We start from the raw sequence: 55,554 nt of genomic DNA, 5'->3' as shown, positions 1-55,554 counted from the left end.
CCTCAGTGATTACTCCTGAATGGGGGAGTAATCTTTTTGCTAGCATTCTAACTTTCAGCCAGCTACAGTAGTCCAACTATCCCTGCAGTCACCACATCACCAAACCTCCATCACTGCCTGCTCCACCGCAGTGACCTTGGCTTTCTGGTGTGTGGGTTTGTGTGTGTAAACTACACACCCAGTTGTCATCTTTGGTAATCCAACTGTGGAGGAATGTCTGTCTTACAGTTTCAGCCTCCAGCCATATGCTTGTGCACACATGAATGCTAACTGAGAACCAGGATCAAAACTCGCTCTCCTCCAGAATCTCCTCCATTGTCTCCCCGAGTGTCATTTCGCCATCACTACTGGACAGACTCTTCCTGGTGAGGAAGTCAAGCCCTGCAGCATCGTAGCCATTCAGTCTCTGACCTTTGAGCCCTCCTAGTCCAATAACTCCACTCCCTCCATGCACGGCCACTTGAAGGAGGTGTGGGTTTGCCACAGATGTGCCCCCCTCGTCGTAGTAGTCACTCTGTGGAGAGCACCTCGGGCGGTGACCTCGGGTGCACTTCCACAGGTGCTTGAGAGGAGCGCTGCGAAAACAGCCCCTGACCTGGTAGTGGTTGGTGAACAGGAAAAGCTGCCAGCGCTTCTTCAGCTCAGCCTGGACCTAAAAACAAATAAGATAGTATATCAGCCAGTACACTAACTGTTCCTCTCCTCTCATGCTCAGTAATTTAACAGATACTGTATTTCTTAGGGAGCAGGTTTGCAAATAAGGAAGGCAAATTTGCCTCCCTACTGTTGGTATTGAATGTAATGCAAGATGTATGATGATTTTTGACTTTATCAAACCAATCCATTAGTCTATTTATGCATCAAGGTTTGATACCCAGCTGCACAATAGATCATTTTAAATCATTTTGAAGGAGGAACATATTATAGCCTAGAATGTTGATGACACAAAGAAAAAATGATTTCAAGCAGAATGTGTCGGCCCTGGAAGTCACCCTGAAGGCAGCATTAACCACTTGAACTTGAATCAGCCAACCATGTATAGTGTAGGCCAATGGGTAGCAGAAAGCGTTACATGGGCTCCTTGGAGTGGCGCAGGTTTCAGCAAACAGCTGCTACACATGCGCTCTCAATGTTTTCCTACTTCTGACTTTTGTTTTTTTCGTTTTCTTTTCGAGGAGTCTGCTAGCAACTAATGCTGGGTGGCATGTTTAGCAGAAAGTGAGCAACACCTAACATGACAAAGTGTGCGCCACTCAAAGAGCTTCTGCAGAGCTGCTGCTGAATGTTAGCTATGCTTTCATAAGCAAGTTTGTAAACTTAGATCTTAGCCTGGACTGCAGCTTCTCAAATGAGCAGATTTTTCCAGTCTGAGATCATTTGCTTGACACAAGTCAGTAACAAACTACTTGTGTTTATTCATTTGCTGCTCAACACTAATGACAACCGGCATCCACAGTGTCGTCTGAGCTGGATGTTGTCTGATGCTGCATTGTATAGACAATCGAACAGGTGATAAAGTCAGTTTGACACCTAGTTGAATGTTGCAGCTGTAGGAGAAGTTGTTGCACAACCGTCAACAAAGCCTAATCGGTGTATGTGTAAACATCAATAAGCACATAAAAGAGGACACATACCTCTCCGTTAGCAAAACAGTACAGTACAGCAACCAAGAACCCCTGGAAAAAAGTTACACATTAACAATTAGGGTTGACTTGGATCTACACCAACAGCAAATTCTTGTCAGGATGTTGCCAGCAAATTACCTGGAAAGAGCTGAGGGTCAGGTTGATGAAGTCCCTGGCGTATCGACTGCTGCCCTCCACACACTCATCTATTAGCACTGTAAAAACCACCTCATGGATTCCCAGCAGAGGCACCAGGACGAGTGTCGCCCTGGCTAAGCTGAGGGGCATTAAGCAAAACACACACTGTTTTAATTACCATGTGCGTGCTGTTTTATAATGAGTGAAAAATTTATATTGGCACATTATTCACAAAACAAATGAGAAACAGAGGTGAAATGAGGGTCCTGTAAATGTATGCAAGAGCTTCCCTGTGGTGACATTCACAGTTTGAGTAAAAAGCCCGGAGCGCACGGGGCTGACATTTTAAATGGATCTGTACATGGGGGTGATTAACATTTAAATGTGAAACCAGGAAGCTACTATAATGTTTAAATCGACCACTTGTCAAATCAGTCTTGAGGTTGGACCTGTTACCTGACATTTGGATTTGGACACTAAGTGAGCTAAGATGGGGGAGAATACCTGTATCTGTAGTCTGTAAATTTCACCAGGTCTGCTTTCAGCTTGGACAGCAGCAGCATCAGGATTTTGATGAATATGAAGAAAATCACCTGCAGCACGTAACCAAAAAAGTGGTGCATTAAAAGGCTGATAAGACTAAATTTTCATGAAAATATGCATCTAAGACTGATCAGAGTGTTTGTTCCCTGAGAAATCTGCACTGGTCATACTTGTGACTTCATGTCACATGTCCTCACAAGATAGGAGCTTTGAAATGCAGCGTGAAATCAGAGTTTAACTGACTTGATGTCTGAGGAACTGATATCCGATACTACTGATATCTGGAACTAACATGAGCACCAGGTTGAATCAGTGAACTGAATCTTTACTTACCAGCACTGATAAAGTGATTGGACCCCTTATGATCCACCAGAACCATCTGTTCACGATGGACCAGCATCTAAGGGAGAAGATACACTGTCACAGTCAATTGTTGGACAATTGATTCATGTGTTCATTTTACGAACAGCATATAAAAGTTAATACGGCATTAAAAACTCACTCTGTGTTCTCATATATGATCTTGACTGCAGTCCATGGAGTAACAAAGAGGACAGGAGTTCCTGAAAAATTTATTAATTGTAAGTTAATAATGCCTTTGCATTGTTAGTGTTTATTTGCAAAATGACCACCACCTTGCCCAGAACACACAAAGTATCCAAAGATACTGAAAAGCTTGATGTCAGAGCTGTGAGAGATACCTTGTCAAATTAACACTGACACCTCTGACGGCTGTTACAGTGAAAATGTACGTGATCCAATGTTGTTTTCAGCCAACTGGACTGATATGCTGACTAATGGCAGCATGTTCATTACCTCTTTTCATGTAAACAAGATGGCTTAAGCTTTTCATAAATTACTATTATGACCATCATTTAAAAAAATAAAAAAATAAAATAAATATATATATATTTTAGATACATAAATATCAAATATGTAAATGAATAAGAAAATTATCTTTGACATATATATATATATATATATATATATATATATACATATTATTGCTTATTATTTTTACCAAGGCTTACTCTGAATTTGGAGAAAATGCCTGGTGAGACATCCAGAGGTAATAGATAAAAGCTTTTTTTCTTTATTTCTGCTCATATGTGCACATGGAATATCTGGTTCTTGTATATTTCTTCAGTTGGGATTGCAATGACTCCATGTGTGAATTTAATATGATTTCTCCAGGTTGTACAGCTGTGGTTATCTCATGCACAGCAATTTTTTTGGTGATGTGGAGCACATGCGGAAAGGTCCCTCCACAGCTTACCCCATCCTAACAACATGTATTTCTTCAGCAGTCGTCTCTTCGTCAGCACAGCAGTGAAGAGCAGCGTGTGGAGGAAAATGGCTTCCACCAAAAGCCAGAAGTAGTTACAGGCCACAAAGTACTCCATACACACTTTGGAGAATTTGCAAGTTATTGCAATCTGTTGAGAAACCCATCCATCCATCCACATATAAGGGATACATTAATTCAACAAATCAATTTTAATTGCTCTTGGAAATATAAATAATGAGGCTGAGTTGTTTGTACCGCAGAGGTGGAGTAGGAGTTCCATCCAGGGTCGTCCTTGGGCAAGTTGGAATACATGATGTACAGTATGACTTCCTTAGAAATGACAGCGATGGCTCTCATGATGAACGACACAAACAGATTCATATGGATGTAGTTCCTGGTGCAGTGGAGTTTCCTGGTAAGCAGATACTGGAACAGTTAGAGGAAGGCATTGATCTGCTGGTCCTGTGCTACTGTAAAAGCATTATTAAGGCCATGAGTCAGAGCATAATGGGGAAACAAATGATTAATGTACCATGTAATCATGCATCATTAGTTTTATAATGTTATTTACAATTGATTAACCCTCAACTGTCCCTTTCTCTCTTTCAGTTTCCTCTGAAATTCATGAGAATGAAAAGACACAAACATCGGCCCTTTCTTCATCAGGCACCCCTCAATCCCTGCAACAACTGACCTCAACATGCCCATGAGGAGAGTGGCCATTGTGAGGGAGGTCAGCGACAGAGAGTAGCCAATGACAGAGATGAGCCTCAGGGCCGTCTGACGAAGCATTTCATCCTCCTGGACAAACACACAAGGAAAAGGATGGAGAAATCACAACGCCTCTTCAGATCTGTGAAAGAAAGAGGCATGCTTCAGGGCAGAGTGACCGAAAAACTGTCCTGTCCGCACCTTGTCTTTAAAGTACTGGTGCTCCTGACACTCTGAGTCATCTCTCCAGGGCTCAGAGGAGTTCTCCTTCCATCGCCATCTTCCATTCTTTAAACACTCTCTGTGCGCCCGTCTGGAGCCATCTGCAGGTAATTGAGAGAAACATTAGCTGTGTCCCAGTTTGGGGTCCTCATCATTCAAAGTGCTGCCATTTGATTATCACATTCAGGGCTCCTTCAAATCCGTCCTTCTTTTCATGGGAACCAACAAGTGGAGCCATCATGGCCCGGATTATCCCGAGATTCATTGTGGCTCAGGTATGGAAAGCAAATAACACTTTTTAACACAAGTTTTTTAGATGACATGAACCGTTTCCAGACATTTCCAGAAATTCTCTATATCGTTTTGATCCAACGTTACTGGGTTACAAAAGCTACATTCAGAAATTGTAATGTTTATGATGGTTATGTTTACCATATCCTACTAGCTTAGCATCTTAGCAGGCTGACAAGTAGCCTGGAACTCAAAGCACAGCTGAGGCTATTACCATAGGTTAAAATTTTATGACTGCCCAATTTTAAAACCAGACGGTTTCATTTAATGGTTAACTACAACATGTTAAGCTCTCTGCGATGGACTGGCGACCTATCCAGGGTGTACCCAGTGTGAGCTGGAATTGGCTCCAGCATCCCATGCAACCCGGAAATGGATAAGAAGTAGGAGATTAATGAATAAATGGCATTATTTAACAAATCAGTGTTAAATTCTTGATCCTGTGACAATCTGTCCTGGGATGCAATCAGTTACTGATTCACTCGAAACGAATGCAGAGACCTTGAAAAGCTGTGAGTTTTTTTGTTTTTCTTTCTTTTCTTGACAGAATAAAACATATTACCTTCGCTGATCCATGGCAGGTAAGATGGACAGGGGACCGACACGTTCCCAGGAGATGAATGGGGCCAACACACAAATGTGTCAAATGTTCCTTTACAGTAGTTTCCTGCAATAAACCATCATGTCTGTGGATTTCATGAAGGCAAAGGCGGACACAGATCAAGGTTGACTGAAATTAACATCTAGCAGGAGGCTCACCAGTTTTAGAGAGTGCATCCTCCGTCAGAGTCCTGTTGCAGGTCTCCCAGTACTCAGTCCGTTTAGCTATCAGACTCTCCAGCACAGAGCTGGCCCCCTTCAGGAAAGGAGAGATGTTATTTGACTGCACTAGAAAGACAAATCTTTTTCTGACACAGCAGAGCGCTATCACCACCAACACAGTCAAACAAAGCAATCAATTAAAGCAATAATGACATTTTAGCAAACATATATTGAATTCACATAAAAAAAACAAAAAAACAAAAAACAAAAAAGGAAATATTGAAGAATTAAGTCCTGGTGAGTTAAAACAGTGATTCTGAGAGTTGCACAGGAGCAAAACAACTAGAGACATATTAACAGTGTCTAGAGTGCTTTTTTGGGCCAACTGATAAATCCAAATAACCCGAAACCTTTCACCTCTTAAAGGAAATGTATTGTTCTCCAGCTGTTCAATATTTCACTAAAATCACCATCTAGCCGCTAACCAATGGGTGCTGCTGTCTGTCAAGCAGCACAGTCTACATGAATTACTTGACAGAGACTGTTTCTCTCTTCTCTGAAATATTTCTGTCATGTTTGTTGTTTTTCTGTTTCTCCCATTGGTATTTTTCAGCGATGACTAACTTTTATTCAATGCTATAGGTATGATGGGTAGTTTGGGCGACAATTCATAGTTTGGTTTCACATTTTTGTTCACCAACAGTATGGAAAATAATAACTAGATAATGAGCTGATTGTATATAATTCAATGACCACTTAAAGTACAGATCTGTTGATAAGGAATATGTTTCGTGAAAAGTTAAAACATCCGAAAATCAATGATTGGTTCATTGATTATTTATGGAAGAAATACTGATTAGTGTAATTTAAAAGTTTAAGAAGCTCAAATATAAAAGCAAACTGCCAGTTAGTAATGTGTAACACCATATTACCAATTTTAAATGAGTGTCTTTGTGTTTTTTTCCCTTTGCACCAATGATGAGCTTCGTGCTCACTTGGCTCACAGCGATAATAAAGAAATCCTTTTTTTTCTAATGTGAAACCCAATAGTGAACCGTTATTTTATCAATATTGTCGGGAGCTTGTAATCATATTAGGCTTGACTTCTCCACTTCCTGCTTGATCATTACATTGTACAGTCCACAGGCAATCATGACTTAAGGCTTTCAGGATAATAACAACCATCTCCAGTCTTTGGTCTTCATAGGTCTTCAACAGGGGGTCCGCGGAGGCAGTGGGGCTGCGAAAATTTTGGTTGATTATATTTATGGGAGATTTCTTGATAGTGATCATAAATGTTCATCAATGGCAGTGGCATGGCCACCCTACTCTACCTTGCATGTTCAAAATAAAAACATGAATATGAACCTGTGTATTATACACAGGTACATTATACATGGCAGTATAGGACCGGTTTAATAGAAAACACAATTTTATACACAATATATATAAGGATGGGGTCCCCGCTCCATCCTTCCATCACTTTGGGGGTCCTTGGCCTGGAAAACATTGAAGACCCCTGCTATACGTGAAATTGAATCGATAAAAGAAGGAATTGATTTAATTAAACAGCTCATACAATTTTACACGTTTTCTTGCCAGCCAAGTCGTGCTGTGTTTCAGTACTTGGCTTGATCCACTTGGTGGGGGTATTTAACCAGGACCACCTTGTGTTTCTGGAGAACGCGCTCATCTGAATGTAACCTGAAACTGATGCATGTGATTTATCAGCCAGACTCTCGCGGATCAGTGTCAGTGCAGCAGCTCTGTTTATTCTAAGGTTATGGCTCTGAATGTGTAAGACCTTATTAATTAGTGCTCAGTTATAAATTATGGCTCTTCCCCTAATGTGCTGTCATTAGTGAGACAAATGAACGTGTCCTTTGTTGTGGAGGAGCAACCTGCACACCACAACTGCCACCTCTGCTCTTTATATTCAGATGAGAGCTTTTGCAGTTTTCACACTCTGCTGAGAAAACAGCAGAAACCTCCACCCTCTTTGTGTCTGCTTGGCCGCTCGCTGGCTCAACGGCTGCCTGGGCCAGTGAGATCTCACATGGCTGACAGAAAAGGTCTCAACTCACTGGGGCTCATCTTGTTAAGACCCTGTCCAGGGCAGTGTCATCGGGAAGTCTCCCACAGGACTAAACCCGCTTCAGATCCAGCGGCTGGATCCCAACCTCCTGAATAATTTCATGCATTATAATATTGACAACCAAGAGAATTTTGCACTGAGCTTTAGAGCCCCTCTGATCTTATTTGTTTTTATATGTTTAAATGTTTCTCTGTTTTTTTCTCTCATTCCATGAGAAAAATATCTGTGTCATTTGATTTTCAACACTATTACCAAATTTGTTTTCAAGCGTGGCACAAAACTGAGAAAAGAGAACGTGCAGATAAGACGTATGAGCAGTGAGATCAACTCTAGGCCGAACTCCATATGAAAAAAGATCTACTGAAGATGAAAAAAATCATGTCTCATTGTCATGCACTGACAGAGGGATATTTGCTATGAGCCTCACGCAGTAAATCAGATTCTCCTCTGAGGAATCACAGAAACGTGACGAACAAGTATCTAAGAACAGAAGCACCTGATTTGATGGAGTTCTGGCTCCGCAAAGACTGAACGTTAGTGTGCGGAAAGTTCTTGCATGTGTGCATGCTCAGCTTTTATTTACCTGGTGGCTGAAGATAGCAAGGAGGAACAGGAGTGTGGTCCAGGTCCTGTTGTGCCAGCTTGGCAGCAGGGTTGGCATGATGCTAAGTGTTTACATTGAATTTCCCAGGAAGTTTTCCTGCTCATGCCTCACTGAATTCCCCAGGCCTCAAACTCATCCCCTCTTTGGCTCCTTACTTCCACTGGGCGCAGCTGTCCTCGCTTCACCACGCCAGGTGACCTCCTCCAAAAAAAGTTTATTCAGATGGTACTGGATTTGTCGAGTTCCTCTCCAGTGAGTTCTGCTTGCCGGGGTTTGAATCCTGAGGTTTCTCCAGTTTACCTTGTAAGTCCTTGAAATCTCTCTAATCATTCGCTCAAATCTTCAGCTACTTTACGGCTCCTTCAGTCAGCTGCTCTCAAACTTGTGAAAAAAAAAGGTGATGCTTTCATTTAAGGGGTTGTCCTGAAAGATCATCTGCAGCAGGGGCCCTCCTGTCCTTTTCGGACCTTCAGACCGTGACGGAGGTGGATCAGTCTGTCTCCCTATGGACACAGTGCAACTGAGAGTGTCTGTGGATCATCAGGAAGAGATCGCCTCTCCCACCCCGTCCTGCCCCAACCAATCAAGATAAGGCCTGGGGAGAGCCGACTGCATAACTGGACTAACTTTGTTGTGAAGGAAACTGATCACACTGGAGTTCAGTGGCTGCTGCACCAGCAGTTATCCCGAGCACAAATATATATATATATATATATATAAAAAAGAAAATAAACTCATACACAAAGCAGAAGATACCACCTGCTCTGTGGATAGAGAGGGAGACACTGACTCCTCCTCTCTGTTAATGCCTCGCACACAGTAACTGGGCATCACCCTGTATCTCTGACACTAATGGGGATCTAGTGTAAACCGACAGAACCGAAGCCAAACACAGGCAAGAGAATGGGAGAGTGGAGAGCCAAGGCTGTGCGCACCGGCCTCGTGCCCTGCCTCTATACATCTTTCAAGAGCAAAGAACAGACAATGTTTTGCGTGAAAAGGCTGATAAAAGCTGACTTTCCTGCAGCATAACAAGCTCAAAGGAACCCCACCTCCGGTGGCACATAACCATCAGTGTCAATAGCTAACATGCTGGCAAACACGTTCACAGACCTTGTTTGCCATAGAGCCAAAAAACAACACAGAGGAGGCTAAAAATAAAATCTCTGCTGGATTAAGTCACTTTCTTCATCACTAGAGGTGATATGCTTGGTGGCCTTGAGAGCTCAACACATACACAATTGGAAGTGTTTTCAGGGGACACTAAAAGTGACGGACCTTCTGGGACGCACTTGCGTTGAGTTACCATATATATTAATTATTCAGTGATACATAAATCAAAAGACATTGTACAAGTGTGTTCCAGTAGGTTCATCACGTCCTCTGTTTTGTAGCTGTCTTCTGAATTTGTTTGTGTTTTTGTCGATTCGCAACTGTTTTCTGATGTCGCAGTGCGTTGAGCTCTGAGAGTCACCGTACATATTGGCTTTACACACTATCACTCTTTATGAGAACACTTTTATTGATGCAGCTTTAAATTGGATTAAAGTTTATTGAGAAAACCGGCAAAAAGCAAACAGGGGCTAATATTCACTAAACCAAATATCTTCTTTAATATTGTTTAATCTATTTTAAAGTCTCAGTGATGTATCATGCCAAATTTTAAATGTGTTTTCTCGTGTTGGTTTCAAACAGCCCTGTAGTCTGGATGTGACAGAATCCACTGCAGAGAAAATACATGACTTATTGTTATGTTTCAGGATCTCCTGCTGCACTAGCCTTGTCATTATTTGTGACTGTGATGTATGAAGACAAAGTGAAATTCAATTGTTCCAGCTCCATAAGCACGACAATATACAGCTGTGACAGGGCCATGCATCCACGCGACTAACAGACAGCTTGGATAAGGTTTAGAGTGGAGGGCAAAGATGCAGCTCAAAAAAAGAAGGAAAAAAAAAAATCATTGTGATTTAAGAAGATTTAAATAGCACTAAAGCCGTTTGAAGCAGACATGGCCTCGGGGTGCTGGTATGGAGTGATTCTCATTAACAGTTGAGAATGGGAAGAGACTGAAGAGGCTGTGGAGGAGGTGATGTTACAGTTCAAGTGTTCCCATTTGAAACCTACAGAATGGTTTTTAATGGTCATGTCTGTTAGCATAGATGATATCCCTCAGAGCTGGAGTAAAGCCCCGGAGCTTAGTTGTTACAGCATTTCATCTTCAGAGCTGCATGAATCATGGCTTAATATTAACAAATGACTGAAGGACAGAATGACTCCTGACAAACACTCAGAGAATTATCACCTTCACTTTTTCTCAGCCCTGCAGGCTCTTAAAACGCCCATCAGCTCACTGTTTTGGTTTTGACTTAAGCCCGTCTCATTTACCTTATTTCCATCCAATGAAGCATTGCGGAGCTTTTGGCTGTGGTAGATTTTGGTAGATAGTGGTTATGTGGAACATTTCCTGAAGGAGAGAAACACAACAAATACAATCCTGTTGTTCGGTACCTGTTGGATGGGGGAAAAGGTAACTGCTCACCCACGCGTTAACCTTTAAAGGTATAAGGCATCTCTAAAGCAAGTATTTCTAATTGTTGCTATTGCAACATAGCTAACATTAGAATTAAAAGTTTACTGCCAACAACATTGTTAGTTCAGCATCAAACTTCGCGCTCACAAACATCTGCGTCCAGAGGTGGAAACAAACACCAATCTGAACTCGATGGCAACTTTCACTTCCTCTTCTTTGTCTTTTCCCAGCCACTACTGAAGACGGAGAAAACAAACAAACGGTGGTTGGAAATGAATCAGCCGACGCCATCACGCCACCTTGAGCACGTTGGGCTAAAGTGTGACCGACACGGTGAGTCAGACAATGACACAGCTCATTATTTCTCCTCATTACATATCCTATAAAACCCTCTCAAAAAATATCACCAGAGGCTGTTCTAGTCGGATGCCTGATGCCAAGTTTTGACCTTGAAAGAAGAGGTGCGCACACACACACACACACAATCGACAGAGGTAGCACTGGAGTACTGAGTCTAGAGTGTTTCATTCAAATGCTCTCTCACAATTTCTGCGTTCAGATGTACATACTGTGCACAACTGACTGTACACACAGAACAACAGAACAAAATGATAGCGTCACCCTGTTTCCTGAAGAGAAAGCACACTCATTTGTTCTCATATTGATCTTTCTCATGGAGACACTCTATACCATGCTGTTTGTTACTTGATCGCTTACTAACCCACAAAATAAACATATTAAGACTTAAGTCGGTCACTTTGGCATGCATTTAAAGAAACAACTGGCTATTTACACATTTATTTGAAAAAGAACATCTATTTAAAAATGTCCAAAATCACAGTCACTGGGCTGTAATTTGATAAGCGCTTAATGCACCAACAGTGTCTGTGATATCTAATGTAAAATACTTGTAGCACTACATTTTAGTATGCTATGTTCTGTTCTGTTCTGTTCTGTTCTGTTCTGTTCTGTTCTGTTCTGGATCGTCTCTACTTTTTCAATTGATTGTTTTATTCTATTCCTTTCTGTTTCTTATTTTTTGTTTCAGCCATCTCCTTTCTTTCATCCTTTTCTTGTCTTTATTATTAATAGGTTTTCAACATAATTACTTTGGAAGTTGGTTTTGTTTTGCAATCAATCATATGAGTTTGAGGCATTCCTGAGCTTTCGCTCAGATGATGTGTTGCCTTATCCAGCTTGATTAACAGTGGTTTCCCAGAAAGCGTTTAGATCACTCCCACAGGATGGTTCGAAATGTGTTAGTTCAGGTATATCAGGGCACAAGGGCCCATAAATAAATATCTAGTTTCTCCTCTTATGGATGCGCTACATTTTGGTCTAGTTGGGGTCAGCGATTGGCATTGGGGGCCTCTTCTGCCTCACTATGAGCTCAAAAGAGAGGAGGGTTAGGTTGAAGGACATTCTTTCAAATATTTTAAGATAGGATTTAGTTGGAAATGGTGGATTATATTGACCTTTAAATGAGTCAAAAGTCAAAAAACAGAGAAACAGTTACGTAATAGCCACCAATTCACCTGACGATCTCTTATGAACATGTTACATAAATTTCACGTCAGCCCACACAAATAGTTGTAAATGCAGGGAGTGAATTTCGAGGTAGTTGAAGGTGGTCGGAAACATTAACGCACCTCCTTCATGTACCTCCTTGCTGCGGCTCCACCTCAGCAGAGCTCTATTCTCGGCTCACGTAGGGGTGAGCCGAGGGGGGGGGGGTGTTCTTAGGTAAACACAGCGCTCCAGATGTTTATGATCTCCTGCAAATGGGTTAGAAAGTGTTTAGTGGAGGGGACAGGTACTATGTGGAAGGTTAAACAGGTTGTGGTGATGGTGCATAAACTGTTTGGCTCTGTGATGCCTGCAGCATTGCCTTTTGACCATTTTTCAGGTGAAGAGCACAAACATTTCTTTGTAAAGAGGCGACCTGGTGTGAAGATGCTGTGAAGGAGGCAGCCTCGCTTTGATGATGAATGGCTGCGGGTACAGAGAAACTTAACTCTCATGCTTAAAACATTTGCTTTCTTTGCAAACCTGCGCGGTGGGAATCTGTGTACAAATGCATATACAGCGCATACATGCACATTTATCCATTTGTTTACATTCTTGCTGAGGCACAGTGATGGCCAGAGAGGGAATGGTAGCTCTCAGCCGGAAAAACAAACAGGTTGTGGGCCAAGGAGAAAGAGCCTGGAGCCCAGGGACACTCAGGAACATCGTGTCCACCGGTCTGCCTGGGTCAACAGCAGGCGCAGCTCCAGGCACCACATCACTTTGTTGCCAAATAACAGCATCAGAACCACGAAGAGTTGGTGGGTGATGCCAGGGGCTGGGGCCACGCAAGAAGGAAATGGCGCTTTTCTTCCTGGTTCTAAGGAGACACAGCGATGTGCTGTCATCTGTAAATTGTTAATTAGGTTTCAGCGTATTATTATCGCTGAAGAATGTAGTGAGGCCATCTTACCGCTCACACTTTTAACGCATGGACTACTTCAGTTTTCGTGATTGCAGCCTGAGCTATTAAAGGTCCTTTGGTTTTGTCATGCAATCCTGGAATTGAGTAGAATCAAATTCACAGAATAAAAGAACAGGTATAATTTAATAAATGAGATAAAGGTTGCAGGATCTGTGCTTGTGTGACATGTGAGGCAGACTCCACATCAACAGAAGCTGCAGTCGCGTGTCACCAAGGATACATTTAATTCTTCATCCCGTCCATTTTGGTCTAAACACATGTGCATGGCCTGATCACTGCCAGTGCTTATGACGGCACCTTCTTGCTTCTTGCCACTATAAACTGGCTGGATGAACCTCCTCCATTTCTACTTCCTCTGGTTGTTGACATTTTAAATCCCCTTCGCTTGCCGCTTGATTCAGATCCTTTGCAGCCACACGATAAATTGATGGCTGTTTTTGGAACATTTTCTTTCGAGGGGAAGCAGCTGTTTGTAGTACAGGACAATACAAATGTTCACAAAAAGAGGCGGAACACCAGTTTGCAGACCAGCGTTGCTGTTTCCTGGTTTAAAGAATTGCAAACATACTTGAATTTCTTTCCTACGTTGTAGATTGACAATGGTCCGGGAATGTAAAACTTAAAGCCTTTTACATTTTGTTTCATTTTCTTAACATACACAGAAATAAAATGCAAGTTACAAAAGTGAGAAAATTTCATTGGTGTGTTTTTGTCACATTGTCACATTTTCGGAGCCACCCTATGTCAGAAATGATTTACATGTTAACATTAATTAGCATCTGTGTCCGAGCTCACCATATCTGAGCAGTTAGTGTAGCTTGTTAATGAGCTAATTAAGGACCAATAAGGACTCCTATGAGCAGAAACTTTGAGCTGGCAGTTCGGGGCGGAGTCATGTGCGGCCAAGATGGCGATAGTGGAAAAGCTTGTGCAGTTAGTGCTACTGCTACGCTGTTCTCATGTGTAATGGGTTCATACATCTCAGAGGTTTCGTGATCAGTGTAGAAGAACTGAATGCTCTAACTGTTGACATGAAACCTATAATGCGCTAAAATGTCACACAATGGGAACACACACAACAAGTGATAAATCCAGGTAGCACACTCTGCGCAGCATATAAATGAATAATAATAAACTTGCTAACATATTAGTTATCATTAGCCACGGCTCATGTTGAATAAGAGTCAAAGAGCAAAGGCAATTTCAATCAATTGTTTTGAATTTGAAAGCTGTCTTATATTCTGTGTAGAGCTGGACAGGTCGCCAGTCCATCACAGGGCCAACACACAGAGACAGACAGAGACCAACAACCACTCACACTCAGACCTACAGACAGTTTAGAGTCACCAATTAACCCAAACATGCTGTGTTTGGATGGTGGGAGTTAACCGGAGTACCCAGAGGAAACCCACACAGGCACAGGAAGAGCAGACAGACTCCACACAGAAAGGCCCCACACCGGGAACGCTGTGCTGCACAATCAATACTCTTTCATTATTAATTGTGTTTCTTTTTTTCTTTTTTTTTTTTTGGGCAAAAAAAACTCGTGAAAGAAATACATACACATGTGTTTACATGTGTTTATTTAAACTAAAGAGCAGATTTGGTGTCCAGTTTGCAGTGAATAAATAAAAAAATAAAAATAAACAAACAAAAACCAGACCACCAACCATTTCTCCTTTTCTTTCTGTCTGTCCAAGACTCCCTGCCAGTCTTGGACAAACTTCACTAGCGTACTGCCTGATATGCATTGCCAGAAACGTTTTAATTGCGTTAAAAAAATTTAATCAAATTAATCCTACAAATGAATTAATCTGGATTAACGCTTTAATTTTGACGGCCCTAATTCTGTGTTGCTTTGCTGTGAATCAGCCAAGTGGAGGGATGTGGCGGCAGGAACGTGACGGGAGCATATGAACTCACTTTCTATGGCCCTCACACACTTACGCTGTGGGCTGAATATAGACATGCACACAGACCCAGCCTGTGAGTTTCATTGGAATGAGCTGATGGAGACGAAACGCTGAGCAAACAGAGAAATCCCTGCCTTTGGTAGTCATGACACCACATTTCCTGGTCTGACTCATTAGCGATACAGGGTAAGTAAATATTAAGCATGCTGAGAATATTGAAGGAGGAACGAGGAAGATCTAAATATACACCACACGTTGCTCTGTACTTTTCCTGTGCCATTTCAGCATCGTACAGTAGGCGTTTGGTTGTAATAACAGCTGGACATGTCACTGGTTTGAACTATTTCTTGAGAACAAATCAGGCCTTTTTTCTAAGTTACGGACAAACCAACTAGCTGAGGGCGTTTTCCAATTACAGGGCTTCTGCAGTGAGACATAACACAGCCTTCGGCGGGGGTTAACAGGCCTGTGACACAGGACTCAACCCTCTAATTCCCTTTCAGCACCTCTATGTGTCGTCAAGCAGCGATGGAGCAAAATGAAAGATGTTTCCAATCTTGCACTCATTTTCTCCGCTCTCTCCTTCTATGCCAGATACTGAGGTGTTTTTCAGAAAAGAAGAGTGACATATCAATAAGATGCAAATTCATATTATGAGCTCACATTTTTTGTGCGAGGCCCAGGGGGAGAGAAGATTAGTCCCAGTTTAGAAAACAGAACGGAGGGGTTAGGGGTTTGTGAGCACAGGTCTCCCAAGATTTATCATCCATTTACAGTCTCCCAAACACATACTCTGCACCACAGTCTAAACACAGGCCAAAGACTCCTAAATAACCTCACATGGTCACATTCACAACAGACCTTTCCACCATCATTTATTAATCCGCATATTGTCACAAAGGTCTAATTTTCAGAATAAGAGGCAGAGACCAGAGAGCAATTGCAAAAAACCATTAATGATAATTTATTAACACTGGCAGGGATTGTAATCAAACATGTTTATCCACCAGGGTAGTTTATATTCCGGAGAGGGGTCATGAAAAGTTGCTGGCATGTTTATGTAGACAAAAGATAACTGGGACATGTTGAAGCAGGTGAAAGGGTTAGTTTGGATGAGAAGAAGAATCTTCCAATAAGGATTGAAGGAATTCAAATATTCCACATACTTCCACACACTGGGATTTAATAATTAAGCAACCTGTAAAATCAGGAGTGATTTGTTATGTGACCTGTAGCTTTATGTATGTGCAGTTTGGCAGCAGTATTCCTTCAGCTTTTTGTGCTTGTTGCCTGAGACTGTTTTGCTTTAGTGATAATGATCAAATAATTCATATTTCAAACGTTTATCTGCTTCTCGTGGCAGCTTTGTATACACACACTCAACGGCGCTGGACATGTTTTGGCTGCTATTTCATCACAGAGAGTTGCTCTGTTTTGTTTGTTCTATAAGAAATAACAACACTCACAGGAGAGCGTCAGTGCACAGCGAAGAGGCCGTCAAACACAAACCGGGCAAACAAGACATTAAGTCATAATTAATTGTGCCGGTGCAAGGTCACCATGGTCCAGCGTTTTCCAGAAGAATAATTATGTTCTATATTTAATGTTCTATGAACACAGGTATTAATCTGCTCAGGGACTGATTTACATACTGGGAGGATCAGTAGGAGAAATATGAAGAGGGCCCCATTGCACTGTTTAGGTAGTAAGCACAAATGTATTTGCAGAATGTTAGTAATAAACAACCAGGGATTAACAGTAACAAATAAAGTTACTGTTAGTTCGCCACTTGAGTGTTTCTCTGTTTTTAAGGTATCTGTACTTGCTTGAAGAGAATTTTTTTTGGTTCTCTAAATGTTTGCCTGGAATCTGCTATTTTTTTGGCGTGCAGTCCCCAGTGAAGCTCCCATGATCTCATACTAGATCGAGACATCAGCCCCTGCTGTCTTCTGTTTATCAAAAACTCTCGTAAAAAAAATGAAGCACTTTCACCTTTACAAGAGTAAAATGAACTAATGGAGCTTTCAAACTGTGACCTTTGCCCACCTTAGTATATTAAAATGGCAAAGGCCATTCATTTTTATTCATATGCTAATAAACAAATACTGAAAGTGACTCACGGTGATAACCCCACAGAGGATTATCACCAACTTGACGGCTGAGTAAAGCTTTGCAATCGACTCTCAGCTGCTGTTGCCTCACTCACACAGAAAAAAACTCTCAGATGCTCCGCAGCACTAAAAGGAAGGACGCACTGGAGCGTGGAGTCAGCTGGACCCAATTAAATCTGTAGTTCTTATCATTTCAGTTTGTAGTAAACTATAGTGGTGTCCTGATTGTGTTGTTGTGTTAACAAGCACATTTACATCTAATTAAATCCAATTTCCAATTAGAATCCAAAAGGTGCTCGGCGTCGGAGGTCCTATTCTGCCCTGGGTGACTCATGGAGCGTCGGAGGATACAACCTGGACATTTCTTCCTCTGGATATGGTTCTGTGTTTTGTATTGACAGTAAATACACACAGAGAGTCACCAATGAAGTCTATTTCAGTTGTTTTAAGTTCGGAACATTGTCTACAGATGACGCCATGTTGGAACGTTGTGCTTTGGAAACTGCTGCTTTACTGTCACATAAGTAATCACGCTAGTGTCATTGTCCTGCAAACACAGCAGCCCTAAAGTAGCACATACACACACGCACACACACACACACACACACACACACATAGGGGGCCTGCTTCAATGCTCATGATTAAAACCATTCCAGGCTCTACCCTCCAGCCCCATGGCCAATGAACTCCATTCCTCAATGGAGGAGCAATGGGGAAGAGATGGGGGAACAATGATGGAGCGATGGAGGCGCGATGAGGGGGGGGATGGGGGGAGTGATGGTGAAGCGCGTGCCTGAGATTGTTGAGAGAGAGCAGAGGTTCTGGCAACGACAGGGATCAGAGAGAAGTAACCACAATGTCAGCAGTGATGCATCCAAGGTGGTGGCTGTGTTTTACTTCAGTTTTGTTTTATTACCTAGGAAGTTCACAAAGGCCGAGACATTTAAGCAGCACTTGGTAATGTTTCATACTGACTGTGCCAAATGGCAGCAAAAGCAACTTTCACTGCTCAGTGATGAATAAACCAAAGGTGAGTCTGAAAGAACCGCAGAGCTTGCTTCTTCATCCAGTTTTGAATGGAGAGATGGTTTTTTATTGCTTGTGGGAATAAAAAGCTCGTCACTTCCCTCAATTAAACTGTGAGAGATATATTACAGTTTACCCGTCGGACGTTTTATCAGCTTCTCATGCCGTGAGCTGTCTAACCTGTTAGCAAAATGATCATTAATTTGGACTTTGTGACTGACGCCTCCTGATACTCTGTATCGATTCTCTCCTTTCAGCTGTGAATATTGATTATGAATCAAAACAATGAGCTGAAAGATTCTAAAATTCTCCACACAAGCAAAATATGTAATAACTTTGTGAACAACTTATTTCGCACACTCCCACTTGATCCCCAATCAATGAAAAATAAGTGATTTGTGGATATTTGAATAAAAGAACTGGATCCATACTTGGCAAAACAAGTTTCCGTAGGCAAATTTTCAATATGTAAAATAACTAACTAACTAACTAAATAAATAATAATAATGGTGGATCAACTATTTACTTTAGACGCTTCACTCTGAAATGTGTTGTAAAGATGTTTTACGACAAAGACAGTTGGATCAAGTGGTTTATGAAAAAGACAGGAATCACATAAACATGTGAAGAGTAATATTCAATCTGATGAAATAATAATAATAAAGCAGTAATGAAGAAACAAAGAATGCGGGTTAAAAGTAAATGAAGCACAAAAGCTTTTCTTTCTTTTTCAGTTGAGCTTACACTGGGTGACCTCTAATGTGTTTCCACCTGCGGCTTGTACATCTGTTAGCTGTTGTTGCCTGTAGCCTTGACAACTGTCAACTGTTTTATACAGATGTCGCTGTAGGTATGTACATCACTCAGCTGTCAGCACTTTCAACGGCGCCTTTTTTTTTATTTTTTATTTTTTATTTTTTTTGTATTTCCAGTTCTGTGCATGAACCCTGCGTGTATAGGTTTTTGTATATGCACCGAAATCAGAAGTTCAATTTGTAAATTAAAATTTTCGTTTTGTCTCCTTTGGTTAGTGCTGGAGCGCCGTCTCTGTCTCCACAGATGGATACAACGCAGTAGGAAAAGCTTGATAGAAATCAACACACATCCTGTGTCCCCTCAAAATTCCCCTGCAATGAATTCCCCAACATAAACACTATCAATATTCTCTGCTGTTGGGCCCGGGTCCAAAGCCTGCAGTCTCCTTCTGTTTGTGCCATTTCTCCCATCCTGCTTAGAAACAAGTAGGAGACACTTGTGAGACCTCTCCATCCCTCTTGCTAACCTCTGTTTGACCCAGAACATGACCCCAGCTGCAGACATGACTAAGGACATGTCTCCTCATTGGAATCTCTCCATTTAGAAGGTAGGGCCGGGCTCCAGCTGAGTTCACATTCCGCGTTCAAGAAGGATTACAGAAACAAGTGAAGAGCCTTTTTCCCATTACATAATGGATGAAGATAAGATCCCACGCTAACAGAGACGATGTGCAGTCCTGCAATGGTGTCAGATGTCAGCAGTCCAAACAGTTCTTTACTACTGCACTGCATCAGCCGGCATCCCCACCCTGTCAATTTAGCTCGGAGCAGTGCGGTGGGTCTCCCTGCTGGGCTCTTCTTTTTCATATCATTGCTCAAGTGGAAAATCACTGATTTCAGACAGAAAACTTCAGAGGAAGCTGAGAATGCTTTCCCATGGCACTAGTTAAAGGTCAGTCTGTCATCTCGTATTGACTCTGTGCTAAACTCGGTCTCAGCGGTAGTCGGAGACACAGCGCCACCTACTGTTCCCCTCCTGCCCAGTTCCTGAAGAGATATTGCAGGCAAATAAAGCTGATCAAAAACATTTGATGATACGCAGAATAAAAAATGAATAAGAACATGTGTTTTTGTTGTTTCATTTATTATTATTATTAATATTATTTTGTTTACCTCCCTTCACGGTGTGTAAATGCCACATTTTCTAATGGTCAAATTTACATAAATAAATATAATTTGTAACACATAGAGGCATGACTCCAATATCCTTTCTGAATTTGAGCGTTTTCATTTTCAGATTCAGCCCTTATATTACATCAGTGTTTAAAATATTTAAAGAAGCTACAAACAGATCATCTTTTTGCATGGCCTTTGAGTCTTTTCCTGATCCTAATATTTTTTTTTTTTTTTTTTGGATCGTTGCATAAGATAATATAATATGGACAAAATATGATTTGCAAAAGAATGACATCAAATGGGCTTGTGTGTAAATGGACAGATGGATGATACCTCACTGTTTGTTTTATGCAGTGGCAGAAAAGAGAACAACGGATGCGGAGTTGGGCCCTGGAGGGGGCAGTGTTGGAGCTGATGTCTTCAGACTGGTGTTGGAATAAAGACAGAGAAACTGCAGCAACTTGCAGTAAACAGAACTTTGTTTTCGACTTAATTAGGTCTTATAAAGTTCATCTGTTCACTGCAGAGGTTGATGAAGTTTTAATCCATCTGGACTTTTTTTTAATGTTTGGGTGTGGTTGTCTGCGCCGTCACTTCACCCAACCTCTAAATAAAATCAGCATTTCTTCTGTCCTTTCTTTCTTACGTTGATTTGATTATGTCTTAATTAACTGTTTTACTGAGTTGCATATCCCCCCTCTACTCAGACTCACGCACACACACACTCACATTACACACATGGTGAGTAGTTAAGTGCAATCCAAGGATGCAATTTCAAGATGAGCAGATTAAACAGTGTAACTGTATGTGTGTGTGTTTTTGCGTGTGTATATGTGGAATTAGTGTCACAAGGTTTTATTCAGTCATCAGATGAAATGATGTAAACTCTGGTACTTTCGTCATCAATGTAGGGTTAGAGTTATTTCAACGGGAGAAATTGAAATTCTCTCAAAGCACTGACAGACTCTGTGAGTGATTCAGACAGAGTGAGAGGATCCAAGAGAAACAGAAAAATAAACCCAGATAAATGATCAATAATCAAGGTGACTGTACTTCATCATCAGTCAAAATGTAATTTGTCAGCTGGTTATCAGCCAATCAGCAGTTCACACATCACAGTGTTCACAAAAAGAATCGTGTGAGGAGCAGCCATGTGTTGAGAGAAGTCAAAGGTCATGGGAGATTGGGTGGCCATGTTGCTTTAAGGAAAATAGACCATAAAGTAGGTTATAAATAGGGATGTGGCTATTGTGTGATTGACAGACAGAGTCCAGAGCAGGTCAGATCTACATCTCAGATCTACCGCCTTCTTCTCCAAACATCGCTTCCTTTTAAAACATTTTAAAACAGCTAATGCAATTTTTTAATACTTGCAAAATTTTCTTTTGTGCAGGCAAGATAAAAGAAAAAAAAAAAAGGATAGAAAATTCAAATGCACTGAAAAACAAGATAAATGATTTGCTGTTGGTGGCCAGCATGGTATCAGCACACAGCAGTGGTTGTGTCCAGGATCCTCCAGAAATACGAAACACAGATGAGAGGAATAAATCCTGTCACAAATTCATTTCCTGTCCCTGAAATCATTCTTGATTACAGGTGTCTCCTCCTCCATTATCCTTTCAATCACCATGCACAATGAGAGAGATTGAAAATGAATTCAGACTCCATCGTGCTGGAGGGAGAGAGGCAATCTGCGAACTCTGATTCACTGGAGTTGGGCTGGAAAGTGGGTCATTCATTTGTCATTCAGCTTTTTCATACACAAAACTATCTTTGCAATTGTTTTTCATCCCTCTCCCCAAACTGTTTGACTGGCATCTGACGGTGTATGAATAAGGCATGATGAGTCTCAACTGTGTTGACTCTTAATGTTGAATGCAAAAAAAAAAAAACAAGTTTAGATATACTTCACAGAAGGAAATTATTCATCATCTGTCCTCTTTGAACAGGAGATTATAAAATTTAATGTAGACGAGAAGTGGCATTCCCTGAGATATTACTACTTCTGAAACTCCTCTTAATATTGCATCACCCACAGATGTGTTCGCTGCCTACGATTTGACAGAGAATCCATATTCCTGCCTCTGGATTTTAATATTATTCATTTTGTGTCATGGTGGAGTTAAAGGTTCGGTGATGCTGGATGTAGGCGTACCACCAAGATGCCACTAATGAAGCAGCTCTACTACCACGAAAGCAGCTTTTCAAAACAACCAGGAAGAAAACTTTAGATTGTTTCATCAAATATTAATTGTCTTTATGTGGGGGCACTTCATATTCCTCTTCCACATTTACACTAATTACGCTTATAGAGATGCTGCTGAGTTCAGCTCGGCTTAGCTCAGCTCAGGCAACTCTGAGCAATTAGCCTGGGAACACCAGCTCTCACTGTGAGATCAGAATATTTGAAGGTGCACTTAGCTGGAGTAAACTATTCATCTCTGCATCATTTATAATAATAATAACAACAACAGCACCACCACCACCAATAATAATAATAATTTATCTTTAATGTTTGCAAAAATAACAGCAGTCTGTGGTTTGGAGCTCCTACTGTCCTTTCTAGTAACTTTTTCATCCTGAAATGTAAATGGTGAAAATTTAATCTGATGCTCCGTTGGAGGATGACCTCTCTGACCGCAAAATGATAATGACATTGCGATGGCATGTTATTTTCAGACCAACCTTGATGTCCGCATCACCTTGGTTCCCTCCAAAAACAGCCAATGGGAGCTCCACCGTGGCTCACCCACCTACTGTATGTGTAACCTTCACCCCAGTGGTCCAGGTTTAAGTCTGACTTGTGGCCCCATCATACCCTGTCTCTTGGCAATAATGGGATTACTCTGTTGCTTACTTTCTCTAATAATCCAGAAGACAACAGTTTGCAATCCTGTCATGTTTTGTTTAGCAGGACAATCATGCTGATGACCAGCTTTATGATCTTTGAAGCATGGAAATAATTAGCAGCAGCAGTAAATCGTGAGCTCGGTGTCTGGGCTCAACCCACAGACATGACTGGATGACTGCATGGGCAGCAGACTGCTTCAGGGGCTCGATAGGATGGAGAAGGTTAAAATGAGCTGAGGGAGCTTCTGTTGATCCAGAGAAGACAGTCGGGCTTTTCTTCTCTTTGGCTCCTGACAGACTGAATGCAACATCAAGATGAGGTTCCTCCAGAGAAACCAAATGGGGAAAACTTTATTTACAAAATAAGCTGCTCTTTTATGAGTGTAGTCTAGCATTTTAATACACTTCATCCTAAATTGTAGCTTGCTGTAGCTTCATCCATTAGAATTCAGAACCTTCAGTAAATAAAATATACCATGATCCATAAATAACGAAAAATATTTACTAATTTGGTCGGCCCATGCTCACCGTTTTTAGTCTCGATTGTGGCTGCATGCAGGCCAATGCTGGGTTCCTGCTCTGTTAGCAGGGCTCCTCAGGTTAGTTTCTTTTTGGCAGGTAATGTTTAAGCCTGTATGGGCTGTTCCTGTCTTGTACACAATGTTTCTGTTACAACAACTCCATTGTCCGAGCATTACCTTACACCACAGACAGCAGGAAGGGTTGCCAACTTCCTAAAGTCGATAAAAGGTGCAGAAGGGCATCTCTCATCAGTTCAACAATGAACCCATCTTTTAGTTTCCAAATACGGGACAGTTCCTTAATTCAAGGGATGGTTTGAAACCCTAGCTACAGGCCTGAGCATCAATTGGCTCAGTTTGAAATAATATCACGTTCGGGTAACTTTTGACTGATGAACTTTTTACCGCAGCAAAAACCAGCACTTAAAATTACACAACTTCACAGCTAAATCACTTCATTTCAAGAGAATTGCACCAGAGTTTATTTGCTCCAGTGAATCTGTGTTAATCTTGAATGTTGAGTTTAACGGGGGACAGGAATTCGCTTAGCTACAGCAATTCACCGACTGGCCTCATGACTCACCTCGTCTTCAGATGGATTCACATGAACCATTTCCTGAAACGGAGGCGACTGGACTTGAATTAGATTAGGGGAACCACAGCTTCTCTATTCTTATCCATTTTGAGAACACATCTCAACAGTCCCCTCATCACAGTTTCATATAGTTCCTATCATGAAAGAGAGGTGGCAAGTGGACCAGAGAGAAGGAGAGAGAGACGGAATGAGAAAATGAGACAGGAGGAGAAATGGAAGAGGGCGAGCCGCAGTGAGTCATTAGTGTGGACCGGCCAAGAAACTTTACAGAGCTCTTCATCAATGTCATTTTCCATTCAGCAGATAACCCGATGCAGAGCAGCAGCTCCTTACTGAGGCGTTGGGCTGTGTTTCTCCAGCCGGAGATAAAACTGCAGCCTCAGAGATTACAAGCACAATCTCACAGAAAAAGGTGGGAGATGCTTCTTCACGCTGTGGCTCTGAACACTTATCTGAAAGGCAGAGAATTACCAACAAGCACACGCTTCGCTATATACGACAGTAAACACATTAACTGCCTGCGCTCATTTTCTACGGTGAAGAGCCTAGAAGTCATGTGCTGATGTAGTTGGTTGGTGCTGCCAAAAATGATGAAACTTATCTCATTAAAAGAGCAAAGTGTCTTCATTTATATGGTAATAGTTTCTTTACTCGGCACGGTGGTACAGTGGCTACCGCTCTCCGGGGTTGGAAGGTGGGTCCAGCCATGGCTGAGGGTGTTAGCTGATCTATGGGTTCCTCTTGGGCCTGAGCGGGTTGTCTCTAAATTGCCTGCAGTTACACGATCATGAATGGTTAGCGTTAGCCTCTATACATCAGTTGGCAACCGTGACCTGAAAAAGGATGAGCGGTGAGGGAATTTTAGTAGATTATTAGAGAGTAGAGCTCCCAGCGAATCAGTTTAACACCAGCAAGGTTTTGTTGCGTAACTTCAAGGTAGGTGACAACAACAAGGAGTTTGACAAAGTTTATTAATCGGGATACTGTTGTTTTCTGCTCTGGTTTCATCAGCAATTATAATAAGCTCATTAAAGTCTGATCAGTTATGTATTGTTGAAGCTGTTGTGCGTTGTTGTTCTGTTGTTAAATTATAAACTGTAACATTGAAAGTTGTTTCCCATGCAGTTCTTCTTCACTACATCATAAACTGTAGAAAAGTGAACACAGACTCTGGGCCATTGCTGAAGAGTCTTCAACCTTCATTGCATGTAATGACCGTCCGTGGGCAGCTCCACCGGCTTTAAGAAGAAGTCAGGTTGAGGAGGAATTTGTAGTCTTAGCTCCCCGCAGAAGGACACATGGACGACAACAGACAACAAGCATTCATTTGAATGGAAAAGTGTGTCCGAACTTTTGACTGGTAGCGTATGTGCTGCTGCTCTCCCATGCTCTCCACGGGGACCTTGTGAGATTCTGGCCGCAGGATTAGCATAAAGACTGGAGTGTGTTCTGATTCAGAGGGCAAAGAGACAGATGAGGAGTCACCCACCCACACGGTGTCATGTTGAAGCCACAGAGGCATGAGGAGGCAGAGAGGTGCCACCGGAGAGACACAGAGCAACAATTATTTATCCTCAGTATGTTTTGTTCCTACAGTATTCCTCTGTCAAACCCACACACTGGATGGATTTTTTCTGCCTCATCAGGAGCCAGTTGCTTTGGTATTTGGCCAAGACAGTGTCGAGTGAGATGTAAATGTTTTTATGTTGATGAGCTATATGAAGATGTACTTGAAGCCTTGGACTGTCACCCTGATTGTTTCCCTCCAGCTTGCAGCAGCCAGGTCTCTGCTCTGACACATGTCATCACATCAGGCTCATTTAAACTCCTGATGAGATGAATTAAATATTGATTTGTGGTTATTCTTCCATATCAGGGACACAACACGAAGTCAGCGGGGTGGAACACACTCTGTCCACACAACCGTTGCATCAGCGGGCTCCAGCAGCAGCTGCTCCTGTGCACCTTGATAAATAAAGGCTCATGCCCTCATGTCGGTTGGTTCTCCCTGGGGAGCAGCTCCAGGCCTTTAATCAACCCACAGCCAACAGGAAGTGCTCTGTATTCGGTTTACACCTGTGGCAAGACACAGATGAATAGATTTTTGTCTGCTTTACCTTGAAAGCCCTCAGGGCACATTACTATTCTGAAATTGTCTGTTCCCAAGGTTAGGAACACCGTCTCAGAGAAATTATACTGAAACTGCAAATATTATTTCATTCAATAGCAGAAAAAATAGATGATAGTTCGACACTTGGATCTCATTGCCTAAGTATGGGTCAACAGAGTTTATCACACTTACAGACGAGACTCCTGGGACATCTGTGAGAAAGAAAGTGAATGATGTCCCGAACTGATGAATGGAGAGATTTTCCTTTGCTAAATAGAGAAGCCAAGTTTCAGAAACACACACGTTTGTATTCCTTAATAAAATGAGAAGGCAGGTGGCTTTATCCATGTAAAGTCTTATTTCAACAGCGTTTATCAATGTCTGCCAGCATACATGTGTAAGACTCAACAATAATATGGAGCACTGAACCTGTCAAAATCAAAAGGACCTTAATATACCAAAAACATTATTTCTGACAGTACCAGTTGAAAATAAATACAGGCATAGACAGGTAAGACATAAAATGTGACATGGCTAATATTTCTATTTAAAGTTGCTTCTGGATTTAACGACATTTTAATGCGTAAATAAATAAATAAAATGGAGGCCTCTGACTTAAATGGTGAAGATAAATAAAATGAATCCGTTTAAGGGCAGAGATACCAGTGTATGTCACAGTTTCATTGTATCCCTTCATAATTGATATTATTTTGGAGGACTTGATACGATATAGATTTCTTTCTTTAAGTCGGCCGTAGATTTAACTATTGCATTAATTCATACAAAATAAAAAGTCAATCTGAAGAACACATGGTTCACGTTCTTACTGAACGCACGCTTTATAATTATGAAATATAATAATGTTAGATAATTTTGTAAAAAGAGATATTTTAACTGTGCCCCATTAAAGGCATCAATAAAACTTTTTTTTCACACACAAAACACCTGAGTTAAACATGATTTTCTGCACATATACTGATTCTTTGCAGCTATTGGTTATTAATAAATAATATTTTATAATATTAAAAGTAAGGTCAGTAAACCCACTTTTCCAAATTCACACCTCTGAAGACTATTTATTGATGGGAAATCTAGGCCTAGGTGGATTGAACATAGCTAATTACTAATGTTCAGTGAAAATAAATGTAATTGTTAGTTCAACCCCCCCAAAAAAAGAAATCAGGGGGCTGTATTTCACTGAATGGATGCTGTCTTTCACCCAATTTAAAAAACAAAAAAACAAAACAACAAACCATTATCAGATAACGTAAGTCTGTTGATTCCCAGTATGGTGGCCTGTAGGTGACACAAATGTGAGAGCTGAACAGAAAGACGTTGACTTGAGTGTTTCTTGACAACCTCTCATCCTGAAGCCTGAGTGAGGTTTAACCTCTTTGTGTGTGCTGCTGAAGGTGTGACATCAGCGTGAGGGAAATCCGTATTCATGTATTCTGATACGCTCATGAAGCTCCTGTGGTGTGTGGCTCAAGATGTGTGTGTTGATGAGAATCGGTTTGTATTAAATGATTGTTTTCAGGGTTCTCCATCTTAGTGGATTATTACTGAACTCTGCGGTGCCACAACAAGGAGACGGCTTTTTTTCCCGCTAATCCAATCCTGTAGCTCAACGTGGTGGGATCTTTTCCTTGTCTGCATAAAAAGAAGCAAAACTTAGAAGTTTTCAAAAGTGAATTCAAAAGTTAAGAAGATGTATCAAATTACATGATGTATCCTCACTGGGAATCAATTACAGAATAATTTAATAGAATATTTAAAAGAAAGAATAATATCATTTCACGAGAAATGCATTATTATATACAGAAATCAAATGTGCCAGTTGGTAAAGGTGGAGCTGATCATTAACGTTTGTGTTGTATGTAACACGGTATAGAACACATAAATCACAGCAGAGCAAGAGTTGCATACGTCAGCCTTTCCTTTTGCTCTATGTTGGATTTAGTAAAGGAGAAGCAATTGGATTTCTTTGGCTGTTCCCTTTTTAAAAGCCTGTCTCCCTCTGAGTTCCATTTCTTTCAGCGAGTAAAAGTAAAACTGCTATTCTTATCAACACAAGTAGATGCAATTGTAGCAGGCTGCTGCCAACAGTCCACTACTTATGAAATTCCCGATACACCAATAATAATTTTTTACCAGTACTTTAGCTTTGCTGATATTAATAGTTTGGCTGGTTAACACGAAAACCAACCGACCCCTCTCTGAGCCAGAGAGTCTGCAGGAAAGTTAAGTTGAAAGAGAATTTGCAACTTGAAGAATCCCCGGCAGCTCGGTGCCGCTATTCATTATAGTAGGAGAACAAGGACACCTCTTCTTTTATGAAGGGAATAGGAATACTTTCTTCTTTGAACCAGCACAAGTCATTGTCTGCACACCCACAGGGGCTCACTGGCATTAAAGACCCACAGCCACTATGGACCTCACACAAATCTGAAATGAAGGAAGAATCATAATGGAATTGGATTGAGCCGAAACTCAGGATTCTTCAAAATACATCTGACAAAATATGTAATTTGACTGACCTCATTCGCCATTTTGATGAAAGACATCAGAATAATAAATTAACGTTGACACCCAATTGAGGGAAGTAGATTACAGTAGATTGTCTTTTCATTTATTTTGCAAAGACAATGCAAGATTTCGTGAGAGCGTTTTTCAGTCACTGACTTTAAATGTGTTTAATCTGTTGGATTCTGTATTTTTGTTGCCTACATTTAGCTGTTCTAGTTGTTGTGGAAAGGAAAAGAAAGGCTGATTTACTGACTCTGAGGGAATTTTTTTGGACAGTTCAACAAAATTTTAAATCAAGTTTCAGGAAGATGCAACGCTGACCGTGATGATCTGATGTTTCTTTCATTGGGTTACAATGTCACAATGTCACAATGAGGTAAGGGATATTTGTGTTTACAATATGTCAGCGGTCTCCATGTGTGTGTGTTTATTTTCATGTCCAATGATTAAGTGGGTTTAAAATAATAAATGAAAGCAGAGTCACTTCCAATTACTGTTTGCTGCTCGAGTGGATTCATCAGCTCTTATTTACACAACTTGTTGCTGCTATTGTTGTAATTTAGTTTGTTGCTCATTTCACTTATAAATCCCATTTGCCTGGTTATTTTGGAAATTGCTCCTCAAGGAAAAAAACTGTGCTTAAATTGAATTACAGAGTTGAATATTTTATGCTCTGCCTGGTTATTGATGGTGGGAGATGTTGATCAATGTTTAATGAGTCTGTTTTCCTGCAGGAGCCTAACGTCTCTCACATTAACTGTCTTTAGTTCGTAGCGCCACGGTTACATCAAAGACCTTTTTCTTCTGCTTCATTGTTAATCATATCCATAGTTCAGCTGATGCTAAGGAAAGCTGATGTGCTCACGTTATCCTCTGTTGGCTTGTTTCCTTGAGTGTGTTATGGTTTTATTGCAGTAGCTGAAGTTGTGCTGAGTTACAGAGCTCGGGGGGGAGAAAAGTCTGCTCCTCCTTTCTTCTGTAACTTCACAACATCATTATGCAACATATTCACATGACGTCCACCCACTAGCCTTGGAACAAAGGTAGTTTGAGTGGAGGATGAGTTTAGTTAGTTTCAGCCTGTGGATGCTGTTTTGTTTGGTGCTCACACAAAATCCCATTGCGGGTTCATTACACAATTTCTTCGTCAGCAAAATAACATTCCAACAGCAACAGTCTCCTTCCATTTGTTTCCCTCGCATACAAATAGTTACAGGAATGAATTATTGTGACTAAAAGACTAAACGGTCTGAACGGAGGCACCATGCTGTGGTCTTGGTCAACACTCAGGACTTAAAGTTGCCATTTCCTGTCATTGCTGTGACTCACCTCCTGCCTCACCACTTCATCAGTCACAGTCTCCTGCACCAGGCCTCCCCAGCTGAAGCTCCTCTCCACAGCCAGACAGTATTTTAACAGCCCAGATCCTCACACACACTGCCAGATTGTTGTTGCATTATGTACTACTCTCCAGGACTCTTTTCCGGACTGATCTCCTGGTTTGGAGTCTGCCTTGGTAGCCTGACCAGCCTTCTGTCCCTGACTGTGAGTTCTGCCTGTGTGTCTCCTGGTTCTGGTTGCTGTTCCTGCCAGTTCAGCCAGCCTCCCCTGCGGGGGACTGCTATTATTACTACCTGTCACTCTAAGAGACCAGCATTCACTCACTGATGTCTGTACATTGAGAAAAGGAAAGTTACAGGAAAATTACTCATTTGCTGCAAAGATTTGAATGAAGACTTTTTATACCTCAACCGGTGACAGCTTGAGACAAATGAAGACCTTTTCTTTGAAATGGGAGTGACAAACTGCTCTAGTGGAGTTGCAGAATTAAAAACAGAGCTGGAAATGATGATAATAATAATAATAATAATAATAAGGGGATGTGTTTTTCCAATCAATTATTTGAAGTGCTGAGAATACTTTAGAGGAAATATTTGTTTTTCAAAACCAAAAATCATCTTCAAACTTTTATCTGGAGTTCTAGTAACAACAAATGAGAAGTGTCTCCTGATTGCCTTGCTGTGTTCTTAGTGATCAAATTACGTATTCCAAGATCTGTCAAGATTGGATGGTGGGTCCAGGTGGGCTGGGCTTGGGGGTGGGTATGAGGGCAGTAAGTACTTTGCTCTGACATCACAAAGTGCTAGAAGTCCTGATGACTGGTATTAAGGCTCAGTTTCTGAAGGCAGGCTGAGAGCATTTCTCCGGGGACTGAGACCGTTGACGGCTCCACCGTATTAATATACAACTTAAAGACTGCCTTCCATATTATGTGGACCCAACTTAAACTGAGTCACAACCTTCCCTGTGAAACACAAACTGCAGCGGAAACAGCTTCCCAAACAGTAAGTTGCCAATTTCCCTCAACCTTCTCTCAAACAGCGAGGGCTCCCCAGACAAAAGGAGGAACTTCTGATGCATACCAAATGTGGCTGTACCGGCAGCTTTTAGTGTTTTCCCACCCTTTCCTCAGCTGCCGGTGACATTTTGACGCTCATTAGGATGCATAGGCAGTGAGCGCTGAGACAGTACACTCCTAAGGTGCTCTAGGTCGGATTAAGATCGAACAAAAGCAGCCTGTCTTGCCCGTAACCCACTTGCTTTGATTTATTTATGTAGTTATAATTCAGTGTGTATGCTGGCTCCTGACTGCAGCCGTGTTGGCACAATTACTTATTACTATACAAGTGTTCTTAAAGCCAGCTGAGCCCTAATCCCCTTTACTGCAACGGAAGGCTTGCCAAAGAGGAAGTGGCAGCAAGCTAATCCATAAAGCTTCAGTACACAGTGGCTTTAAGGGTGAGTTTATGCATGCAATTAATATGGCACAGCAGCGCTGCATCTCTCTCATCCACTCAATTTCTCTTGAAAGCAAATTGCCCACGTGTTTGGAAATAAGATCCAAAACAATGCCCTGCATTTGGCGTATTTTTAATTTGAGTGTTTTTAAAGGATGTTGGAGTATAATAACTTTATGTTGAGCTTCCTTTTTTTTTTTTTTTTTAATGTTTCACGCTGTCAATCACATTCAGTAATTTGTGTTGGCCATCTCGGTTTTATTTGAAGGAGAAAATGGAGCTGAGGAAGAGTGGGGCTCAGATCTGCCCTGCTCCCTACTCTATCCTGATTATGTGCTACAATTCCTAAGTAATTCCACCATGTTAGCCGATACAACACACTACCCAATTTATGAAATCCATCCATTCACTTAAATCTGGGGCTGAAGGTTACGATTAATAAATATGATCTATAGCAATGCACAAGTTCAATTTACATATATGAGGCAGGAACAGTGGCTAAGCTGATTCATGAATATCAATCACAGAGTTAAATACAACCTCAGATAAAACACAGCTGGTCCTGCAGAGAAACTCAAGCACAAAAATTTATTGTAAATCATAAAATACTAGGCTGCATTTTTTTCATTACCTTTTGTTATTGTGGTTTATAAGCAGTGTAGAGCGTATTTCATGTCGGTGGGGGGTCTCCCTTATCACTTGTGTCAACAGGCAGCGCAATATCTGAACTATAGCGGTACTGCTGACGGTTATATATATACACTGTAGGGAAAAAACTGATTTTGCTTTGAGCACCTTGAAAATTCAAGCCAACAACCAGTTCCTTCGCTTAATCCTGCTAAATATCTTTTCCATCCCTGCCGCAGGGCTTCTCCTTGTCCCCTGACGCATGGCCACAAATGGTCCACGCTGAGCGATCCCTCATTGAATCTGCTACGTGACAGGGGCTGATTTGTTGGTGGGATTGACATAAATATCTCGCTGTAGCTGGTGAACATGACCTCCCCATCTGCTGCTAGATTAATGATGTTGCCTTAAACACTCAGTTAAAGCAGGAACTGCCAAATTAAAGCTCACAGCAGAACCTGACACACATCAGGAGTCTTTAAAGTATATTCTAAGTCATTACCCTAATGTGCTGCTAACTGAGTTCAGCTATGAGGCTAGCTATGTTAGCTGCAAACTACCCGTCCTCGCTTCCTCTGCTGCTGCAGTTTTGTGTAAATGCTTCACTTGTGTTTACAATATGGTGTAGTGTTTCTGCAGTGTTGTCTCGTATCATGAGGTTTGTTTTGCTTCGGCAGTGCACATCCATGAATTTGGAGGTTTCCATAAGGGATCACTTTGTTCTCCAATCAAACCAAAATGCTGAGGAAGTCATTAACTGTCTGTTAATCGCTACAATAAGAACCTTTCACATAAGCCGTAATTATCTGACGTTCAGTTAAAAATATTAATTAGTGCATTAGTGTATTGACTGTATTATGGTTAAAGAGCCTTAACTGGCAGAAATTGGATTATTGGACTGTATTTGATCTGCTGGGTGGATTACATTTCTAAGCGGATGACAGATTACGCTGTGGTAATTTCCCGCCACCACTCGTGTCATCAGAAATACAGCAGCCAGTTCCCACCAGATTCCTTCACCTGAGCATTTACATTCAACAGGAGGTCCTCTTACTATCCTTTTAACTATCCCCCTTTTTACCTGTCATCCATATTTAGAAACAACTTATTAATTTTGTTGCAGAACAGCTCAGGATTCCTAAAAAGAGCGGATTAATTTCTCTTTCCGCTGCTTCATCTTGCTGGTTTGATTGGCAACCACCAACTGAGATTCAAGTTGTACTAGGGTGGTGTTTTTTTTTTTTATTTTATTTTTTTTTTTATTACCTATTTTCAAAAGGCTTTTCCAACGTGTTCTGTTTTTCACCGAAATGCCCTCAAACATGGGCTGATATCTGTCAGAAAGATTTTCAATTCAGGCGAATAAGAACAGTTTATCTGTGGGTGATGGTCTCTAAGTGCCTGGATTTCCCTGCAATCAATCAAAAAGGCTTTTCCATTTACTTGCCATCGGGGAAATCACAAAAACAATCCTTTAAAAATATCCCTCCCTCCCACGTCCGTCAAAGGAGGAGTGGAGTCAGCAGAATGCAAAAGGAAGCAGTTTGTCGCTCCCCTGAAACATGTCACCACTCGATGTCCAAAAGGCTGTCGGATTTACAAACCTATCAAGTCCTGTTGTGACCTGCATCCTTCATTCCTGGCGGATTGTGACATCAGCACTGTGGTGGACCAATGAGGCCCCAGCTGCTTTAGTGAATTAGGTCCATGATCTACACTACACTCCATCATGGCACTGGACAGAGGAAATTGAGAGCTATTCTTATGCCCCTCATTGTCACTATTCCTGACTTAACAATGATATCACGACAGCTCTTCTTTCATGATTTTTATTTTTACAGGGGAACTGCTCTGACTTTCATCATCAGATAATGAGTGATTAGGAGAAGAATTCAGACAGAAAACAACCTCAACACAATGCCTTCTGATGCTCTGTCATCATCAGTGGTGATAATGGCTGGAGAGTGAAAGTGTCTACAAGTGAGGGTGTTGAATTTTAGCAGGCAGGGAAGACCTAATGATAACAGTTTATTGGTTACATTCACAGTACGTTGACAGTGTCACTTTTATGTGATTATAAAAAAAACAATAAACACAGAACAACCCCCATAAGAAGGTAACTCTGAACTGTATCTCTGAAGACATTGGATGACAAAATCCAAATTTTTGCTTACGTGACTCCAACATGTCCAGTCCACTCTTACTCGAAGTCAGCTGTCCAACAAAACAAATAAAAAGCTACTTTCCCACGGGTATTTATGGATTTGACCTCCGTCAGCTGGAGAGCGAAGGTTTTCTGATCTGACACAGCTGTAGTTAATGTCACATTAGATTACATTAGGCACACAAACACCAGCGCTTTGTTACACTGTGATAGTAACCTTTGTTGATTAATTAGAAATCTTTATCATCCCCAAGGGGCAATTTGTTTTACGGGCATTCACACAATCAAACGCACGGAATAAGAAAATCCACTAATGAAATATGTTCATAAAATATAATTAAAACATAGTTGTCATCATGAATGTAACAAAATGCAATCTCACAGCTGATTTAGATTTTTAACAGCCGATGGTACAAATAACCTCAGGTATCTGCTTGACTTTGTCTTCCTGATGGCAATAGCTGAAACTCTGTGAAAAGAGGAATGCTGAGGGTCTTCCAGGATGGCCTTAGCCCCTGAATAAACCTTTCCTGGTAGACCTTGCTGAGATCACTGTGAAACAACATTTCCCAGCCTGTTATTGTTCACGAAGCCAAGCTTGATGGACCAACGAGTCATAGCAAAGTGAGTACACACTCAACAAATGATGAATAGAACACTTTCATGAGTGAGCTCTCAATAAGGAAAGTAGTCAGCTTTCTTAAATCTCTGGGTGACCTTCTTCCAAATTCTGTCTGTATTGGCCTCAAAGGTCAGTTTATTATCCAGAATTGTTCACAGATGCTGATACTGGCTGACTGGCTGACTACTGGTGAACTCTTTCCAATAGTTGTTGGCATGATAGTTTGTTTCCTACAAAAGTCAAAATGTCTTTGGTCTTTGGGAACATTAAAGTGTAGAAATGACTCCTCACACGTTTTGATGAAATTGTCCAAAACAGGACCATCTCACAGTCCTAATTTCCATGAGAAATTAAAGAAAGTTGCCAGTTAATGTGTCTTAGTTCCCTCCAGATGCCCAACAACCTTGTCCATCAGAGTTGCCATGGCGTCCTGCACTCCTTTACCTGCCTGACATGCAAACTGGAATGGGTCAGTTACACTCTGTGCCAGCCAACAAACTCTTCTTCACAATTTTTTCCACTCCCGTCGTCACTAATGAAGTGCGCACCACAGGGCAACAGTCATTCAGGCCTTTAGGTGACACAACCTTGGCCGCAGGATCAGTAATGGATTCTTTCCATGCTATGGGAACATCCATCATATCGCTCGAAAACAAGCCGCGATTCCTGAGCAAGCTACCACATATACCAGCACGGATTGACATACAGGGCAACGTCCCCTCACCATGTTTCTTCGGTCAGATGATCATCCAGGTCGAGGAGGATAGGCTGCCCAAAGCCATCAATTTCATAGTCCTGACTCAGGTCCTGCCCTTTCAACCAGGTCTCAGTCAAAGCGGTCACACCGGCATTTTAATGCTCTTGAATACATTTTACATTTGCTTGCAGCTCATCGATTTTACCCCAAAGTGACTGCACATTTCTGAGACTAACAGAAAGAAGTGGCTGAATGCACTAAAAGAGTGTTGCATTTCTCACTAATGAACATGAAGAATTATAGGTAATTCAAGTGAGAGCCCCATAATAATCCACCAAAAAGCTGTTTGCCAAGCGCCAAAAGGCATCAGATGAGGAATTGTGTGTCATTAGCCGCGCTGGCTGTGCAAACAACGCAGAGACTGGTACATGATGTTTCTTTTATTTTAACAGCAATCTCTGTCTGTGGCTGTAAGGCCCTACACAGTCATTCAGTTTGGGAAGTGGCAGCAGCAGAGAGCTGCTTGCAGTGGCTCATTAAATAACAAAAAAATCAAACCAGAAAAAAAAAAAAAAAAAAAGGAATAGAATTTGATCTGGTTCATTTTTGGGTGCGAACCCATGGATGTGAATTAGTTTGTATTCGTTTGTGTGAGCTGTGATGATAGCTCTGATGAACTAAGAAGGTCACAGACTTTAAAAGGTTAAAAGTGGCAACAAGAACAGTCTCAGTCATTCTCGTCGGGTCTGTCTGACACAACAACAGCATGTCACCATTTCCTCCTTTCCTTCAGGTTTATCCGCTATTTCAGAGCATTATCACCTGAGCCGATTCCTTTGGGCCATTTGTCTTTAAAAAAATAACTTTAGAAGGTTAGTGGCTACAATATTTGATTTCTGGTAGAAATAAAGTCCAAACATGATTTCAGGTGGTTAAGTGGAACCAGGTGTTTCAGGAGACAGGGTTGCGGATAATGTAGGATTTATTATTTTTTTCAAGCTCACCCATAACCATGTGTCAAAGACAGAATAACTTTCTCAGCTCTCTTGTTCAGGGGCCTTTAAGATTAAAATGTTTTTCTTTAGGAGCCATTCCTGAAGGTCACTTTCACCTAAAGCTGCATACTGTCATCTCACTTGTAGGCAGAGCATGTTGGTTTATGAAATTTAACACAAAGGAGTCCCTCATGCACACTTGCATTCACAATCACATACACCCAGAACAGCAGACAATGAAGCCACGCCCCCCTCTGCATTTATTGGACAGAGGGCGTATAGTTCTGTTCTCTTCCGAGGACTCCATTACTCCTCCGCATCTTCAGATAAAAAGTAGCAGTTTGCTGCCGTGTTATAATTTAAAATCCTGTTTAGAAATCAAACCTTCAATTATTGCAAAATCACCCTTAAAGTTAACAAAGTAAATTAAATGAGAGATATCTGGAACCAGTAAAAAGGGGGAATGAGAAACCGTCTGTCCATCTCCACGGGGCACTGATCAAGAGCTGGAACAACATTAGCATTCCACAGCAACGCTGAGGCATTACTGAATGTCTAAGGCAGAGCCAATTGATTTTTGCTGTCATTCTCTTATTTCATCCTCTCGGGTGAAATGTGCAGCTCTGTGTGCTCATCCATCTGCTAAGTATAAGCTGCTGATGAGCTCGGTCAAGTCTTTCGAACAGCACCCAGATCGGGAGGTGATGGGAAATGGAAATGAAACGTCTTACTGTATTACATTAAAATGGGTGACAATACCATGCTGATTTTCATTCGGACTCACGGTATCAGCTCATTTTTTTCCATTACCATGAGCGCACTGCTCTAATTTTCAGGCAGAGGGGCAGGTGAGTGGGTGGGTTTGTGTGTCTCTGTGTGGTGAGCCAACAGACGCTGAGTAAATAGGAGCATCAAAGCAATCTGCTTCTGGCCACCAAGAGCACAGGCTCATTATAGGGGGGCCTTGGCTGAGGAGTGGCTGGGAAGACATGCCAAGTTAGACTCCCATTGTGCTCTTTAGCTATTAATCAACAGGCTGAGAAATTGAAAGGACAGCGTGTCGCTAATGGAACAATTTGTCTCACTGTGAGGGATGGAATTTTCCTGCACCGTGGCTCCTCGCTGCATTTCATCCACAGCCTCCAGTCATTCTGTCAAACTCCTCTGCTTCCCCTGAATATTCCCTCCAAAACAACAGGCCACATCAATAACGCGCAGGACAGTTTAGTGCTTATCAAAGTGGCGATGCCAGTGGATAACCAGCATCTATGCTGCATGTTAATTTCTGTGCCACAAGATTGCCTTTGCGTTGGAATTCTTTTTTGACGGAGGGGAAAATTTATCAACATGTTTTTTGTTTTTTTTTTTTGGCATCGAACACCTTGCTGCACTTTACCTCCCCACAACTCAACTCTGTATGCAGTCCCATGCTTCATGCTGTCATTCCTTCAGGTGATAGTATAAAAAGAAGTGAAGGTTGTGCTGTTTGGACGAGCAGTAAAAATGTGCTCTTTGTTAATGGATTTTAAGCTGATCTACATCTTACTCTGAGCCAAACTCGCCAGTGAATCTATCTTTACAAATTTACACTGTGCATCCAAGTATTCCTCCTGCTCACAGATCGAAATTCAGGGGAGAGCCAGAATTTCACAAAAAGCCAAACAGACAAATCTGTAGAGTGACAAAAAATGAGAACAAAATAGGTAATGAGTTATTTCGGGTCTTCAGTAGCCCACAGGTAAAACAATTAGAATGATAATAATCTTTCTTTATAGAGCAATTTTCCAAACTAACAGTGCAAAGGGCTCTACATGAAGCAATAACTAAAGAACAAACAGGTTATGAAAACATTTGTGAGAAAAACAAAACGAAACAAATGAACCAGCAGCCCAAAGGCCCTTCAAAAAAATCTATTGAAATCTGCGAAATCTCCAGAGGAGATTTGAAAGAAGGCCCTAATTCAGTGAGCTTTATTTCAGGCAGCTTGTTTCAACAGTACGATTGCATGGTCACCTGGAGCTATCTGCTGGACTCTGGACGAAATAAAAGAGCTCTGTGTGAGGAGATCACTTTTGTAGCACCACTAAGAAGTCTGCCACGAAGGGTCAACAGTGAAATCTAAAACGAGTTCTAAAACAAACTGATCCAAACGAGCCATATCAGAGAATATAAAAGGTGTCTGAGGCAGACTCAGATGTTGTTGCAGGACTGAGACTGGCAGCTCAGGCTTGCACAGTCTGGATTAATAGTGTTTATGTTAAAGAAGGTGACCTTGAAGTGAAATGGATAAATTTAGCATCACCTTGTTTGTGCCAAGAAATCAGGTAGTGACCTCAGCAAGAAAAATCTGTGTGTCATCGGCATACCAATGATAGGAAACTGTCCAGGAATAATATTTTTCAGGGGGAATCTCATCCATTCATTCATTCATTGTCTAGCCTTATCCATTTCCAGGTCACAGGGCGTGCTGGAGCGAGGGCGGGGTCACCCACATCCATCACAGGGCCATCACACAGAGACAGACAGAGACAAACAACCACTCACACTCACAGTCAGACCTACACTCAAACCCAAGCAGGCAAGGGGAGAACATGCAAACTCCGCACAGTTCAGGAACCAAACCAGCGACCTAATTATGGGGCAACAGCGCTAACCATTATGTCAGTTCAAATAAAATGAGTCCCACAACTGACTCTGCGGGGACAAGGTGGTGATAATGTGTGGTTATTATTGGAGGCACAAGTTAAACAGATCTGTTGTAAAGCTGGAGCAGATATTCGTGACTTGTGCCTCACTCTATCTCCTGGGAAGCTGTGATCAACGATTGTCTGGGGCACACGGGATGCAAAGATCCAGGTCAGTTTTTTAAAAATGGTTGTACACAGGTGGTTGCCTAAAATCTGGGACAAAACCATTAGACAAAGTGTTAAAGACTGGCAGGACCCAACAGACTCCATGACTTTGAGAGGAAACTGTAAATATCACATCACGTGGACCTGATGATGGCATTTCTAAAGGAAAACTTATTAATTCTTTTCCATTTAGGATGGTGGACAGGAACTTTGACGGCTTCTGTTTCATCCATCCATAGAGGAAGTAAATGTCCAGCCTAGTTCATCTACTTCCGCTTTGTTGAAACAAAGATGGTAATTCGCTCAACATTTTAAAACAATTTTCTCTGGATTCCCAGTCTGTTGCAAAATAATGACTATATTTGGAAAGTGAAACTGGTTGTAACCTGAAAGTTGTGGGGATTCATCCCCTGTTCTCCACGGCAACAGAGGATGTCGTTATTTCCAAATTGAGAGAAGAAGAAGAAGAAGAAGAAGAAAAAGAAAGACAAAAAAATCTGGATCTCACAGAAACAAAGTGAAAATGAACTGATGACTGTGATGAAAAAGTGATGACATCACTATGGTCGGCTGTGGCACCGTTGGGTTTGATTTTACGGAGGTGCTTTCAGTTACTCAGGCTACCATCTCTAAATGGGTCAAAAATGTAGAAACCAAGACACAGCAGGTGTTTTCATGTAGAAATATAAATCTTAATAATTTAATCAGATGCTGCCTCTTACTGAATTAACAGCAAAACAAAGCAGCACAGGTGTAGAAACAATGCAGTGTTACTAGTCAACATCATAGTTGTTGATGCTGTGTGGTGTCAGTATCTTAGCATTTAATATTAGCCACACCCAGCAGCATTGTACTCAGACCGACCATTGCGTCTTTATTATGTGACTTCTGTTGTTTCTCTAGACAGATTTAAATGCGTCAAAGTAAAACACTCCAGTTAGGAAAAGTAAAAATGATGAGACCGCATTTATTCAGAAAGTGCAGTGTACACAAAAACATCTTTGCTACAGCGACAACAGTTAATGTAAAGCTCGGTAAATATAGTTATTGCTGAGTTATTTAACTGTTAATTATGTTTTGTTCACCTCCGTCCAACCTCTAATGTCGTTCTGTTGACAATTGAGGACATTATTTGTCAGTTTGGCTGATAAAAAAACAAATATTTTCCTTAATGATGCAAAAGTTGCACGTTTGTAAGATCTCGTGCTCTCTTTGTCTTGATCCTACTGCCCCCACATTCCTCCCCACTGCTTTTCCCCTTGCCTGTCAGATAACAACAATTATTGATCCAGTTGTTCCTGAAAAGCAGAGTGGAGCCATTATCTCGGATCAAAGTCTGTTGCTGGCTGTCAGCCACAGAAGCAGTGGCCTTCCACTACAGGGCTCAAATGAAGTGGCAGCCTGGGTTTTCCTGGAAACATCATCAGCACACACTGTTGGACAGTCCAGTCCAAATGACAATCATTAGTGAGGTAAGGAGACAGCGGGGAAAAGGGGATGACTTTCACTGTCACATCAATAAAGTGTTCCAGGCAGACGGAGGCCGGGGAACAGCTGAAGGTCCTTCTAACCCACAAAGATGACAAACCCAACACATACCAATTATCTACACCTACATACAGACGTAATTGGTCCTGACAGTCACAAACTGACTGAGTAAATACACAGGACGATATAGTGGACCTCAGGTACCTCAGGACCTACAGGCAACATCATCAAAATTGGACAATTCTGCCAGCGATGATGTTGAAATTGTAACGTTTGAGAATACACCGTTAGATTGAATACAGAATAAATGGAAATTCAAGAATGACCGTGAACTTTGTGTCTGTGAAGTGCAGCATAATTGTCTAGAGATAAAATTCTATCTAATGACCATGGGTCATTAGATACATTTCAACAAAGCAGTAGGTTTTGTGTGATTCAGTAGTGCTGACATTGTGTTTGCCTTAAATGTCTAATTTAGTGTTGACTTGTACTGAAAGACTGTGAGTGGTGTGCTGGCCAGCTTTTCCTCTTAGTACATTTTATTTTCAATTGCTTCCATGTAGCCATCCCAGTTAATATCACAATTAGCCCTGCTAACCAGGCTCACTGGCTAGCTAACGCAAGTATCAGCTGATAACTAGGTCGGCCCTCCGTTGACCTCCATAGGGTTGTCAGTGATTTTGATTTTCAGGTGGGGTCTGCTGAATTAGGTTCAGTTTTAGGATTCCTGCAGGCAGCTTGATTTGATTGACACTAGCAGATTGACACTAAAACAGATTGACACTGTTTTAGAAAACTCTTGAATTTGAAAATGATTTCATTTCCTGTGCATTTTTATCCTAAATACCAACACCAGCTGACTTCACTTGGTCTGATCTCTCAAGAAGCCGGATCGTATTGTCCGTCCCCACCTGTTGACGTTCTTTAGATGTTCTGTAAATATTTTTTTTCTTTGACAGGTTCATTTAAGTTTGGCCTCACGGACATGAAAGCTGTCAGTCACAACATCAGAGTGACAACTTCTGCAGAAATCAGTCCTCAAAATGAGTTAGTATTCATCACTTCCTATCCTTGATTTCGACGTGTTCTGTGTATTGCAGTGTTGAAAGTGACCTCAGACCGTGTTGTTCTCTTTTTATGTACGAACATCGGAATGATCAGATGATTGATGGTCAGCTGGTAACCTCTGGCCAGACTTTTGGCTACTGTGCTTCCCGACCCATGAAGGAAATGTACTCGACTCTCTCGGATTGTACACACTACAACAGACAAGCCATTATGGCCCTGCTGTGATACCACGCTCCCATCTTGCTACCTCACTGTCAGCCAGAGGGGTTAAAATGCTGTGCAACCTTCCTGTGTCAGCCATCTCTCTCTGTCTGCCTGTCTCTCTCAGTGAATCATTCCATTAAGATCCCAGCGTGTTATAGGACTCCTAAGAGCCAACGGGCTGCAAGCTGCCACATATCCTCCATGACAACCAGCGATCAATGACGAATGACGGCACGCTCTAATGAAACCAGGCAAAAGGATTAAAAACAACTCTCCATAACTTGGCCAGCTGTTAATGCATTTTCTCAGTTGCTATCGTTCATTCGATTCCTCTCCACTGCCACACTTCCTGTTGTTTTATTTACTCTCTTCCATCATATTGAATAATGGCTTTTAGGTTGTTTTTAGTTGTCGATAAATTTCAGGAAGCTCATTTCTTTAACAGAGCTGACTCAAAAGGTCAAGACATCTGAAGAGAAGAGCAAATTTTAAATTCACTTCAACAATTCTCAACAATAGTTTCACCCTCCCACACCAGAACTACACATTCATCTACACACATATGTGCTTAAAAACATACAAACTGTGTTCTTTAAGGTTGCGCAACTACAAAAATTTAATTGTGGATAACTCACAAGTTGTCAACCAACCGTGATACCCATTGGTTTGTGATTTGGCTGTTGAAATCTTTTTTTTTTTGAAATCCTGAAGAAGCCAAATTTGGGGGAGAAGTTTATAGATCTGCCCTGCTCTGTACTTACTTCCTTGGTAGGTACAGTCTAATCACTCACACTGTAGCCACGCCCCCTGACTCTTAGAATACCGAAACGTTGTGTGCAAAAAATATTGTGTTTTGGAAGACCAAAGCAGCTAAACCTGTTATTGTAGTGGCCAATGAAATGAAACAGACAGCTTCTATCTTTCTCCATTTCTCTCTCTCTCTCTCTGTTTTCTTCAGCCCCCGGTGTGAGTGGCATTTTTCCTCCTGTGCCAACCTTACTGGGCACCTGACAAACTCAATGAAAAGAGCTGGCAGGACTGTACTGAAGAATGAAGTGAATAATTTATCCGAGCATCTGGGGCCATGTCCCTCATTCATCTCAACCCCCCTCCTCCCATTTCTTCTGCGTCTCCACCATCATCTCCATCAGAAAGAGCTTCTTTTTCACTTCTTTTTTTGGACAAAAGAAGGATCATTTCCCCACACTCCATCTGCATTATATTTCATCGTTTGGCATTTTCTAACTCACGTAAAAAAAAAATAAAAGAAAAAAAGGAATTTGCAACTAATAAAAATGAATGCCCAGCGTTACATTTACGTAATTGTAAAACACAGTAACCAGATAAAGCCAGTACTGTGCTGCTGAACGATGAACTGATTTCTGATGTGGACAAGCGACAGAGCTGCTTCCTCTTCAAGAGTTTACTCAAACTACAACAGACAAATTCCAATTTTGACCCCCAGGATCTGTCGGATTTTTTTCTGGGAAAGGTTCTGATCTGCCCATTGTCGTACTATTACTGCTACTTCTACATCAAATCTTATAGAACAATTAACACACTACATTAATAAATATTCTGGCAATCCATTGGAAAGCTTTGTTGGCATGCATTTTAGAATGAATGAATTTTTAAAATATGTCCAAAGTGTTTTTAGGCCATTTAGCAGAGTCTTGGCATCAAACCCTGAAGTCTGAGGCATTTCTTTTCCCTCTAAATAGGTCAGCAGCAACATCTGGGGATGGAAAAATATATAAACAAACCGCAGTTCTCCAAATGACCACTAGACGCTCCAACAGTCAGTCAGTCCTCGTCGACACCCATGTTAAAATGTTTACAGCCTCATGGAAAAACTTTTTTTGTCCCTAAGGCATCTCACCTGATTACATTTTATTATTTCTTCAGCATAGTTGAAGTTATTCAGCTACTTTAGTCACATGCGTGAGTTTGTGAACTACAAGGACATTTCTGCAAATAGTCAAACTAATAACATGTAGTTCACTGTTCCATAACACTGTTCCAAAATTCAGCTAAAACATAGACCAACAACAGCTCACCTGCATTTTCAGCGCGTGGACATGCATGAACTGCTCAGGGGCCAATACAGCATCAGTGAAGTCAAGTTTATCTATAGCATAGATAAATACCTTGGTGTCATCTATGGAGCAATGGAAATTTAAGAGAAACAGAACCCTGTGAAACTCGGTTAACTGTACATTGAACAGCCATTGGTAAAATAAACAAAATAATCAATCTGGTTAATAGGATTTTAACCAGCTTAATCCCAATTACATGTTCTAGTTTCTGTAATATTTTGATCAATGGTTTTGTATGCAGCACTAAGAAGACACACAAAGGCCAGTCCGTTGTCTAAGTCCATTAGAATGTCATTGGCACAACGTTTATTTGTGCTTTCTGATTTATGTGCTATGATGTAATCTAAATTCTGAGGTAACTTTTCAAACAAAAAAATCCTGTGCAAATGCTTGCATAATCCAAAAATAGTTAATACAACCAAAAACATGTTGAATGTCAGAGAAGCCATGGGAGATTCAAATGGCACAAATGAAAGAGACAAACGGAAAAAGACAAAGGGAAGACAGACATTTAAATGCACAGGGTGAAACACATTAGGGCAGGGCAGACCACCAAGAGGGAGGAGTTAAAAACAGAAAGTAAAATAACTTAAACCACACAAAGAAACAAACTGACTAGGGTCAATGCATCATCAATGCAAAACCAGAAATCTTAGTGTTTGGAACTATGGAAACGTATGGGCCTTTCAGACAGGTCAATACTCTGTTTGGGGAGTAATAGAGGTCCGAGCAGAGTTTTCCCACCAACGATGTTTCTTTCCGGTGTTAACATTAGCTTACGAATAGGAGGAAGAGGCAGCGGCTTCGTTAGACCCTCAGGAATGGAGATATGCTTGTGAAGGAGCAAACGAATGCAAAATAGTTTTCATTTCCTCACACAGATGGACGCTCTCCTTCACAGCATTCGAGCTGATTGTTGAGCTTTTTCATCATCATCATTCTTTCAAATTCTCAAATTGAGTCTGTAATATGGTGTGGCTCAGTTCAAAAACACACACAGTAAATTGATTCTTAGTCATTTAGAGCTGCTGTTTAATTTGTAACGGCTCAGTGAGACTCATTATGTTTCCATTCGCGGTAATAGAGCTAATAGGGATTCAGGCAACTGTATACTGCACTGTATAAGTTCTTACCACACACACACACCCTGAGCCTGGACCAGCATGGCAGTTTGTCTATAGGGGTGGTGGCTGCTAATTGCTACGGGGTCCTAAATCTGGATTTCAAAGGCCTGATGGTCTGGATGGTCTGAAAAGAAGCCTGGATGGGCTGGACCAGAACCTCCTGATGAGCCAGATTAGCCAATTACAAACAGCACTGCATTTCCACAAAGCAACATCACACGCTACACACACCCACAGCCTGTTGGTTTGTGTGTGTGTGTGTGTGTTTCAGTGTGTTGTTCAGCCTTTATCTGAGCTGATTCATTGCAGGAACTTTAATTCACTTCGACAAGAATGCAGTCTGAAAGAATCCCAAAGGATCTCTAACAATGTTTCATGAAAACGTTATTTCTCTGCCAGTTCACAGGTGCACTGCTATCTTTGATGTGCTACGTATACATACAGCACATCCATATAATTTAAAGCTATATAGTTCCACATGCATACTATGAAAGTATCAACGTGCTCAGTCCACCAAGAACCGAATCGCAGACGGTATTCACAACGTGAGCTTTAAAACCAGCCATCAGGATTTAGGTAACTTTGTGATGTCACAACAAAGCAAGCATGCACCCTCCCCAAGCATGGCACAGGTCACGCCCACCTGGACTCACCGTTAAACTCAGAAATAATATATGCTCGTATATATTTACAGGAATTAATATGAATTAGGAGATGTACCATTTGCAGGAAGATTTATACATTTCTTTCTTCATTCTGCTGTTTTTCCAATATTCCGAGCAAAATGCAGCCCAGACTAATGAATATGATTACTAAAGTGCCCTCATGCGTGGACAGACTCGGGGGTGGTTATAAAAGTGAATCTGAAATACCATAATAATAATGTGAAATCTTTATCTTTTGGAAAAGATGAATAAGTTGAAAAATCAAGTTTCTCACCAGCACCTAGAGACATCAAATGATGATGTCCCATACTGGATTAAATGTAAATTAATAAAACTTAAACATACCAGACCTGTAAAGCTAAATGATATCACATCCATGAGAAACAGACTCACTTAATAAGTGAGTCTGTAAAAAACTGTGATCTGTAAAAGTTGTTCACATTTAGTAGTTGGTGATTGTGCATCATTATCCAACAATTCTATTAATGTTAGTGGACCAACAATCAAGATAAGATAATCCTTTATTAGTCCCTTAGTGGGGAAATTTGCATATCACAGAAGAATCAGACATATAAGACAGAGGGCGAGATAAGGTTGAAAGAAAGAATTGGACAGACAACAATTCAACTTTTAGTATGTATAAATTACATAAATAGAAGTGAAGTGGGCTCGGTTTTTAATTTATACATGGTTTAATTTGAAAACAGCTGCATCTACGTAACAAAAAACATATAACAATAATACATCAGAAAGAAAGTTCACATTTCTTTTTTTCAACAATACCAAACTTAGTATCTGTGAGGTAACCGTCGCAATCAATTTATGCTTGAGTCATTGCCATGATAAATCTATTGTTTTATTAGTATAGCAGAAGTTGATATTTTCTGGCTTCCAGCCATAGCTTTTCTTATAATTTGTCCTGTTATAGACTTTGTTGCTGCGTCACAAGCGAATTCCTTCTTTACTCACATTCTTCAAATGTCTAATTTTTCATCCAGGGCCGTGGTGCTGTGATTATTCTGCTAATTGAATCAGTCTTCCTTCAGTTTCCCTATTCTTCTTTCAGGCCAACCGAGGGCAGGATATCATTTCATTATCCTGTAAAGAGAAGTAATGCCATGTAAAATTGATTTTAGTCTGAATGCGCAGTCTTGCCATCTGGCGAGGAAGAAGTGCACACACCTCAGGACTCCGATGTTAAAAACGGAGGAGCCTGCTCATGCTTCGGATTACAGGATTTAATGTTGCTATTTATTTTTAACTCAGAATTCATTAAAATGGTGGATAGGCCTCCCCTGGAGGTCAAAAGGCTCAGTGCAGAGGAACAGAGGAGGAGGAGACCAATTTTCTTCCATTACCTGAGATTAGGATGCCAGGGATGGCTCATAGCTCACTCGGCTCAGCAAGGACAGACACAATGCAGGCGAGGTGGGCAGGCAGCAACAAAAATAAATAAATGAACAAAGAAAGAAGAGAAAAGAAACGAAAAAATAAAAAATAAAGGCACACCAAAAAACTGGATGCAGGAGAGACGGCTGAGTCTGATTACAAACAGCTAAACAAAACACATCCTGGTTCATTTTGTTTGTTCTCTCACAATGGAGACTCTGGTGTCCATTCTGACTTCCAGTGCTGCTGTTATTGGACGTTATTTGCACAATCAAACTGTTATTAATTTTAATTGTTATTATGGTTTAGCTCAAAGTTGTTTATAATAAAAATTCCCGAGTGGCGGTTTGAAAGAGGCCAAAACAACAGAGAAGAGCAGCATAACTATCAGGGTGAAGAAGGAAGGTAGGTGGACCTGTAGCTCAAGTAAAAACTGCTGACTGAAGAGGAATTACTGAAGCTGAGGGTGAGCTCGATCACCGTTACAACAGTCCAGGAAAGGCAAAGTGTTGACCTCTTGTCAGCCAGTGACTTTAATTACCTGTCTGATATTTACTGTACATGAAAAATTCTCAAAAAGTTTCCAACACATAAAGGTCAGAGGTCACAGGCCAACTAGATTTTGAGCTCACCAGTTTATCTTGTTTATGTTCCTTCTGATCCCATCAGACCACACGGTATGTCAGCTACAACACTCGGGCACCGACATACAGTTGGCGAAAACCAGGTCAAAGAAATAGATAAATTATTGAACTACCGCAACAGTGAAATGAGCTATTTTAATGTAAAGCATAGATGGTGAAGCATTGAATAACACTGGATAAACAGGTAAAGTGAATAGTATGTGAAGCAGTTAAAAGCAAATCATACATGCTTATATACATGCATATATATATGGGCCATTGATAAACTGTTAGAAATGAATAATGGTAAAGCTAAATGAAAGAGAGTAAGAACAAAGACTAATTGTCGGTCATCAGGAGTGTCAATGTTGAGTTTGTGCTACTCATTGATGGAATAATCTCAGTGAAACAGCTGGGTCAGCACACAGCCTCCAGATGTCCTGTACTGGAGGACTCACACTTCGTCTGGTCTGAGTGTTTTCCTTCGCTAATAAGCAGAGACTCAGTTTTGAGAGGAGAGCTGGCTGTTTCAGCTCATCACGATGCTCTCTGTGACTAAGCTTCTGGCTAAACATTGTCCTACTTTTCTGCAAATCTCAAAGTTTTCTGAAATATCGTGTCTTAGTAAAACTCTGCATTCTGGAGGAATTATTATCCATCTTGATGGATTCTCTCTGTGACTTCTCCATGAGGAACAGCATCTTTATCTGAGTCACAAACGCCTGAAAGTAGTGCAGTGATGAATGTACCAATCCGGTATCACGAAGACACTGAAGCCTAAAACGTCCCAGTTGTTCCGTGTGCTGATGTTTCATCGACTAACCAGGTTTCACATGATGGATCTGTGTGTATGACAGCAACATCCACTTCCTGCCAATATCCAGCTTCACACTGAGGAGGAGCAATCCGACTATTGATCAAGTCTGTCTAACTGCATGAGGCTGTCACACAGCCCAGTGCCCAGTGTCTTCTTCTGAAAATAAAACTCCACATTGGAAAGTGGCAGTAGTGGTTATTGCGACAAGCCAAGGGCTCAGGGATCATGCTGTAATCAGTGTCTGTGTGTCTCACAGCTCTCGGATGGATGGATGACTGAGTCGAAAGAGGAACACCTGCTAACACAGATGTGAGCATTATTTAAGAAAATATAAAGAGGCAGTGATCAGTAAAATCGTATTCCAACAAAGTTCCCCCATCTATTTGTGTGTCCCCAGACTGTCCTTTGCGCATCTGTCTGCGTGTGTGTGTGTGTGTGTGTGTGTGTGTGTGTCTGTGCAGGTGGGTGATTCATTTCCCACCGTTCTCCACACCTGAGCCTCATCTTGCCATCACGTCCACCTCCTGCTGTGAAATAAAAGTAGAAGGTCAATGCTCTGATGTTTGCCAGATTGGTCTGTCACAGCAGTTTAACGTGTACGTCTCTGGGACTGTGGGAGGAATTTTAAAAATACTTGCACTCCTTAGTGTCAACAAATGAAAACCGAAGCAGAGCTGAGGATGCTTTTTGTTGAGTGTAATTAGCTGAGGAAATGACCTTTGTTTTTGTGGATGTTTCAGCGCACAAAACAAAACAATGTAACGCAAAGGCCAGGGGCCTGTATTGGAAAGCAGGCTTAACTTCCGGGGAGATCTTCTCGTTAAAGGCCTTCATTTGCAATCCAAATACCGTAATTTCCGGATTATAGAGCGCACCTGAATATAAGTCGCACCAGCTAAATTTAAAAGAGAAAAACTGTTTTGTACATATATAGGCCGCTCTTGTTTATAATAACAATAATTTGGGAGGAATATGATTACTCAAGATGAGTAATTCAAACAAAAAGTTACACAGTTGCAGAAGCCGCAACAAATCCTGGCAATAAACGGCAGACTGTGCCATAAATCTATGTTTCTGATATTTTTGTTGCTTGTTTTAATACTTTTTTTCCTCATTATTTCGGTTCCAATCCCAGTGGAGAAAATCAGACTGTTTACCTCATCCGGAAAACCAAAGGGGTTAAATCAGTCACAAACTTTTCTCTCTCTCTCCAGCTCTTATTACAGTTCTATCGCCCATATCAATGGGCTCGTCTGGGAACGGGCAGACCATTTTCCAAGAGAACTGAATGATCAGTTGATTAGATCAACTTAACCTGCTCCGGGAAAGGTAAGTCATTCTGTATAAGTTACCAAGGCAATGTACCCTGATAGAAAGCAAACCATCTTTGTGAGACTGAAAACCCAGGTTTAACCTCGCTGAGATGAAATCGGGCTTCATGATTTATTTGCTCCCACCTTTATCCTTGAAACTTACAATACACCTTTGTTAGAATCAGTTCACTGCTCACAGTTCAAACACAGCAGGATAGCTTTTTTCCTTCCCCCTCATTTATTGATAAAAAAAAATACAACAGAGGTCCAAGTCTAGTTGATAGTTTTTACACTCAGATTTATTTACCGCAGGTTGGATGGTAAATCCAAACCTTAAGTGATTTGAAAGTGAAACTGCTTTTACTTCAGTGTGAAGAAAGTCTAATGATGTGGACATGTTCTTGGCTCCATCTTTCTCAGCAGTATACAGTGTCTACATGGCCTGAGCCCATCCTCATTCATGCTGTCCCAGTTAACACCGCTGTTCTTGCTTCCTGTTATTTTAACTTACTGATAATATTTGCTAATGTTCTTTTCGTAGGATGATTTATTAATACTCTTTGCTTCTGCACGTTTTGATTTGATCCCACTGTGGCTTTCATTCTCGCTCTCGTTCAGACCCTCTTTCTTTGGCTTTTTTAAATAAGCCTCAGGTGTCTGTGTGAGGTTGTGCGCTCTTTCTCTTCTGTAATGGAAATTATCCCACAGAAATGCACTTAACACTGTGTGACCCGTGGTAACAAAGCAGCACAACAAATAGAATAATCAAAACCTTTCCTCAAAATCCATCCATTTCCGCAACTTCCGCATCGCATCAATACGTTGACTGACAGCTGACCTCTACAAAGCCGCAGAGTTGGCCTTGAAGAACAACTTCACTACTACTGAACTACTGAAGCACAACGGCTCAGCTTGAAGATATCGGCGGCTCTGTCCACTGCCAAGGGTGTGGAAACATCCTAATTTTCCCAGCAGGCAGGGGAAGATGCACAGTGATCTTCAACGAATCGGATTTCCACACCAGGGTCACACTCCTGAGTGACTCCAACACCTACGAAACACTGAGATGAGACCCCACAAGCAGGGAAAGGCCATAGTTTGGATGAATGGATGGACGCAACCATAGACTTGAAACAAGACAGACTGTATCCCAGGGCAACCATCCCATGCATGAATGGGCTCCCCAAGATTGACAAACAGGGAGTCATAATCGCATCAACTCAGTGGCATTTAATATTACCAACTGTGCAGCTGCCATAGTGGCTCCACTGGTTGGCAACACTCTTCAACTTATTCAAATATCAGTCTTTGTAAACAAGGTATGAAGGCAGGAACTGAAGCCAGATGAAAAATATTGTGATCTCTTTTGTGAGTATCTTGAGTATCGGAAAAACAGGAGGATTTTCAGCAAGCATCAAATCCCATGTTCCTCAAACCAGCAACACACTACAACATGAACTGATACCATACTCCTCACACCCAGAAACAAATGCATGGCTCAACTCAGGAGGGCCAACTTATCAGGAGTAGACTCATAAATCCCCCCTCCCTTCTTCAGAACTATGGCCGGGATGACTGATAACCTTCGTTTACCTCTTGGTAAAATTTTGAGCAAGCTTCTCACTTTTTTAATTATGAGGTGAAGTCAATACAGTCTGTGGGTTCAGGGGTTAGGCCTGAGGGAGGACACTGTCATTTGGTCCTAGCCTCGCTCCAGACTCTGCTCCTCCCTCACCCCATCACTTCAGTACAGAAAACCTGCCCACCTTTGTCCGTCCAAATCCATCACATGTTGTCATGTAAAGGCACCGTGGCCCGTGTGGTGTCTGACAACTGTCAGGAAGACCCATAACGGTGAAGCCGAATGCACATGACTTCATCTCTGATTAATTCAGCATTCATTTCTGATTAAATGAGCTGAGAAATTCAACAGTTTTTCCATTTTCTTACACCCCTGAAGCAAAATTAGAAATGAAATTCATGATGTAAATGCTGATTGAGGTTAAAACAGCTAAGTCTCACTACAACAGTGTTTGAAATTTTGTACAAAAGTTTCTTTGACTCTGAAGAAAAATCAATCCATTATACAACCAGTTCAATTGAAGACTTTCAAATTAAGAGGAGCTTTGTGCATTTTAGAAAGTTGTAGCACAGCCACTCTGTCTTTGTGAAATCAGCCTCAAGTGTGTGTTTTTGCTTGTGCGCTCTGTTTTCTTCTGTAATGGACCTTATCTAAGATTCACACAAACACCTTGCAAACAAAGCAGCACAACAAAAGAATAATCAAAGTTTGCCCTCCGAGTTAACACCTCTTTCCAGTTTCATTCAACACAACATGCCAAACATCACACGTTGAATTAATTAATTAATTAATTATTTATTTCTAAAGAAGAGAAGGAACAAGTGATTTTGTTTACTGTGCTCCCACTTTTAATTAAGCTCGCCAGACACAGCCGAGGGTGGAGAATGTGCTCTGTTCAGTGGAACGGATACCTCGGCTGTGATGAATGAGCTGTCATTTCCAATTATTGCTGAACCTCTGTCTTCTTGACACCCGGCGACCACAGCTCCAGCGTCGCCCGGTCAGGAGGTCAAAGGTTACACTGGAATGCTAATGTAGGCAAAAAGGCAACAATACCAACAATATCGCTCACTTGCTCCTCTTGAAGAATTTGTGTTTAGAAACGCTGCACTCAGCAGTAAAACAGAAAAACACCTGAATAATTTTCCCCACTGTTTTATACCTAACGCGATGCATGACGGTTGTACACAAATCAGCCATAACATTATGACCACTGACTGGTTGGTGGTCTATATTAGAAAGCAACTGAAGTCAGAGCACCTGTGTGGGGTGGTCCTGGTCTGCAGGGGCCACGGCCTACCAGGAGTAAAAGGAAGGAAAAGCAGTGACAGGGACTTGATGGATCAGGGCTGTTCTGGCAGAAAAAGGGGACCAACAGAAAATGAGGTGGTCGTACACAGGCACAATGACAGGGCTGAAGCTGTGGACACCCTTCACACAGCACAGGACTGGACGTCTGCAGCACTGAGGCTGCCATGGCAGGTGACATTTCTGTGATTCTGGCTACATTGTCTGCAAAGAGCAAATGTACTTCTGCTTCAATTGACGTCAAACAGCGTGTCGCAGAATCTCATCCGGAAGATGACAGCGGCTCACAAAACATTTAAGGGTCAGTCTGATAACAGCTCCTTGATCTGTCCTCTGTCCAGCTGGCAGCCATTGATTGGTGCTCTTTGGGCCCGATGGGTCCCATCTCACAGCCGGGGCAGAGTGGTGGAGGTGCCTTTGCAGGTTTCGGACCGACATAGTTTATGACATAGGGTGTCCATAAAGTCTCTTAACAATTAATAATATCTTAATCAGATCTGCTGCATGTACTCAGCGGTTATCAAAGCTTTTAATCACATTGCGTTTGTGTATTTCAGGTACCCTGTTGATGAAATAGGTAGTGTCATGGTTTATTGAAACAAAATCAGCGAAACCACAGAAATAAGTGCGGAAGAGGTCCACCGTCATGTCCGTCAGTTCGTGCATGGACACAGTGACAGCGTTAGATAAAGAGACGTTGACTGTGTAAGACGAGCCTTTGGTCGCTCCCCAGCAGTCCCCCCATACTGCTGCCAGACAGTTAAAGCTCCCCCGTTCAACTGTGCACAAAGTCATACACACAAACTTGCGACTCTGCAACTCTTACAGGCACTTGAGGCAAAAAAAAAAAAAAACCTTCAATATATATTCCTCATTTTGTAATAATTTCCACATATTTCTCTGTTCATCTGCTTTTGTAATACATTTTTTAAGTTGTAAAGAGACTTTATGGACACCCTGTATAGCAGTCCACCAAGGTGCAGGCTGGATCTTAAAGGGAATGGGAGATGAAACTCTGATTGGTTTATTGAACATTGAAATTATGACCTGATTGAACCATATGACTCTAGACATGTATACACCCTCAATGTCTTTAGATGGTTCAAGCAGACCCCCAGGCAGTAGATGATTAGTTTTAATAACATTAATCCCTTAAAGGGTGTAAATATTCACTTGATGGCTACGTACATGACATCCTGTAGCAAGGTTAATGTTCAAGCTACTGAACATGTCCAAGTCTAAAAGTTTGCACCAGCTGATCTATGTGGAAGTGCTCAATGCTTCCTTTAGCACTGTTTGGTCATATATCCCATCCTTTATTATTGGATGTCTGTTAACTGTTTAATGCTATTAATATTTCGTCATCAGTTTTACAGCCTGGCAAAGACCTCTATGGTCCTGATGAGGTTCAGAGTAAAACAGAACTGCTGTTCATCAGACCACGACTCAGTAAAGTTGTTTCTTCATGCAGCCTTGATAACTTGAATCAAGATGTTTTTGTATGTTTCTGGTTTTGTGGAGTCACGTCGTTTAAGTAGTGTCTCCGCAGGCTTATGCATGTGGGTCCAGCTGCTTATTGTCAACTCTTTGGTTTTAAGGCAAGTGGTAGATCAGGACAGAGGAGCAGGAGCATTTTGGGTCTGTTAGAGGTCTCTGTCACCCTTTAAACTCTCTTCACTGTGCTGTGCCTGTCCCTTCATTAGATCTCTACGATAGATGGATGGTAAAATCAATTTTCATCACAAAACGAAATTAGTAAGAAACAAAGTAAAAGTAAAATTAGTTTAACATTCCTAGCCCAAGAACATTCTTTTTTTTAAACCTAAGTTTATGCAGATTTATCTAATTAATTAATTAATTTATCTAATTTCTACGTTTAGCTCACAAGCTCGAATGTATTTGTCTTGTGGAAACGTGTGTGGGGCCTGATTGGATTTATTTGACAGTGCTGGCAAAATCTCAGCAGTTGCAGAGTGTAAAATATTGCTGATGCTTTTCTCACTGAGCACAGAAATTATCACTGATGGTGCAGCACCCAGAACAGCGAGATTCAAGGTTCAAGCTTCTTTTATGGTCATTTGCATATTTGCACATGAAATGAAATTTGTACTCAGGTCAAGAAGCCTACGATATAGATAAAAAAAATATATACATATAATAATTATAATAATTAGTCTATAGCAAGTGTCAAATGGAACTGACTAGTCTCCATCCGTTTTAGTAAGATTTATTATGC

At 41.3% G+C, this 55,554-nt stretch overlaps 1 protein-coding gene across 1 annotated transcript; it reads right to left on the bottom strand.

The window, feature by feature from the left end:
• Positions 1 to 283: 283 nt before the first annotated feature.
• On the bottom strand, positions 284 to 8,336 carry glp2r (glucagon-like peptide 2 receptor). Its single transcript, XM_029528406.1, has 12 exons — positions 8,259 to 8,336; positions 5,578 to 5,674; positions 4,507 to 4,628; positions 4,289 to 4,395; positions 3,850 to 4,006; positions 3,583 to 3,742; positions 2,809 to 2,833; positions 2,640 to 2,706; positions 2,268 to 2,356; positions 1,764 to 1,902; positions 1,635 to 1,676; positions 284 to 652 (listed from the first exon to the last, which is right to left on the bottom strand). Exons 1-12 carry the CDS (start codon positions 8,334 to 8,336, stop codon positions 284 to 286), a joined length of 1,452 nt encoding a protein of 483 aa, XP_029384266.1.
• Between the last annotated feature and the right edge of the window lie 47,218 nt (positions 8,337 to 55,554).

This window comes from Echeneis naucrates, chromosome 19 (genome assembly GCF_900963305.1).
Source record: "Echeneis naucrates chromosome 19, fEcheNa1.1, whole genome shotgun sequence".
Taxonomy (NCBI): Eukaryota; Metazoa; Chordata; class Actinopteri; order Carangiformes; family Echeneidae; genus Echeneis; species Echeneis naucrates.
Note: the sequence above shows the minus strand (reverse complement) of the source record. Positions and strands in the feature narration are given on the sequence as shown.

Excerpts from the sequence above, each read along its gene's own strand:
- glp2r (XM_029528406.1), bottom strand. The coding sequence starts at position 8,336 with ATGCCAACCCTGCTGCCAAGCTGGCACAACAGGACCTGGACCACACTC. Across the intron at positions 4,396-4,506 it reads ACCAGTACTTTAAAGACAAG|GAGGATGAAATGCTTCGTCA; the intron begins GTGCGGACAGGA and ends GTGTTTGTCCAG. Across the intron at positions 1,677-1,763 it reads TGACCCTCAGCTCTTTCCAG|GGGTTCTTGGTTGCTGTACT; the intron begins GTAATTTGCTGG and ends ACTTTTTTCCAG.